Source organism: Schistocerca cancellata, chromosome 8 (assembly GCF_023864275.1).
Source record: "Schistocerca cancellata isolate TAMUIC-IGC-003103 chromosome 8, iqSchCanc2.1, whole genome shotgun sequence".
NCBI lineage: Eukaryota > Metazoa > Arthropoda > Insecta > Orthoptera > Acrididae > Schistocerca > Schistocerca cancellata.
In genome coordinates this window covers 504,233,717-504,305,805 of record NC_064633.1, presented here as the reverse complement: position 1 = coordinate 504,305,805, position 72,089 = coordinate 504,233,717, and the positions used below count along the sequence as shown (strand labels likewise).

Below are 72,089 nucleotides of genomic sequence, written 5' to 3'. Positions count from 1 at the left end.
GCAGTGTGTCGAGGACAAATGAATATGGCACGTGACCCACAGCTTGAACTAATACTGTAGTACATTGAGTTATCAACAGCCGTCTCAACAACGTGGTTTAGGCATACTGCGATTTCTTACAAATCCCTTCAGGTGATTTTCTGCTACCTACAGCATCGCCCAGGTGAATAAGCTTACCGGTAAATTAAGTGTTACCGTAATTATTTTCTGTAAAATATTTAATTTAAACTGAATGATGATAGGAAACTGTAAAATACTGCAGAACTGTTGGCATGTTAGTACTACGTGTTGCGCACACTGAAGAAATGTTTAAGTGACCGGTATACGATGAATTCATGCATGTAAGGATGTCTACGCTTCTAAAATAAAGAAAAGGGGATATCTCTCGTGGCGAATATATGCTCAAGTGGTTTTAGTCCGTAAACTCTGTCGTTAGATTATAGTAGGGGTCACCTAAGCAGGTCAGTTCAGTGGAGGAACTAGGTATAATTTCCCTTTTCGTCTCTCCATATTTAGGGTTCTGTAGCTTACGCTAATCACATAAAGTAAATGCAGTGGTAGTTTCCTTTAATCTGGAACTGGCGGTTTCTTACTCTATCCTTTAGAGCTTGTGCTTCGCCTGTACTGACCTAGAGGATTAAAACACAACAACATTAAGTCCTAATTTTGCCCTTGACTCCGTGGCGATGGGGAACGGGCGTATGACCGACGTGCTGTGCAAAGACACACGTAGGAACGGCAGTGTTCTTTCCAGCCTATGAACGCGACGTGCAGAAATATTTTGAACTTTTGAAAGAACGAATACTGCCCGTTGCAGATTCGATGTAGAACTGCTCTGAAAGCGACAACCTCCAACGCAACAAGTGCCGTATTTTTCGACGTTGCACAAACACTATATGTACAATCCATGATTCATAAGCTCCGGCCGGAATGGCCGAGAGGTTAAAGGCGCTACAGTCTGGAACCGCAAGACCGCTACGGTCGCAGGTTCTAATCCTGCCTCGGGCATGGATGTGTGTGATGTCCTTAGGTTAGTTAGGTTTAAGTAGTTCTAAGTTCTACGGTATGTATGACCACAGCAGTTGAGTCCCATAGTGCTCAGAGCCATTTGAACCATTTGATTCATAAGCTGCTATGTTACCGCCAATAGAATTTTAGTGTGTGTGTGTGTGTGTGTGTGTGTGTGTGTCTTCTAGCATTATAGTCAAAACTGACGCGTGTACGTCTCACAAGTAAACCTATCCAGAGAATGTATTTCGATTTTGATCTGCTTTGAATGCCTGAGTGGTATTAGAGTATACGACTTTTGATATCCAAAAACGTAAATCGCGCTGCACATTTGCACTACTCTGTTACAAAGAATATTCCAAGAATGAGTAGAATTAAACAGACTTAGCAGAGAATGAAATTTCGATGAATTACAAACATCAGCTGTGTACGGAACGTTAACAGAAATCAACGGGGAGAGTTGAAAATGTTTACCCGACCGGGATTCGAAACCGGGATCTCCTACTTACTAGGCAGGTAGGCACGCGCTCTATCACCGCCCCCCCCCCTTTTTTTGTTCGCTGCATTTTTTCGGGGTGGCTGTCCCATGAAACACGTTCACGTTCGTCGTTGATCCATTCACTTAGTTTTTTAATACAGTTCATAACAGAGAGCACGCTGATGATGTTTGGTTTATGGATCGCTCAACTGCTCGGTCATCAGCACCCGTACAAAGTCAAAATTTTTTTACAGTCCGATTTGTTACACAGTTCAGTCTAGCCACTGTCACAAATAATGAACAAGATGATGATGATGAAATGATGAGGACAACACAGTCACCCAGTCCCTGGGCAGAGAAAATCCGCAACCCGGCCGGGAATCGAACCCGGGACCCTGTGAAACAGAGGCAGCAACGCTAGCCACTAGACTACCAGCTGTGGACGCCGAACGCTCTGAGCTACCGTTCCGGCTCTCCTAAGCCACCGAGCACACAGGAATTAGCGCGGTTCCGCGTACTTATCCCATCCACGAACCCCTGCAGACCCATATTCCGTACTTACTCCACACACTACGAAAGTAGTGCTCCCTGTCCGTTAATCTAGAAGCTCGTGGGAAGGCCCACTCGCGCATGAGTTCGAGCGTTCATGGGCATCCGCACAGATATGATCCTTGGCTCGTGATCGCCGTAATTACGTGTGTATGGTGTCTGTTCTTTCGGATATGTTGCTGAAATCAGTAGCAATAGGAAGATACAAGAAGACATAGACAAAATTTCCAGTTGATGTGATGAATGACAGATAGCGCAAAATGTGGAAAAAAGTAAGTTTATGCGGATGAGTAGGGAAAGCAAACCTGTAATGTTCGGATAGAGTAGTAATAGTGTCGTGTTTGAGTCAGTCAAGTCGTTTAAATATCTGTGTGTAACGTTAAAAAGCGATGTGAGATGGAACGAGCATGTAAGAAGTTTGGTGGGGAAGGAGAATGGTCAACATTAGTTTATAGGGAGAAGTTTAGGAAAGAGTAGTACATCTGTAAGGGAGACCGCATATAAGACACTGGTGCAACCTAGTCTTGAGTACTGCTCGAGTGTTGGGGATCTGTAACAGGTCGGTGTGAAGGAAGACATCGAAGTAATTCGCAGGCGGGCTGCTAGATTTGCTACCGGTAAATTCGAACGACACGTAAGTGTTATGGAGATGTTTCAGGGGCTCCCTGGAGGGAAGGCGACGATCATTTCGAGAAAAGTACTGAGAAAATTTAGAGAATCACCTTTTGAAGCTGACAGGTGAACGACTGTACTGCCTCCAACATACATTGCGCGTAATGACCATGAAGATAAGTTGCGAGAAATTTGGGTTCATACGGAGGCATATAGACAGTCGTTTTTTCCTCTTTCTATTTGCGAATGGAACAGGAAAGGAAATTGGTAGCAGTGGTACAACGCAGCCTGCGCCACGCGAAGTACTGTGGCTTGCGGAGCATCTATGCAGATGTAATTATACACTACAGGCCATTAAAATTGCTACACCAAGAAGAAATGCAGATGATAAACGGGTATATTATACCCGTTAAAATATATTATACTAGAACTGACATGTGATTACATTTTCATGCAATTTGGGTGCACAGATCCTGAGAAATCAGAACCCAGAACAACCACTTCCGGCCGTAATAACGGCCTTGATACGCCTGGGCATTGAGTCAAACAGAGCTTGGATGGCGTGTACAGGTACAGCTGCCCATGCAGCTTCAACACGATACCACAGTTCATCAAGAGTAGTGACTGGCATATTGTGATGAGCCACTTGCTCGACCACCACTGACCACACGTTTTCAATTGGTGAGAGATCTGAGATTGGGCTGCCCAGGGCTGCAATCGAACATTTTCTGTATCCAGAAAGGCTCGTAGAGGACCTGCAACATGGGGTCGTGCACTATCCTGCTGAACTGTAGGGTTTCGCAGGGATCGAATTAAGGGTAGAGCCAGGAGTCGTAACACATCTGAAATGTAACGTCCACTGTTCACAGGCCGTCAATGCGAGGTGACCGAGACGTGTAACCAATGGCACCCCATACCACGCCGGGTGATACGCCAGTATGGCGATGACAAATACACGCTTCCAATGTGCGTTCACCCACAATGTCGCCAAACACGGATGTGACTATCATGATGCTATGAATAGAACCTGGATTCATCCGAATAAATGACGTTTCGCCATTCGTGCACCCAGGTTCGTCGTTGAGTACACCATCGCAGGCGCTCCTGTCTCTGATGCAGCTTCAAGGGTTACCGCAACCAAGATCTCCGAGCAGATAGTCCATGCTGCTGCAACGTCGTCGAACTGTTCGTGCAGACGGTTGTTGTCTTGCATGGTCGAGAAGTGGCTGCCCGATCCGTTGCAGACATCCGGACAAGATGATGATGATGATGATGTTTGGTTTGTGGGGCGCTCAACTGCGTGGTTATCAGCGCCCGTACAATTACCCAATCTTTGCTCAGTCCAATTTCGCCACTTTCCTGGATGATGATGAAATGATGAGGACAACACAAACACCCAGTCATCTCGAGGCAGGTGAAAATCCCTGACCCCGCCGGGAATCGAACCCGGGACCCCGTGCTCGGGAAGCGAGAACGCTACCGCGAGACCACGAGCGGCGGACGTCCGTCCATCCGTCCATCCGGACAAGATGCCGGTCATCTCGACTGCTTGTGATGCGAGGCCGTTGGGACCCAGCACGCAGTTCCGTATTACCCTCCTGAACCCACCGATTCCATATTCTGCTAACAGTCATTCGATATCGACCAACGCGAGCAGCAATGTCGCAATACGATAAACCGCAATCGCGATAGGCGACAATCCGACCTTTATCAAAGTCGGAAATTTGATGGTACGCATTTCTCCTTCTTACACGTTTCACCAGGGAACGACGGTCAGTTGCTGTTTGTGTATGAGATATTGGTTGGAAACTTTCCTCATGTCTGCACGTTGTTGGTGTCGCCACCGGCGCCAACCTTGTGTGAATGCTCTGAAAAGGTAATCATTTCCATATCATAGCATCTTCTTCCTGTCGGTTAAATTTCGCGTCTGTAGCACGTCATCTTCGTGGTGTAGCAATTTTACTGGCCAGTAGTGTATTTTTCACAATTAGTATAGCAGCGCTGGCATAATTAATTTGGGCCGTAGCTCCTAAGTAGCGAAGCCTGTTGCAAATTCTGACTTCGTGACGTCAAGTGCAGTCAGTAATACATGAGATGGATGTGTAGATAGTTATACATGAAGTATAAGTAACAAAATATAAATTTTAAGTGAATTCTGCAGCACTTCAAATGGTTCAAATGGCTCTGAGCACTATGCGACTTAACTTCTGAGGTCATCGGTCGCCTAGAACTTAGAACTAGTGAAACCTAACTAACCTAAGGACATCACACACATCCATGCCCAAGGTAGGATTCGAACCTGCGACCGTAGCGGTCGCTCCGTTCCAGACTGCAGCGCCTAGAACCACACGGCCACTCCGGCCGCACTGCATCAGCTATATTAGCTCTTACTTAACTTCTGTTTACACCTCACACAAAGATGCGTAGTGTGAGGTACAAAATGATCAGTGCGCCGAGGCTCTTGCTATGAGTATGCTGCGGATCATTAACCTGTTTTAATACATTTTCACTTAAAATATGCAGTTTCGCAACGCCAGTATTGTAGCCACTAGAAGGGGAAAAATAACGCAACAAATAGGAGAAGGGACATAGGTTCCTGGTGATATGGGGGGGGGGGGGAGATTTTTGTAGGAGCAATTATTGGTTTTAGGGCATTTTTTTATGTGAGTTATTGTGCGGTGGTGTTACGTTTATGGGGAGTCCGAGAGTTCCGTTTGAGGGTGATGGAGGTTCTTTGCGGGCTGTCGAATAGAATTGAGAATCGCGATTGAAACTGGTGACATGGGGTACTGCGAGGGCTGTTCGGAAAGTAGGGTCCGATAGGTCCCGAAATGGAAACGACAGTGCAGATCCTATCAAGCTTTGGACAAATGTGTTGGGCAGTGTCTCTAGTATGTACGTCTATTGCGCCACTTCTGTCTTTTCAGTTCTGAACGCAGAGTGAGCACGTAAAGATGCCTACAAAATAGTGTTTTCCGTCAAATATGGGTAATCGCTGAAATTTTTTGCATAATTATGTGTAACCCCACACAACGAAACTGTCGTACGTTTCCTTCTTCATGACAATTCTCGGCCGCACGCTGCAGGCTCAATGAGGACGCTCCTGCAACGTTTTCGATGGGAAGTATTCAATCACCCACCCTTCAGCCTGGACTTGGCACGCTCTTACGTTCATCTCTTCGTAAACGAACCGCTGGCTATGAAGACAACATTTCGGCACAGACAATGATCTGCAGGGCAGCGTATATAAGTGGCGGGAAGTACAGAAGGCTGTCTTCTATGACGATGGTGTTGGAAAATTGTTACAACGCTACGACGTGTGTCTAGCGGTATAGAGATATAGCTGGAATTTGCAGCAAAGTGTTTCAAATGAAATGCTTTTCATTTCTACTACGGTTTACATTTCGCTAGCAATTTGACCTTACTTTCCCAATATTCGCTACTTTACCATTGGCTTGACGTGCAGCTGAAACTCGGACATCTTTGATACAAGAATAAACGTAACTTCAAACTGCAATACTATATCACTGATGGTTTCTCAAATTGTCCTCTTCAAATATAGGTTAATTTTCAACTCGCCGCGTTAGATTTTTACTGCGACGGGTGTATGCTCTCCTCACAGACAACGAAAAAGAGCCGAAGAATCATGTGTGAGTGAATATTTTTAGTAATGTACCTGAGGTAAGCTGTAATATGAGGTTTAATATGTCACTGGGGCTTTGAGAGCAGTAGTAGTAGTAGCTAGGAAGATAGAACTGTAGATGCGTAAAGCAACTTGAATCGAACTGGGTGTACACATCTAACTGGAAAGTAACAAAGTTTTGGTGATGCACCTATAACACACACAGGGCTTGTATGTAGACGCGAAGGTGTTGACGTGTACAAATAAAAGCAAATCATATGACACCGTTATTTCCTTTCCTTTTACAATATAAGAGTGGGATAAATAAGCAACTGAGCTTCATCACGCAAACAGCTAGTAAACTAAAGTAAGAAAGTATTCCATTCCGCCAGAAAGAGAGAAACAAAGAGAAGACATAGACTTTAGCGCTAATTCAGACCTTGGAGCCCATTGTCTCAAGCTGTGATGAGAACGACGTACTGTTCCTGAAATCACAAGATCACATATGAACTGTACCGTTAATTTGTTTCACACCACTAATATGCTTCATTTTCCTGTGAGAATCGACTACCAATAAATATAGTTAGTAAAATTGCTGTTTTAATGTCACCATTAAATATAGAACGGCTGTTAATTAGAAGAGAAGGAAACAACTGCAGGGGAATAATCTCCAACGGTAATCTGTAAGTCATGCGAACAGGAGCAGCGAGAGCTGGCGCGGCGTTACACGTGCCAACTTGTTCTTTCAATTCGAGCTTCTCTTTGCTCAGTAGCATTAGGTATCGGCAAAGGAGAACTGGCGGAAGATAATGACATTGGGGGACAAAGTTCTGCCGTCAGTAGGGCTGCTCAAGTGTTAAAAGGGCGGACTTTCCATTAAATTTCGGCGTAAGAGAGTTTTCTGTTTCGGCAGTGAGCTGCGAGGGGTGAGGGGTGAGGCTGAACCGGTTAGCGGTGAGCTGAGGTCGCCCACCGTGGCCGCTGGGAATTTAATATTCTTCGGGCTGAGCGGTCGACGTCTAGTTCTGGTCTAGTTAGCGTCCGTCTAAAAGCCCAGCTGTTGCGGGATGTAGCGACAGCGGAGCCCACACGTATCGATACGTCTCAATAACTTTCACTTCTCTACTGCTTCTCGCAGCGCACTGCTTAATTACTAGCGTAATAAGTCACAATTTGGTAGGTAGCCCGAGTCACATCTTGGAGAAAACTTGAAAACTATTTGTGCATTCCACAAACCCAGTCTGTATCCAGATGTTAAATTGTAGTAACATCTCATCCTGGCATCAAAAATAATGCAGTTGGCTAATTGCAGTTATAGTGCATCACATTCAGGAAACATAAAATGTAGGCTAATCACAAGAAATATGCATAGATCTGTAGTTAAGTTTGCTAGACCGCATAAAATGCATTTAGGAGTTGAAGTATGACTTAATTGATCACAAAATATGCAAGACGCGTTTCGAAAATATATCCATCTTCAGAATTCCAAGTTAAAAAGTAGTACAAGAACAAGAGCGTTATCAGTTGTGTAAAATGAGATGACAGTCAGTTTACCTACAGCTCTACGCATATTTACTAGAGTAGCAACTAGCCTCCTACTACACTTCATGTCACACATTTGTTTCTCATCACGGACTTCCCGATGTACAAAAATTACGACGGTGGAAAAATACAAAATGGAATTCAGAAGTTCTTATGCATTTTTCCACATGCTGGAAGTCCTGGGTTCAGATCCCAGCTAACCTATACGAATTTCCTAAACACATCGTCTTCCAGTTTACGTAAGGTTGTATTGTTTACGCGCTAGTTCAAAAAATGGTTCAAATGGCTCTAAGCACTATGGGACTTAACATCTAAGGTCATCAGTCCCCTAGACTTAGAAACTACTTAAACCTAACTAACCTAAGGACATCACACACATCCATGCCCGAGGCAGGATTCGAACCTGCGGCCGTAGCAGCCGCGTGGTTCCGGACTGAAGCGCCTTTACCCGCTCGGCTACCACGGCCGGCTTACGCGCTAGTTAAAATTTTTATGTAAATATGCAATCAAACAAATATAGTAAAATAAAAGTTTGAAATAGAGATTGACATAAGGCGAACTACAAGCTTAGCTAGTGTGGAGGAGGCCATCAGTCACCGTTAGGATCTTTTAGCATCATTTACTTCAGATGTTGTAGAGAATGTTAAATACTGTAGGAGAAGATTTTTATTCTTAGGAAGCGTCACAGGGAACCAATGAATCCAATGGCAGAGTAAGTAATCAACACCAAATGTTCAGGTCTAGAGATGGGGATATTGAGAAAAATCGGGTTAGTTTCAAAAGCATGCTACAATACACATTAGGGCAATATATGTAGAGGAACGTTGTGAGGGATGAGAAAGAGTCGTTGTGATTGAACAGCCATATTGAGATTTTGCTACGAAAGCACAAAGAGCTTAATCACAAACTTAAGCGATGTTAGTCACTTTAAGAAGCACAAGCGGGGCGAAGCTAAAATACGTGTATCAGAAGCGTCTCAAAATCAAAATTTCCAAACAGATTTGAACTTAAATTCTAAGAAGTACTGATATTACCTAACGTAATAAGTAGTTCTGTTTTACAGGGTGATTATAATTAAAGTTAAACTTTCAAACCTCAGTAGAAATTACACCACTGGTCAGAATGACGTCAAATTGCAACGGAATACTATCGGAGAATGGGAGAAATGTCTGGCAGAGGACAAATAAATAGTTACAAAATGTAGCAATAGATGGCGTTGTTAGCATCATAATTTAATAAATCATACAAAAATGCCTAAGGTGTACATTTGACGTTAAACAAACTGTAATACTCAGAGTGAGTCGGTGTACAGGTGTGATACTGTTAGTTACGTAAGCCCATCCACCACAGCAAGATCATATCATATCGGATGAGAAAAATCTGTTTTCCATTTTCCTGAGGCCGAAACCAGCATAGAAGCATCACTCGCATCAGGTTTTAATTGTGCTCAGGCCAAAAACGGCATAAAATATCAATAATATCGATTTTTAATTGTCCTGAGACCAAAACCAGCACAAAAGGCATCATTCGAAATCAAATCGGTTAGTTAATTTACGTGTGACTGGTGCAAAACATGTTCAATATGCTGATCACCGTTTTCGGCAATAAGCTGAAATTCAGAAATACCATGATCCACAACTGCTCGAAGTTTTTCCGGGGTCACGTTCAGAATGTGTTGCGCAATGCGTGCCTACAGTGCAGCTAAGTTTGCAATCGGAACACTGAACATAACACCTTTCGGATAGCCGACAGCCAGAAGTCACACGGATTAAAATCAGGTTATCAGGCAGCCAGGCTGTAGGGAAATAGTGGCTGATAATTCTATCATTTCCGAAATGGCACCTCAGTGCTACTTAACTGCATTATCAATATGCGGAAGTGCGCCATCTTGCATAAAAGTGATGCCACCCACACATCTACCCTGATGAAGAGATGGAATGACGTAGTTGCGCAAAAGGCACTCATAGCGCTTACCATGACGGTGCAGATAACAGGACCAGAAGCACCTGTCTCTTCGAAGAAATATGGCCCTATGATAAATGATGCAGGCAACCCGCTCCACACAGTGACCTTTTCAGTATGAAGTGGTACTGGTTAATTTGCGTGTGGATTTTCCGTTGCCTATATTTGACAATTCTGTGTACTGACGTATCCTGTCAGATGGAAGCGGGCTTCATCTGTGCACAAAATCCACCTCTATGCGACCAAGATATTTTAAAACATAGGTCTCTCTTACTGGCAGGTCAACAGGGAGCAGCTCGTGCACGTGGGTAATTTTGAGTAGATAGCAAAGAAGGATGTTTCGTAGGATTTTATGCACTGTGTTCACGGGTATGTCCATTGTTCGGGCAGTTCTCCGTGCACTACACGCTTACACATCAGCACTTGTCTCCTACTGCATTGCTGAGGTCACTGCTTCCACTGACGTCAAATCAATTCGTTTCCTCCCTCTACCAGGTTGCACACCAAAATAAATCGTCTTTTCGAATTTCCGAATCATTTTCTCCACGCTCACAGCAGTCGTCTGACTTACGCCTTTTTTCAAACCCTTCAGTGTCCGGAACTTCTGCATAGCGACGTGTGCACAGTCATCATTCTTGTAATACTGCTTTACAAGCAGAGCGCGATCCTGCATTGAGGCAGTCATGGTGAACATCGTAGACGCGAAAGGAGTAAAAGCCGTGTACTGGGCGTGTTTATATCAACATCAATGGGTCGTTCGCTTGACAGGTGATTTCATTTACGCATTCTTCATACAGCGCCATCTATTAATCATATTTCACACTTTGCTTTCTTCTGTCATACGTTTTCCCCTTCTCCGATAATAATCCCCTGCAATTTAACGTTTTTCTGACCAGTGGTGTTATTTCTATTTCCGGGTTCGATTCGCGGCGGGGTCAGGGATTTTCTCTGCCTCGTGATGACTGGGTGTTGTGTGCTGTCCTTAGGTTAGTTAGGTTTAAGTAGTTCTAAGTTCTAGGGGACTGATGACCATAGATGTTAAGTCCCATAGTGCTCAGAGCCATTTGAACCATTTTGTTATTTCTACAGCGTTTTGAAAGTTTAATTGTAATCACCCTGTAGTTATTCAGTTGCTCAGTGACCATACTGGAAGTTAAATGGAAGAGAACAAAATGAAAGCCAAAATAGTGAATGTGATCTTTCGAAATCATTTCAGCTCAGAAAATCATAATACACTTCTCCCACCCCCGTTAATCATTGAATGACCACCAAAATAGCAGATATTGAGATAAATGATAATGCAACATAGAATCAACCGAAATCGCTTAACAGTGTGCAACGTTAATGTCATAACGTGTAAGAGATATTTGTAATATGATGCATTATGTCTCAAGGCGTACAGTGTGGACAGAAGGACATATTGAGGTACTAGTATAGCAGTTTGCTCTTCCACCCGTGGACAACTTTTTCGATTCTTATCGGCAAAGGAGAGCTCCACTGTACCTAGTAGCATGAGAACTCCTTTGCTGTAACTTGCTGAAAATCTCGAGGTGTGAGCTAGATTGTATCGTGCGAGGGTAGGTAGTTGGTTGGTGGCAGTCGGGGCATATGGATTTTCGACCATCAAAAATTTGCTCTGAAATACCGATAAATGTTTATAAATGACTCTGTCACGGGCCAGTTACTAGTGCGGTTCCGGACATGAACCAGAAACAGTTAAAAATTTAATGTGAGAGCGATTTCAGTAAACTAGATTTTGCGCAAAACACTGTGTTTATTGTTTACTGTGCTGTGATCAAAGACCAAAGGAAATGATAACAGACATCCCTTGAATAAGAACAGCTGTGTACTCATTATAGTAAAATAGCAGTTAAGGATGTCCTCCGATTATCACAATTACTGTGCCATCTCCTAAAGAGGCCACAACCGAGTGCTCCCAATGCAGCGAAGGGACAACTTCAGAAGAAGCATGGTGAGTGGTTTTCAGATAACAGTTTTCAGAAAGGATTAACTTGCACATTTCCAATGACAACCGTCACGTGTATGGATACTGTCTTACACCAAAGTCTGGGGTATGTCTTGTTAACAAAATGGAAGGGTTGTATATGACGTCCCTTGCAGGAATGGATTTAGAGTGCTGTGACAGTTAATAATTAGATTTGACTTTGAATTTATGAGAGTAATAACCAGTGAAACAGTGTCAGTTATCAGATGTACAGTGACGGATTGTGGTATTCGTAAACAGCACAATGTAAGACATGTGACATTTTTTAAAAGATGCTGCAAAGAAAAAACATACGATAGAGACTTTTGAAAATATTTATGATGGTATTACTCTACTTCATTTGACAGTGAGTCACAGTATACGTTATTGTAAATATTTATAAGATGTGAGACCCAATAAACAATGCTAAAGAAATTACAAACTTGAAACAAAAGGCAAGTCCAAGAGAGTATGGACACACTTTACGAGAAAATACTCTGCCTAAAAATGCGAGCTTCTGTCTCAAGTGCTTTACCCAATTACAGCAAACGGATTTTTGTGCTACTGTATCCAGACAACCCTTGCTTTGCCAATAATAAGCGAGCACGTTATTTCGAAGTGGGTGGACTAATACCACTTCATTAAAATGCCGCGCTTGAACCCCCACGTGGCCTTCTGCAGTACTTGTGAGACACCGCTACGTTTTACAGATATTCGATACAAATCTTACTGTAAAAGGTATAGGTGTAGAAGCATCTGTACCGAATGACATGCCTGTGAGATTCTACAAATATTATATGATGGACCTTTCTTTCTAGCAGAAGTACACTGTAGATCGATGGCGACTTGAAATAGTTTAAATCATTCCCACTTTGTGAAATAGTCGTTGAACAGAAGCACATAATTATTTGACTATATGACCGATGTTAGTCTGTCGCAGAGTTATGAAAAATTTGTCATGGTCATACGCCATCACCTCTGTCAAGAGCGTCACAGACGTAGGCTCCCATGTTGATTGTCGTGTTGCTTGCCTTCTGGGAAGCTTCCAGTTCAGTTCTCTGCTGTCGTTTGATGAACAAAACATAGGTAACTGAGTATCGGATCAGATCTGTGACTGGACTGAGACCATGTTAGCAGATAGAATTTATCCGTGATTTAAATGGAAGAAATCAACAGCTGCGAAGATAGTTTTGTGGGCACCTCAATAGAATTTTAAAAAGCTTTTACTAACCTAGTGAATAACGTCTGAACTTATATTAGGCTTTTGGAAGCGGAGGTAGTTGTCTACAAGAAGGTTGCAATGCTAGAATGTTGGAGTAAAGCTGGACAACCTGCAAAGAATTAGTTTCTGGAGCAGGGACTTTTAGTTAAGCCTGGGAGTAAATACTTGTTCCACATTATGAATAAATAGGCGAAACTATCGATTACTATTCGATTGAACTACAGGCGAAAAGTCTCTGGAGACAGTAACCACCCTAAAGTACCTGGAAGTAACCGTCAGAAACGACAGAAAGTGGAATGCCCATACATACAAAACTGTAGGAAAGACAGACTACAGCTGAACGGAATGGACAGTGTCTTGAAAGGAGGATATAAAATGAACATCAGCAAAAGCAAAACGAGGATAATGGAATGTAGTCGAATTAAATCGGGTGATGCTGCGGGAATTAGAATAGGAAATGAGACGCTTAAAGTAGTAAATGAGTTTTGCTATTTGGGGAGTAAAATAACTAATGATGGTCGAAGTAGAGAAGATATAAAATGTAGGCTGGCAATGGCAAGGAAAGCATTTCTGAAGAAGAGAAATTTGTTAACATCGAGTATAGATTAAAGTGTCAGGAAGTCGTTTCTGAAAGTATTTGTATGAAGTGTGGCCATGTATGGAAGAGAAACGTGGACGATAAATTGTTTAGACAAGAAGAGAAATGTAGTGCTACAGAAGAATGCTGAAGATTAGATGGGTAGATCACATAACTAACGAGGAGGTATTGAATAGAATTGGGGAGAAGAGAAACTTGTGGCACAACTTGGCTGGAAGAAGGGATCGGTTGAAAGGTCATATTCTGAGGCATCAAGGGATCACCAATTTACTACTGGAGGGCACCGTGGAGGGAGAAAATCGTAGAGGGAGACCAAGACATGAATACACTAAACATATTCAGAAGGATGTAGGTTGCAATAGGTAATGGGAGATGAAGAAGCTTGCAAAGGGTAGAATAGCACGGAGAGCTGCATCAAACCAGACTCAGGACCACAACAACAACAATTCTGAGAGAGATCTGATTGGTATACAATCTGGATCGGAGCCCTAGCCTTTATTAAGTAATTTAAGCTGCTTTGTAACAACGAGGATATCTACTTCTATATTTCCCATCTTGGCAGTTGTTCTCGATTGGAATTCAGGAATATTTACTTCGTCTTCTTTGGTGAAAGAGTTTCGGAAAACCGTGATTAATTACTCTGCTTTAGTGATTCTGTCTTCAGCGACATCACCGTTGTTATCGCGTAGAGAAGGAATTGATTGCGTCTTGCCACTGGTGTGCTTTGGTTATGACCAGAATCTCTTTGGGTTTTCCGCCAGCTTTCGAAACAGAATTTCGTTGTGGAAATTATTAAAATATTTCGCACTGAAGTACGCGTTATACTTCAAACCTCTGTGAAACTTTGCCAATCCTGGGTATTTTGCGTTCTTTTAAATTTTGCATGCATTTTTCGTTGCTTCTGCAACAACAATCTGACCCGTCTTGTGTGCCATGGGCGATCAGTACCATCACTTATTAATTTGTGTGATATATATCCTTTAAGGTATTAAAATGCATGGAGAAGAAATAAAAACTTTCAGGTTCGCCAATGACATTGTAATTCTGTCAGAGACAGCAAAGGACTTGGAAGAGCAGTTGAATGAAGTGGACAGTGTCTTGAAAGGAGGGTATAAGATGAACATTAACAAAAACAAAACGAGGATAATGGAATGTAGTCGAATTAAGTCGGGTGATGCTGAGGGAATTAGATTAGGAAATGAGACACTTCAAGTAGTAAAGGAGTTTTGCTGTTTGGGGAGCAAAATAACTGATGATGGTCGAAGCAGAGAGGATATAAAATGTAGACTGGCAATGGCAAGGAAAGAGTTTCTGAGGAGGAGAAATATGTTAACGTCGAGTATTGATTTAAGTGTCAGGAAATCGTTTCTGAAAGTATTTGTATGGAGTGCAGCCATGTATGGAAGTGAACATGGACGATAAATAGTTTGGACAAGAAGAGAATAGAAGCTTTCGAAATGTGGTGCTATAGAAGAATGCTGAAGATTTGATGGGTGGATCAGTTAACTAATGAGGAGGTACTGTATAGGACTGGGGAGAAGAGAAGTTTGTGGCACAACTTGACTAGAAGAAGGGATCGGTTGGTAGGACATGTTCTGAGGCATCAAGGGATCACCAATTTAGTACTGGAGTGCAGCGTGGAGGGTAAAAATCGTAGAGGGAGACCAAGAGATGAATACACTAAGCAGTTTCAGAAGGATGTAGGCTGCAGTAAGTACTGGGAGATGAAGAAGCTTGCATAGGATAGAGTAGCATGGAGAGCGGCATCAAACCAGTCTCAGGACTGAAGACCACAACAATAACAACATATCCCTCAATTGATGTCGATACTATCTCTTTGAAAACATTCCACAAGTTTTCTACACTTACATGATCAGATCGGAAGGGGCTGAAGACTGTCTCGTAAAAAGGCGTTAAGAGCATTTTTATCAGCTTTTTTAAATAGATATACTTGGAGTTTCTTTTTGATGTTTGTAGGTGTTGCGGTATTCAGCCTAGCAGCAACTGCCTTGTGGTCGCTAATCCCTGTACTCGTCACAATACTATTTGTCCAGGATTATTTGTTGCTAAGAGATCCAAGTATTTTTTCGCAACAAGTTACCCTTCGAGTGTGCTCATGAACTAAATGTTCAAAATACTTTTCTGAGAAAGCATTCAGTGCAATTTCGGATGATGTTTTATGCCTGCCGTCGGCCTTAAACGAATAATAATTTTTCTAGAATATCGAGGGTAGATTGATGTCACCACCGACAATAATTGTATGTAACACTGTAATCCCTTCCCTCAACAAAACAGCTGTTCCAACACTTGTATCAGGAGACATTTATGTAACTGGCAAAACCGGGAATTACTAAATGAGAAATTAGAACTTCTTGTAACAGGACAGTATCAGTCGCGGATACGTACAAAAATTCCTTAAGGAACGATAATTTCCAACCGGACGTAATTTTATTTAAGTTTATAGTGGTGACAGAACAAGATTGCTTCATTGCGCTGTCACTATGTAGTTGTTTTGATGAACTAATTTAGTTTCTTGTGGCTCAGGGCTGAGTTAAACTATAACAGTTTTCTCGGAACGCCGAACATGGAATAACACTTCAATCAGTTTATTAGTTACTTTCCCGTTTTTTTTTCTACTTCTGTTGTTGTATATTGTAATGCAAGCAGACTGATTTCCTGGTCAACTTTCTGATTTTGCCTCCAGTGATTCGTGTAGGTCCATTTCGGTCCAAACATTCTTTTGGTTTGGGTCGCCCTTTCCGGATTTTCCCTTCCCTTCGTTACGAGCTACATTCTCATTTGGTTGCGTCTGTATTTTACTTTGCGGCTCATCTGAGGCAGCAGCAGACGCTTTAGCAATTTCGGTTGCCGGCGCCTGCCCTGAGGTGTTGACCGTAATTTCAGTTTGGCCAGTACCTCCTCGTTCTTTATTAATATCACTTACTTCCTGATTGAGGGAAACAAATGGAGACAGCAGTTTTGCAACCTCTCCCAGAATTTGTTTATTAACAGATAGCTGCTGATCTTAGTAATTGAGTATTGCACCTATTGTTTCTTGGAAATTAATACTGATTACACTCCCTTCTTTTTCTGGTACCGTATGTGTATTATCTCACTGTCCATCAGTTTCTATTCGCTTTTTGCATTTCGGTTCCTCTGCCTCCACATCGCACTGTTTTTGCTTCCGAAGTGAGGGAGTTGGACAGGACAGCTCGTCCTCTGAACAACTATCAGTTGACTCCAGAGGTCGTTTCTTTTGGTTGTGTTTCAGTTTCACGACTAGTGGTAACAGGGATTCCCCTAATTGTTAACGGGGGAAATTGACTGTTATCGTGAAGGGAGACATCAGTTTGGTCAGCTGCGTTAACATCCTCAGCTAGTTGATCCGAGCTATTCTTTAGTAACAGATCATTTAAGGTAAGCTTCTGACGCTGTATCAAATTACTTTTAAGAAGAACAGTACGCCGCGGTCATTCCTGTCTGAAGTGGCCGGTTTCGTTACATATATGACATGTAGCTTCCTGACCTGTACAAACAATTTGTGGCTTATACACACAGACAGTTATGTGACACGGAATATTTGTCTTACCGTCCATCCCTCTACAGCGGACCCAGTTGAAACACTGCAGTTTAAAGCGAGACGACCATCTTTTACATGCAAGTGATTTAACGTCCCCGTAGTTTGAAAGAGCTTCCTTAATCTTATCATTTTGAATTTCAATGGGAAGATTCAAGACACGAACGGTTTTGTAATAAGGTGGAAACCTTACTTTTGTAACCATTTCCATGCACAAAATCTACTTCATAGCCCCACTTTCGTAACACTTCATCAACAGTCGCAACAATGATTTACTTGACAACACAGAATTTTTACTGATGCAGTTGCCAGGTACGGACGGTTTCAGAACTGAGACCAATTACCTGTGTAATCCAGTCATCTATTTCCGGGGATGTCGGCTGAACAGGACAGGATTTCTTGGCAAAAGCAAAGACCTGAGTATTCTTCCTGAGGTTTGTAGCCATGGTTAATCCAGCGACGCAGTTTCGGTTAAACAAGCGAAATTCCAATTAGCAGCAGCAAAGCCGGAAAGAGCGATCAGATCACAAGGAATATGAACGTACACGGAGATTAACGGACGGACAGCACTCGGCGAAGCATAAATACAGCGATGTAAACACGGAAGTGCAGCGCAGCAGATAGCAGCGGGCACTCGCTAGCGCGGCTGAAACGGAACTAATTTGAGTGCATCCGCACTGAAGACGATGATTGGCTAGTAAGCTGGTGATCTTGCAGCCCTCGAAGAATGAAGTTATAACGAAATGTAGACCTTTCGCTGCTTACAGGCGTTGACAAATATCAAAGGGGAGAGTTGAAAACTGTGTGCCCTGATCGGGACTCGAACTCGGGAGATGAGCCGACATTTGACTGAAAACCGCGATGTAAGTATCATAAGTCATTGAACTTATTTATCAGCCTGTGATTATAGCTATTCTACTGAACAATTTGCTAAAGTATAATGTGTTGTAATTGCTTACAAGGGAACCTCCCCATCGCACCCCCCACAGATTTCGTTATAAGTGGATAGGCCTTGAAAAACTGAACTCAGATCAATCGAGAAAACAGGAAGAAGTTATGTGGAACTACGAAAAAAATAAGCAAAATGTACAAACTGTGTAGTCCATGCGGAAGATATGCAACATCAAAGATGATGTGAGCCCTGGAGCGCCGTGGTCCCGTGGTTAGCGTGAGCAGCTGCGGAACGAGAGGTTCTTGGTTGAAGTCTTTCCTCGAGTGAAATTTTAATTTCCTTATTTTTGCAAAGTTATGTTATGTCCGTTCGTTCATTGACGTCTCTGTTCACTGTAATAAGTTTAATGTCTGTGTTTTGCGTCCACACCGCAAAACCGTGCGATTAGTAGACGAAAGGACGTGCCTCTCCAATGGGAACCGAAAACATTTGATCGCAAGGTCATAGGTAAACCGATTCCTCCACAGGAAAACACGTCTGATATATTCTATACGACATTGGTGACGGCATGTGCGTCAAATGACAGGAATATGCTGTCGACCCACCTAACTTGTACACTTGGCGAATGGGTAAAAAAGATTCTTCTACTTTTCCCGATTTAAGTTTTCTTGTGGATGTGATTATCATTCCCAAAAAAGTGATGAAAACATAAGACTCTGTCACATAAACTGCAACAAATGAATGCAACAATCTGACAGTCGCACAGTTTTCCCTGGGCTCTGTCAAAACATATGTTTTTAACGTTTTAAAATTTTTCCGTGTGTGGACCGTCAAATCCTGCATATGTCCAAGCAAATCTGAACATGTCCTGGAATTTTGGAGAGTGAAGTTGATTATGTGTGAGTGCCTGAACTTTGATAATTGTGTGAAAATAAAAACCTGAATTTTTCACTCGAGGGTAGATTTGAAACAAGGACCTCTCGTTCCGGAGCTGCTCTCACGCTAGCCACGGGACCACGACGTTCCTGAGCTCTTATTGTCCTTGATGTTGCTTATCTTGCGCATGCACTACTCTGTTTGTGTATTTTGCTTATTTTTTTCATAGTTCCACACAACTCCTTCCTGTTTTGTCGATTGATCTGTGTTCAGTTTTTCAAGGCCTATCCACTGTCCCAACTTATAACTAAATATAAGGGGGGGGGGGGGGGGAGTGCGATGGGGAGGTTCCTTGTTAGTAAACAATTCAGAAACGTTGTTTCTGTTCAGGCTATCGGTCCTGCGGGAGCGTTGTTGTACTTCAAAAGTCAAGCGAACGTGCTGTTATACGTAGAAAATTTTCGCGGGGAGTTAACCCTAGGACGCCCAAGCCTTTTCTTCTAACTTGGATGCCTAAGGAGGGGGGGGGGGTGCGGTTTGGTGAGCCCACAGGTATTAAACATGTTTACTGACGAAAAATTGCAACTTTCAAAATGGTTTATGTATTTCAACTAAGGCATCGGTTTATAAATGTTGTTAATTGTTATAAATATTTAATTGAGTGAATAAAAAATTGACATATTACAGTACAAAATACAGATGTGTTCATATACAATAGACTACTCTGAGTCCTCAACTTCAAGGCAAGAGACACACTTCACAATTATTTTCGGAATGTGTGTTACACACATGTTAATGACACTGTCCACAATACTGTTTTGGTTTACTTAGATTGTTGTACTTCTGCTTCTTTGTTTTAGCTTCTCTTTCACAAATATGGTACCGACCTTTCCCTGCAGGAGGCTGACGTGCTTCTGTTGTCACTTCTTTCATTTTCTTTTCTAGAACAGTCTCCATTGATTGAACAATTTGGTTAGATAAGCCTCTTGCATTGGCACTTCTTTCTTCTACCTGCAATTTCACTAGTTCCATCCCAGCTTGCAGAAGATAAAGTTTCCGTTTGTTGTGTTTCTTTTCATTCCATCTTGGATGTTGCTGGATGATAATGGTGGTTGCATTGATAGCACAAATGTCGATGAGAGAGTAAAATACAGATAGAGGCCATCTCTTTGTTCCCCTCTTGCAGGTGTAGATACGCGCCATTTGATCAATGGTATCAATTCCACCTTAGTGGAATTATAATATGCTTTTATCTCGGTTTTATTCTTCTCTCCTCCAACAGTGCCTTTATCTTGGTGCATTGTTGACAACATCAGTAAATTTTTACTTTTTTTTTTGTATGTAGGACACCAAAGTTACTGGAGGCCTACCTCTTGATGACTCTGTGAACAAGAACATTGATGAATATAGCTCTCGATTTGACGTGCTCTTCAATATGTCTGGAATATCCTTCTCTTTGACTGGAGAGTTCCTATTGTAGTAACTTTGTAGTCTTCGTATAACTCTTCCGCCAAATCCACCGATGTGTAGTATCGGTCTGTAGTAATATTTCGACCAGTATTTTTCACAGGTACTACCAGACGTTTGACAACAGATGCTGAACCCCGTTCTTCTTTCGACAAATTCTGAACATTACCTGCATAGGGTTCCATATTCAAGACGTATCTGTCAACTGCATCGGACATCATGCGTACAAGGATGCCATACTTGCCCGGTTTATCCTTCATAAATACTTTGAAGGGGCAGCTCCCTCTAAACAACCTGAGCATCTCATCAATGGCGAGGTGGATCCCTGGTTTATACAGTAGTGGAAACCTATCAATCACTTTGTTGAAAACATCATGGATTGCTGTGAACTTGTCTGATTCCCTTCTTAGCTGGCGGGAACTTTTGTCATCAAGCCTTATGATTTCAATAAGTTCTCTTGCTATAATACCCTTGTAAACTGCCCACCCATTAGGTCTGACCAAAGATCGTGTACACTGACTGAATTGTCCTTACTTGCCCTCATAAGTATCAGGATTCCCATAAAGGCATACAATTATTTCTCATTAGTCAAAGTAACATTTCGCCTAACTGCCTCTTCATTTGAATGTTTTATTATAACATCCATGATGTCAGGCGTAAGAAGTAACTTCAAGGCTTCTCCAGGTGAATGGCAAACACCAGCTGCAGTCACTCCTGCCTGCTCTCTTACTACATTAGTAACAGACCTCCGAGGAATTCTAGGCTGTGTGGTTACGTACGTTCTTTCAGACTTGGCCACAATAACATCCTGATGATCACTGTCTGAAGCTGCGCTATCTTCATCTTCTCTAACATCCACATCTCTTTGCCGATCTGAATCATACTCCATAACACCATCGTGATATTCACTTTCACTCCCCGAGTCAGAATCTTCATCTAAAATATCATTTAGAACTCTTTCTAAAGACGAGTCACGTATTCTTTTAGTCATTTCTAAGTCTGGGTGTGAACAGTAGGTAACTGCACTAACTCACTTCAAGTTTACAAGATAAATAACCGCTAACTGACATCAACAATCACTTCTTCTGAAAGTAAACCGTTTGTTGTGAATATCAAGAATATCAAGCAACAAGAAACTAACTTGCATTGTTGTACAGATGAGAAATACGAAATCCTACTAAGGGAAACTTTCTACAGCATGGAAGCCTAAGTGGGGAGGGGGTTGTTTGTTGGAACCATAATAAGTTAATTTATCTTTTCTTTCAAAGCAGGAATTTTCAAAAAAATGGTTCAAATGGCTCTGAGCACTATGGGACGTAATATCTACGGTCATCAGTCCCCTAGAACTTAGAACTACTTAAACCTAACTAACCTAAGGACGGCACACAACACCCAGCCATCACGAGGCAGAGAAAATCCCTGACCCCGCCGGGAATCGAACCCGGGAACCCGGGCGTGGGAAGCGAGAACGCTACCGCACGACCACGAGATGCGGGCCAGGAATTTTCAATAAAATATATTGACACTAACGTTTTATAAAATAGCCAACAAACAATAACTCAAACGGAATATGTAGTATGAAAGTTACTTGGGCAAAAGCAGGAACATAAAAAGTTGTGGGTCCAACGAACCCCCCTTAGGCGTCCTAGGGTTAAGAAGTACTTCGAATCGGTAGGCAGAGGAGAAAACACACGGCCTGTTAAATTCTAGTCCGAATATGCGGGGGTAGCGACCGGGCTTCTGGACCACATTACCGCACGCCACAGGACAAAGGAAGACTGCCACACAATTGGTAAAATGCATAGGTCATTTCTTTCTACAAGAAGCGCCATAGGTCTCACATGCAGAGCTAATAGGCCACTGACGTTAGTTTCTAACATGACACATTCAATACCTGATCAGAAAGAGTGGCGGATCAGGAAGACGTGATCGAATGTCAGTGTAACACATGTACACACCATCAGCGGGTGTGTTTATAATTTGAGCTGTAGTTGTCTGTGACAGGTAGAAGGGCCACCAGAGTGCATTAGTGCTGTTCAAGTATAATTTGGCTACCAGACCTAGTAGGGTAATTAAAGTCGTGGACGGCGTCAGATGTTGAGTGCCCGCTTGGCAGGACGCGGAGAAGCAGTGTACTCGTGTGAGACGTGGTGGGGCAGCATTCTCAGCACATGTGAAAGGGGTGCTGATGTTTGTTCACTATCAGCTTCCCTTATAACTTGAGTGCATAGACAGCAGTCGCACTTACTTTATTTATCAGACAGTGTCCAATGTAATATGCGACACTGCGCGTCTGCAATAACTTTTCTGCGTCAGCCGCTCCTCATGGATGTTGGTTGAAGAGACAGTCAGTCGCATCGTGCAATCGTGAAGTGATCCACGGCCGAGAAAGTGGCATGGAAAGGATGATTAATTTTTTTTTTCATCTTTCATTCTAACGCTGGATAGTGTAAGGTGGGCACATAGAGATCGGAAGGTTCTTTGGTGCCTTACGTTAATTTAAGTGTTGATGGTGGGGTATACTTTATTTGTTCAGTGGGGATTGTACAAAGTTTCTTATTTGTTCAATACGGATTGTTTTAACTTTCTATTTTCTGCTTCTATATAGCTAGCATCTCTTGTCTGCTGTTTATCTGAAAAGTTAACTTCAGTTTAACTTTCACTGCCGTTTGCTTACTGCTAGACGGCTGAGTTGTTCGGACCCAATGCTAGGGGCGCACGCAGGGCATGCGGTTAACTTTCACTGCCGTTTGCCTAATGCTAGTTCGCACCCAATGCTAAGGGCGCACGCAGGGCATGCGGTTAACTTAATGCTAGCCGTTTGCTTACTGCTAGACGGCTGAGTTGTTCGCAACCAATGCTAGGGGCGCACGCAGGGCATGCGGTGAACTTTCACTGCCGTTTGCCTAGTGCTTGTTCGCACCCAATGCAAGGGGGCGCACGCAGGGCATGCGGTTAACTTTCACTGCCGTTTGCCTAGTGCTAGGCGTTTGCTTACTGCTAGGCGGCTGAGTTGTTCGCACCCAATGCTAGGGGCGCACGCAGGGCATGCGGTTAACTTAATGCTAGCCGTTTGCTTACTGCTAGGCGGCTGAGTTATTCGCACCCAATGCTAGGGGCGCACGCAGGGCATGTGGTTAACCTAATGCTAGCCGTTTGCTTACTGCTAGGCGGCTGAGTTATTCACACCCAATGCTAGGGGCGCACGCAGGGCATGTGGTTAACCTTAATGCTAGCAGTTTGCTTACTGCTAGGCGGCTGAGTTATTCGCACCCAATGCTAGGGGCGCACGCAGGGCATGTGGTTAACCTAATGCTAGCCGTTTGCTTACTGCTAGGCGGCTGAGTTATTCGCACCCAATGCTAGGGGCGCACGCAGGGCATGCGGTTAACTTAATGCTAGCCGTTTGCTTACTGCTAGGCGGCTGAGTTATTCGCACCCAATGCTAGGGGCGCACGCAGGGCATGTGGTTAACCTAATGCTAGCCGTTTGCTTACTGCTAGGCGGCTGAGTTATTCGCACCCAATGCTAGGGGCGCACGCAGGGCATGCGGTTAACTTAATGCTAGCCGTTTGCTTACTGCTAGGCGGCTGAGTTATTCGCACCCAATGCTAGGGGCGCACGCAGGGCATGTGGTTAACCTAATGCTAGCCGTTTGCTTACTGCTAGGCGGCTGAGTTATTCGCACCCAATGCTAGGGGCGCACGCAGGGCATGCGGTTAACTTTCACTGCCGTTTGCCTAGTGCTAGGCGTTTGCTTACTGCTAGGCGGCTGAGTTGTTCGCACCCAATGCTAGGGGCGCACGCAGGGCATGCGGTTAACTTAATGCTAGCCGTTTGCTTACTGCTAGGCGGCTGAGTTATTCGCACCCAATGCTAGGGGCGCACGCAGGGCATGTGGTTAACCTAATGCTAGCCGTTTGCTTCCTGCTAGGCGGCTGAGTTATTCACACCCAATGCTAGGGGCGCACGCAGGGCATGCGGTTAACTTAATGCTAGCCGTTTGCTTACTGCTAGGCGGCTGAGTTATTCGCACCCAATGCTAGGGGCGCACGCAGGGCATGTGGTTAACCTAATGCTAGCCGTTTGTTTACTGCTAGGCGGCTGAGTTATTCGCACCCAATGCTAGGGGCGCACGCAGGGCATGCGGTTAACTTAATGCTAGCCGTTTGCTTACTGCTAGGCGGCTGAGTTATTCGCACCCAATGCTAGGGGCGCACGCAGGGCATGTGGTTAACCTAATGCTAGCCGTTTGCTTACTGCTAGGCGGCTGAGTTATTCGCACCCAATGCTAGGGGCGCACGCAGGGCATGCGGTTAACTTAATGCTAGCCGTTTGCTTACTGCTAGGCGGCTGAGTTATTCGCACCCAATGCTAGGGGCGCACGCAGGGCATGTGGTTAACCTAATGCTAGCCGTTTGCTTACTGCTAGGCGGCTGAGTTATTCACACCCAATGCTAGGGGCGCACGCAGGGCATGCGGTTAACTTAATGCTAGCCGTTTGCTTACTGCTAGGCGGCTGAGTTATTCGCACCCAATGCTAGGGGCGCACACAGGGCATGCGGTTAACTTAATGCTAGCCGTAATGCTAGCCGTTTGCTTACTGCTAGGCGGCTGAGTTATTCGCACCCAATGCTAGGGGCGCACGCAGGGCATGCGGTTAACATAATGCTAGCCGTTTGCTTGCTGCTAGGCGGCTGAGCTATTCGCACCCAATGCTAGGGGCGCACGCAGGGCATGCGGTTAACCTAATGCTAGCCGTTTGCTTACTGCTAGGCGGCTGAGTTATTCGCACCCAATGCTAGGGGCGCACGCAGGGCATGCGGTTAACTTAATGCTAGCCGTTTGCTTGCTGCTAGGCGGCTGAGTTATTCGCACCCAATGCTAGGGGCGCACGCAGGGCATGCGGTTAACTTAATGCTAGCCGTTTGCTTGCTGCTAGGCGGCTGAGTTATTCGCACCCAATGCTAGGGGCGCACGCAGGGCATGCGGTTAACCTAATGCTAGCCGTTTGCTTACTGCTAGGCGGCTGAGTTATTCGCACCCAATGCTAGGGGCGCACGCAGGGCATGTGGTTAACCTAATGCTAGCCGTTTGCTTACTGCTAGGCGGCTGAGTTATTCGCACCCAATGCTAGGGGCGCACGCAGGGCATGCGGTTAACTTAATGCTAGCCGTTTGCTTGCTGCTAGGCGGCTGAGTTATTCGCACCCAATGCTAGGGGCGCACGCAGGGCATGTGGTTAACCTAATGCTAGCCGTTTGCTTACTGCTAGGCGGCTGAGTTATTCGCACCCAATGCTAGGGGCGCACGCAGGGCATGTGGTTAACTTAATGCAAGCCGTTTGCTTACTGCTAGGCGGCTGAGTTATTCACACCCAATGCTAGGGGCGCACGCAGGGCATGTGGTTAACCTAATGCTAGCCGTTTGCTTACTGCTAGGCGGCTGAGTTATTCGCACCCAATGCTAGGGGCGCACGCAGGGCATGCGGTTAACTTAATGCTAGCCGTTTGCTTGCTGCTAGGCGGCTGAGTTATTCGCACCCAATGCTAGGGGCGCACGCAGGGCATGTGGTTAACCTAATGCTAGCCGTTTGCCTACTGCTAGGCGGCTGAGTTATTCGCACCCAATGCTAGGGGCGCACGCAGGGCATGCGGTTAACTTAATGCTAGCCGTTTGCTTACTGCTAGGCGGCTGAGTTATTCGCACCCAATGCTAGGGGCGCACGCAGGGCATGTGGTTAACCTAATGCTAGCCGTTTGCTTACTGCTAGACGGCTGGGTTGTTCGCACCCAATGCTAGGGGCGCACGCAGGGCGTGACTCTCACTGTCGTTTGCCTAGGGCACCTCCAGCGTATCTTAATTGAGGAAAGTGATTTTATAATAGGTTTTTGTTATTTTTACTGCGAGAGAGCAAGATTTTTAATGGATTTGATGAAGACTTCATAATAAGTAATAACTAATTTTCATTGCTTTCATTTCGCGCGAGCTGCTGCTGAATTGCATTACAACAATTTAGTATCCGCTACAGAACGTTACTCTTCTTTTTAATTAGGTAACATTAGCAACAGTTCGGGAAATATACACTCAATTAATAGTCCTTTTGTAATCTTCGATGAACGTATGTATTTCGTAACAAGGCGCTGAACACGGCTGGCTTATTTGGGGGAACGGGACCGAACAGCGAAGTCATCGGTCCGTTTGAACATGACACTGTTGAGCAAACAACTTTAACTTAAACCTATACTACTCTTGATTATAATTAAGAACACATTTGTAAAGTGACTTTTATAAATTTGTCAATAAGACTTTTAAAGGAATCAGCGTTAACGAATTTACCAAGTCATGATGAGTCTCCCAATCTTTGGCATGCATTAGACAAGGTTTCACAATGGCAATTAACATCGCAGACACATTACGGGGACTCATTGTACACAGAGTTCACCTGTAGTTGGTTTGCCGCCCAGTATATGAGATAAGCCAGTTTAGTAGTTTTTAATAGCAGCAGCAGTTTCCAGAGAGCAGTTGCCCGAGAGTTAGTCTTTGCCACAGCTAAGCCAAAAGAGACAATGAAAAAATTACGTTTTATATTTTAAGGGACTTCCTTTCATACTACCAGAAATCAGTTAAGATCCAGACAGTATTCATGTCGGAGAAGTGAAGATGTATAAAACAGAGTGTTACGATTTTTTAATGGATCTTAGATAGAATTTGGTGTTCTTCATTAGGCGACTGAGTACACTTTCTTGGAAATCACACAGTAAGATTAGCTACCTTTTCGTTTCATTGTCTGCAATAGACGCAACCTGTCAAAGAAGATTACAAATGATCCAAGCAAAGCAACTGCCTATGTGAAATCAATAGGTAGAAACTATCAGTAAAACTAAAATTTTCTTTTAAATATCTTCCACATGACAGAGATAGAAAAGGATCTTATTTTGGTCTGCATTTGGATGGCTGGCCGAATCGTGCAATATACAAATTTGTGGGGCATTTCCATATGACACTACGATGCTGAACTGTATCGGAACGCGAGGACAGGCACAGTTAATGTCAACGTTGAGGTCATCAACGTCAGACCGCCGCAAGGTAGGATCGCAGTACCAAGCACAAGCACGTTGTCTCCCTTTCAGATGTGCCCCTGCCATCCGACAGCCAACATTCTGTGTCAGCTGGCGCCAATGGTCGGACACTGGAAGAAGCTGGACTAGGGAATTGCCGTTCCATGGCTGTCGTTAACACCACAACGCAAACTGCTGTGTTTGGAGTGATACCGTAACCGGGAAGCATGGGCTGCTCGCAAGTGGCACCGCATTCTGTTCAGAGACGAATCACTGCTCTGCACTACCCCAGATGACCACCATCAGCGAGTGTGGCGGCGCCCTGGGGAGTTCAGGAGAGACACAGTGGCGTTACTCTCGGCGTCATGGTGTGGGTAGTTGTCGGGTATGAGTTTAGGTTCAAATAAAATGGTTCAAATGGCTCTGAGCACTACGGGGCTTAACAGCTGAGGTCATAAGTCCCCTAGAACTACTTAAACGTAACTAACCTAAGCACATCACACACATCCATGCCCGATTTAGGATTCGAACCTGCGACCGTAGCGGTCGCGATGTTCCAGATGGAAGAGCAAAGAGCCGCTCGGCCACACCGACCGGCTGAGTTCAGGTCACGTCTGACGGAGTGATGGAAATCTCGCTGCAAAACGGCACTTCATAAACATCGAGCATTGTCATGTGTTACCTTCCATGGGGGCGGTACTTTGGTGCCATTATTCAGCAGGATAATGCGCTTCCACACATGGTACGACTCCATAAGAACGACCAACGTGAAGTTGAGGTACTCACGCGGCCAGCAAGTGTCCCAAGATCAGTCCTCGAGAGAACATTCGTGGGACAAGTTCGGACGCAAATCGGTATCATTGTCAGTATCCAGGATTTGGAGGACCATTAAAAATAGTTCTGGGCTAGATTCCCTCAGGAAAGGATACGACGGCTTTGTGATACCCTTCACAACCAAACTCCATATGTGGAGAGGCCAGAGAGGGTGCACACTTATACTGGTAATTCGGCTGATGAAAAATCGCCCCATATGCACCTTGTTTCTGGTTTCACTGAATGCAATGGGAAGACGGTAAGACGACGCCATCCTCAGCTGTTCCCGCAGTGACGGTAACCGTATCGATGATGATCATAATGGTGTTATTTGGTTTGTGGGGCGCTCAACAATGCGGTTTTGGCGCTCATATAAATTCCCAATCATTTCACTGTCCAGTCTAGCCCATTTCCCAAATGATGATGAAATGGTGAGGACAACACAAAAATCTAGTCCCCGGGCAGAGAAAATCCCTGACCCGACCTGGAATAGAACCCGGGTCTCTGTGGTCCAGAAGCAGTAACGGGTAACCGTATCACCCTACTCTTGCATCTGTACATAGATGCCCATGACTAACAATCTCCTCTCGTGTTACCACGTAGTGGTTATTGTTTATTAGAGGCTATGCCACTGTTTAGAAAGTACTTTCGCAGAAATAAAGCTAACTCTGGTAACAATGCCGAACAAGTCGTAAGCACATCATAACTCTGTAACGAGCCAGTGGATCCACGGGCCACTTGTACCAAAATACTCAGAAAATGTCGCTGAAAACATCACAAACTTAGTCGGCGAAGTTCTGGTTCAATCTGTGGAGTGACAGTAAACAAAGCAAACAGTCCTTCATGTTTAAGTGTCAGAGGGAGTGGAGATCCTTCATACAGTGAAGGTAGCACGTACCAGTGTTTGTGCAAATTCTTAAACGTGATACTTTCAGTGGCCTACTGTGCGACTGCCATAACAGCCGACTGTACTGCATACCACACAAGGTGGATCCTCAATCGCCTGCTCCAAGAATCTATCACCAGATCACCACTATAAACTTCCATAGTTTCTTCGCAACTGTCTGAGAACAGTTTTGTTGGTGACTTGCATGAACTATGGTTTTTATCGCCTGTAGGAGATCTTCTATGTGCTAACTCCAGTCCACTTAAATGTGGACTGCATTTCGAGGCTATGATTATTAAGGAGACACCTTCCTTAGACTCTGAGTCTATTGTAACACAGATTTGATATTTTATTGGTGAATGAGTTTTGCCGCTTTCGACTTTCTCCTTACAGTGTATAAATTCCAAGTTTAGCCATTCCATGATCAAGATTTTAAAGGTTGCACAATTAATTTGAATACAACCTGAATGTTGACACATTGTAATTTCTCTCTAGCCTTATGAAGTGAAAAGCTGTTATCACCAGACGATGCAGCTATTAATGAAGCGATGCCTGCTTTCTGGCATAATTAAGGAACCTGTATACAACTTGTGCAACCTTGATGAGTTTTCATTCATTTCCGGATTTTTTAAAGGATTTTTAAATTTGTTTCGGAGAATTTATGGAAATTTCTTTTAAGTAACAACGTCTAATCTAATCTGAGAATGCCCCAGGTTCAAAATCGTCTGTGCTTCCAAGAAAGCGTACATCCACCCTCATGCCTGAGAATTTAAAATAATCAACTTCTCGGAGAGTTTCACTTTGAGATAATAAATTTACGATTTTACAAGAGTTTCCTCTCAGAAACAGTATATATTTCTATTTGTGGCAGTTCAGAAACAGTCAGTTCTGCGGAAGTCATTTGCTGATTTTACTGACTAACTTATTAGCTTTGTCATTTGTATTACGTTCACAATATCACTTGTATCATCTGCACTGAGAAGAATCATCTCCTGTTCCGTAGTGTGCACTAGTATATTATTAAGATCCGAAGCGGAACTAGAACAGGACCCAGTGCCACCCATCCTCTCCCACTCCCCCCCCACCACGCCTCCCCCAACAGCCAACACACACTCTGTACATGTCACCCTCAAATCACTTCCCTGTTTGTTGACACTGTGAGGCAACCTTCGGCTTGCTACTTTCTAGATGTGAAGTGAACCATTGACAATGTTTTCCTTAATCCAGTAATGTGAAAAATTATGCAGAAATTCTTATGGTCCACACAATGTAATTCTTTCGTTAAATGAATGGAAATGCCAACTATTCTGAACCTGGTACTATCTCTCATGAAAATAATAAATTCCATTTTCTGTGGGTGATCTTCCGATTGTTTTGTATTCATCGATATGGGGCCGCCGAGTGGTTCTAGGCGCTACAATCTGGAGCCGCGTGACCGCTAGGATCGCAGGTTCGAATCCTGCCTCGGGCATGGATGTTTGTGATGTCCTTAGGTTAGTTAGGTTTAAGTATTTCTAAGTTCTAGGGTACTGATGACCTCAGAAGTTAAGTCCCATAGTGCTCAAAGCCATTTGATATGGGGCCAACACCGAGCTGCGTTAATGGACAAGATTCTAGACACATGGATCCACGATACGTCCCGACTTTGTTTAGTCGTCATTAGAGTGTCACAGATATGCTTAACAAGCTACAGCGAGAGACCTTACAAGAGAAACATCGCTGAGAGGCTTATTCAGAAATTTTCAAGATTTCAGTTATCAGACTGAGTCAAAAGACTTATTATCTCCACCGAAATACATCTCTCGCAGTGTCCTCGGCGATAAAATTATACAAATGCGAGGTCATAGCATTGACTGGAATTCACTCTTTCAAATTCTGAAAGAAGAAAGGCTACAATACAAGAAGTTATAGGAGTCGAAGAACATTAAAGGAAAATTGTAGTATGCTATAAGTAATGTTCTTCATGAGCATTTTCTTAAGATAATGAAGGAGAGGCATTGAATAGGAATTAGAGTTCTGGGAGAAAAAAATTAAGGGTAATGTGGATTTCCATAACATTATTCTGTAGAGGACGACAAAGGACACAAAGTTCAGTAGAACAGAATGGACACTGTATTGAAAAACATTTAGAAGATAAAATTCAATGCAAGTAAAACGAGGACGATGGGGTGTAGTCGAATTAAATCACGCGATGATGTGGAAATTATATCAGGAAATGACAAACTCGTGATAGACGAGTATTCTTAGTACAGCAGCAAAGTAGTGGCTAGACAAAAAGTACAGAGGATAAGAAATGCAGACTGGCCGCAGCATGAAAAGAAAAATTTATTGGCTTTTAATATATAACTAAATGATAAGAAGCTGTTTCTGAAATTTTTTGCCTGGATTTTAGCCTAGTATGAAAGTTAAAAGTGGATGATAAACAGTTTGGATAAGAAGATATGGAAATTGATCCTACACAATGATGCTGAAGATTACGTCGGTACATCTAATGAACCACTAACTACTGAAGAGGTTTCGAAATGAAACAGGTAAGAAAGAAATTTCAGATAGGCCACATCAGGAGTAATCAAGGCTTTATCGATTTGGAACGGAATGAAGTGTTGGGCGATAAAAATTGTAGCTTGACTATAGTAAAAAGGTCCAAATAGATTTAGGTCACAGAGGCGAAGAGATGCAAGATAGTGTAGCGCTGATTTCTGCATCAAACCTGTCTCTCCTCGGGTATACCTGCATAACAGTGACCTAGGCTGATTGTGAGAGTCCAATATCGATATGGAAACCACACAGTCGTTGACGCACGCTGCGGTCAGCGCTAAAGCACTGTATGCGCACGACGAAGACGAGTAAACTGCGGTCGTTTCCCATCGGTCGCTACCACAGCGGTTTTGTCGCACTCGATTTCACGCGAGCGGACACTCGCCGCATACGACTCAAACAGGCGCGGAGTCCCTTCCACGCGCCTACGTCAGAGTGCAGCTCCTGGCGTAGAGATGTGCATAGAGCTTGCGCACTCTGCAGTTTCGCCGTCTGTGAGCGATTCCGCGTGCGGGGTCACGGATTTTCTCTGCCTCGTGATGGCTGGGTGTTGTGTGCTGTCCTTAGGTTTAAGTAGTTCTAAGTTCTAGGGGACTTATGACCACAGCAGTTGAGTTCCATAGTGCTCAGAGCCATTTGATTTGGTTCCGCGTGATTACCGTGTGTGTAAATAACCAGAGGATGACGCAACTTGAAAAAACTAACTTTGGAAATTGTAGACGTGATTGTATGCTTTGATCTTCGCTACTGCTCGAATCCACAGCCGAGCGATTATTCCTTGTTTAGAGGATGGCGGATACCAAGTTTTGTGATTTATTAGGTGAGGATAGGGATGCGTCTGATCACGGAATCAAAGTTACTTGTAACACAGGAATTTCACCCAGACAAGAGCCCGCCGGCCGAAATGGCCGAGCGGTTCTAGGCGCTGCAGCCTGGAGCCGCGCGACTGCTACGGTCGCAGGTTCGAATCCTGCCTCGGGCATAGATGTGTGTGATGTCCTTAGGTTAGTTAGGTTTAAGTAGTTCTAAGTTGTAGGGGACTGATGACCTCAGAAGTTGAGTCCCATAGTGCTCAGAGCCATTTGAACCATTTTGAAGAGCCCAGAAGCTGGGGACACATTCAAAGATATTTCATTTCCTTATGAAGTCTTGTCTGATCCCACGAAACGTTCCACAGCGACACTGTTGAGTTGAAGAGAATGCAAGAATAAGCTCGTGAAGGAGATGGCTTCTCTTGTTCTCACAAATATTTGGTGGTGGTCTGTTTGGTATGGGTACGGACCCTGATATGAGAAATAGAAAACGTCACACAGGAGACGATAAGATACACAAATTGGAAGTCTGCCTAGAAGATCTATAAATCGGTAAATCATCAAAACTGCAGCTTAGTAAGGACGTCACTTGTGAAACTTGTTGTGGGAAAGGCGGAAGATCACATACAACGCATACCTGAGGAACACGTGCTGGTTGTGTTTATAAATTCCCCTCCAGACAGCAGAAAACTGGAATGACGGACCAGCTACAGTCACGATGTCCAAAATCTGGTGGTGAAGGAGGGGTCATACATGAGAAGGATCGCTGTACAACATGCAAGGATAAAATAGTTTTGAATGAAACAAAATTATTGGAACTCCATGTTGATAAAGGAATGAAAGATAGTCAGAAAATATACTTTTGTGGAGAAGGTGATTACCAGCCTGATGTTGAACCAGGAGATTTAATTATAGTTCTAAAAAAAGAAAAAAGCACATGAAAAATTCCAATGATCTGCCAGTGATCTAGTCATGCCCCAAGCACTTTTTGCTACTGACGCCTTCTGTTGCTTTGACATGACACTTAAACATCTTGATGGGTGTGATCTTGTCATAAAGTTTCCCGCAGGACAAGTTATTAAGGCTGGTGATACGAGAGATACTGAAAATTAAGGAATGCCACAGTACAGAAAGCCCTATGAAAGGGGAAAGTCATACATAAAATTTGACATTCTGTTCCTAAACAATCATTTTGTTAATGAAGTAACATTGATGGAACTGGAAAAATTGTTACCACCGCAGCCCACATTCCACTTACCTCATGGAGTCCACGTAAAAGAAGTTGATCTCAGTGAATGTGATCCAAATGACCGTACTTCGAGAGGAACAAGAAGACAAGAAACCTGTGCAAGTGATGACGAAGAGTGTGGTGATGGATCTGCAGGCGTTCAGTGTATGTGTCAAGTGCAAATGACAAGTAAAACAAGAAGTAAGACGTATATGTCCGATAAAGTAGATCCAAAATTAGTAGCATCATATCTCAATGAGGAACGTGAAACTTTAAACATAAGGTAGGGGAATGAATAGGAACTCTGGCGCAAGTTTAAAAGAATAGTTGAGCAGGCACTGGAGAGATAAACAGCCAATAGAGCAGTTCGTAATGGGAGGGAACTTCCATGGTATACTTTCACCGTAAAGAAACTTCTAAAGAAACAGAGATTACTGCACAGTAAGTGTAGAAAGAAGCATAGGGCTATAGATAGGGAGATAGTGAATGAAGCGCGTTTGACTGTCAAGAGAGTAATGTGTGATGCCTTCAGTGGGTACCGTAGCGGCATATTGTCAAGTGATCTTTCACAGAACATAAACTTTTGTAAAGGCAGTTTGTGGCAGCAAAGTTAGTGTCCACTCCCAAGTGAATGAGACAGAGACTGAAATTTACGAAAGCAAAGCAAAAGATGAAATGCTTAACTCCGGTTTCAAATGTTCCCTTACAAACGAAAACCCAGGAGAACTGCTACAGTTTACCTCTCGTATCACTGACTGAAATAAGAATTAGTGTCAGTGGTGTTGAGAAACAGAAGAAATCTTTAAAACCAAATAAAACTCCACGGCCCGGTGGAATCCATGTCAGATTTTATATTCGATTTGCAGTTGAGTTAGCCGTTCTTCTATCCATAACAGCTCGTAGATCCTTCGAACAAACCCCTTGCCCAATTCTTGGAAAAAGGCAGAGGTCAGTCACACTAGTCTACAAGAATGGTCGTAGAGGTGATCCACAATACTAACGTCCAATATCCTTCTGCTGTAGTATCTGGCTCGCTGGCAACTGGTTTGCAGCGCGTTGCAAGCGGTTTTCCCGTGAGTCACTGTGGACTCGATCCGTCTACGGAGTTCCTACTACTACATAGGAAGTGATTCGCAATCGACTAGTTACCATCTCGCTTCGGTAGCGGGTTTCATTTGAGTCGCTCAATGTGCGGACGGCCTCGGTCAGGGCTGAGCGATGCTGCCAAGACACCGTGAGGCGATAGCAACATGCAGGGTGGTGTCCTTAAGAAGACCACGTGGTTCGTAATTAGAGATCCGAATCAGCTGTTTGACGTTTCACTGCATCGACTAGCAGCATCGTGACATCGCCTGACTGATGGAGAAGACCCACCATTGCACTAGACTTGATTTAACAGCATTACAGCTTAGGAGCCCTCTGTTAATTGCGTATGAAGACATTTCCGTGAACTCTGGAACTTTTAATGGTTACTCAGTCTTTTGTCTTGGCTCTAGTGGACTCTACCTCTGCAAAAATCAGGTTAAAATGTCTTACTTATGGTGCAGTGCTTCATTTGTGAATAAATCAGAGTATTTTTCAAGTTAGAATCGAAAATTTCAAAAATAAAGACAACCACTCGGAAGTATCCAGAAAAGTGTTATGCCCCCATACGATGGAATGTTAACGGCGTAGCGCTCTTTGAACTAATGAAAAATAGGTGAGTTCCGTGATTTTTTACAAATATAACGAAAAATAACACCAAATCTGATGAACAGTTTTATTCCTGACAATTGTGTCTTTATTTACCATTTTTGCATCTACATCTGAAGTAGCCTGTTCCCGCTGGGATGGAAGGACCGCCAAGTGGAAGGACCAACCGTAGCCAGAATTTTGGTCGTCAGTGTGAATTTTCGAAGTCCTCCTATTGGCCTGTAACAAAGTCTTTTGGATAAATAATATTCAATATCATTTCTGTCAGAATACATAGAATGATTCAAACATATTAAGTTCCTACAAACTGGTGACCCGTTGAAACAAATGTCATTTTCTTCGCTCACAAAACCGAGACGAAAGCGTGCACGGAAAAAATAAGATTTTGATGAAATGGCAAAACGGCTAGTTACGCTGATGAATTCAGTTTAAAATGCTGGTATCAAATTTCGCTCAGAATCTTATGTATCATTTTCAAGTTATGTCTCCTGCCAGTTTGAAAAATACTGGCCGGCCGCGGTGGCCGAGTGGTTCTAGGCGCTTCAGTCCGGAACCGCGCGACTGCTACGGTCGCAAGTTCGAATCCTGCCTCGGGCATGGATGTGTGTGATGTCCTTAGGTTTAAGTAGTTCTAAGTCTAGGGGACTGATTACCTCTGATGTTAAGTTCCATAGTGCTCAGAGCAATTTGCACCATTTTTTTGAAAAATACTGTTCCGATAAAAAACGCATTTTAATATTAAGTTATATATCTTGTAATACAATTCAACATTAGTCAGCAATCCCGGGACCATAGAGCGATCTTTCAGACCAAGAAAGAGTACCACCTTTAACTTCTACGAATAGATTGTTGTCCTGTGGGTAACTTTGGAATTTTCACTCATCCACTGCTCTGCTCTCTGGATATGCTTTTGGTCCTATTTTGTGCAGTAACTGTAACGTATTAGTCCGATCTCAAGTTCGAGCACGTTAATAATTTCCGAAATCTCTATAAGGCCGACGTCAAAATTACTCTACTGACCATTCAAATTGCTACACCATGAATATGACGTGCTACAGACGCGAAATTTAACCGACAGGAAGAAGATGCAAATGATTAAGTTTTCAGAGCATTCACACATTGTTGGCGCCGATGGTGACACCTGCAACGTGCTGACATGAGTTTCCAAGTTTCCAACCGATTTCTCATACAAAAAAAGCAGCTGATCGGCGTTGCCTGGTGAAACGTTGTTGTGATGCCTCGTGTAAGGAGAAGAAATGCGTACCATTACGTTTCCGACTTTGATAAAGGGCGGACTGTAACCTATCGCGATTGCGGTTTATCGTATCGCGACATTGCTGGTCGCGTTGGTCGAGATCCAATGACTGTTAGCAGAATATGGAATCGGTTGGTTTAGGAGGATAATACGGAACGCCGTGCTGGATCCCAACGGCCTCGTATCACTATCAGTCGATATGACAGGCATCTTATCCGCATAAATGTAACGGACCGTGCAGCCACGTGTCGACCCCTGAGTCAACAGATGGGGGCGTGGCAAGACAAGAACCATCTTCACCGACAATTCTACGACGTTTGCAGCAGCATGGACTATGAGCTCGGAGACCATGGCTATGGTTACGCTTGACGCTGCATCACAGACAGGAGCGCCAGCGATGGTGTACTCAACGACGAACTTGGGTGCACGAATGGCAAAAAGGTTCTGTTTGCAGCATCATGGCGGTCGCACCCGTGTTTGGCGACATCGCGGTGAACGCACGTTGGAAGCGTGTATTCGTCATAGCCATATTGGCGTATCACACGGGTTGATGGTGTGGGGTGCCACTGGTTACACGTCTCTGTCACCTCTTGTTCCCATTGACGGCACTTATAAAAGTGGACGTTACAATTGAGATGTGTTACGACCCGTGGCTCTACCCCTCATTCGATCCCCCCATAAACCCCTACATTTCAGCAGGATAATGCATGACTGCATCTTGCAGGTCCGGTACGAGCCTTTCTGGATACAGAAAATGTTCGACTGCTGCCCTGGCCAGCACATTCTCCAGATCTCTCACCAATTGAAAACGTCTGGTCAATGGTGGCCGAGCAAGTGTCTCATCACAATACGCCAGTCACTGCTCCTGATGAACCGTGGTATCGTGTTGAAGCTGCATGGGCAGCTGTACCTGTACACGCCATCCAAGCTTTGTTTGACTCAATGCCCAGGCGTATCAAGGCCGTTATTACGGCTAGTGGTGGTTGTTCTGGGTACTAATTTCTCAGGATCTATTGGCCCAAATTGAGTGAAAACGTAATCGCATGTCAGTTCTAGTACTATATATTTGTTTAAAGAACACCCGTTTATCATCTGCGTCTCTTCTTGGTGCAGCAACATTAATGGCCAATAGTGTAAATCGATAACGGAGTTTCTGGCCCACCAGGGATGAACACCGCGACAGAGGACTTTTCAAGGCAAATAGAAAAAGGTCGATTTTTTGACATTTTGAAAGAGTACTGTTCACTTTATTAGAGTGAGAGGAGAAGACTGGGACACCCTGAACCCTCCACCACACAGTGTATGGGGCATTTACCAGAGATCTAGATGTAGATGAAGGAATAGTCAAGGCAGATGACTGGAATGGAAGTTCACTTGTCGCAGCTCCAGAGCACAGGAGGGAGGTTCAGGTCGCTACAGGGTCTGGGTCTCCCTCTGGCGGTGACTCTGCCGGCCACCCGGCCCTGGCCGCGCCAGTGAAATATCTGTGGCGGGACGGACGCGGCGCAGGGCGCAGAAACCCGTGTCGGGCCGGGCCGTAACTCAGACGCAGCCGCCGCCTGCCGCCGCCACCGCTGCCCCCGCCGCCCCCACCTGTGCGCCCGCCGCCGCCTCTTCCACGTGCTCCGCCAGCCGCGTGGCAGCTGTCCTCGAGGAAGCGGTACAGTGGGGGCGTAGTCGCTCGATTTTCAGTCGACCAACTCACACAGCACATCACTGATACTAGATTTTCGTCTACGTACATACTCTTCAACCCACCGTAGGGTGCGTCGCAGAGAGTACATTGTAATACTACTAGTCATTTCCTTTCCTGTTTAACTCACAAATGGAGTGAGGGAAAAACGACTGTCTGTATGCCTCCGGATGGGCTCTGATTTCTCTAACGTTGTCTTTGAAGTCCTTACCCGTAACGTACTGTGGCGGCAATAGAGTCGCACTGCAGTCAACCACAAATGCCATTTCTCCAAATTTTGTCAACGAATATCCAAATGATTTCACGAAGCATACACGCAACACTCGAGTGTTCATCTAACTTCTGGTAACAAATCGAGTAGCCCACCTCTAAACCACTTCAAAGACTTTCTTTAATCCCACCTGGTGTGGAACACTCCAGCGGTATTCAAGAAATGGTCACCCCAGTCTTTTATATGCGGTCTTCTTTATACACGAACTACGTTTTACTAAAAGTCTCTTAATAAATGGAAGCCTATCAGTCTTCATCACTAGTACAACTATGCACACTCGTTCCATTTCATAACCCTAAGCAATGTTAAGCCAAATTATTTAACTGGCGTATCTCTGTCAAGCACTACGACACTAATCATTAATACCGTTCTCAGTTATTGTGTGTGTGAAATGTTGTGGGACTTAACTGCTACGGTCATCAGTCCCTAAGCTTACACTCTACTTAACCTAAATTATCCTAAGGACAAACACACACACCCATGCCCGAAGGAGGACTCGAACCTCCGCCGGGACCAACCGCAAAGTCCATGACTGCAGCGCCCAGACCTTTCGGCTAATCCCGCGCGGCGTACTCAATTATTACAGAGCTGTTTTTCCTCCTCGTCTACATTAACTTTTCCTAATTTTTTTTACATTTAGATATAGCTGCCATTCATCACAGCATATATAAATTCTGTTGAAACCGTTGTGTAGCCCGCGTATCTGAGAAATTGTTCCGTGTGCTCGGACGTTCGTTAACGATATGGCCTTGGAGCACAGTGCCAAACCCTCTTCGCGAATTTACGAATATGGAATATGACTGTTGCTTTTAATCCAAGGTTCGCAGGATATTGTGTGAGTAAACAGCTACTTGCATTTCGCGACACTTTCTCAGGCGGTGCTCATTTGTGGGAAGAATGTTTCCTGTTTCGGAAGTATTCTTGAGGTCCACATTGTCAATATAGTTAATGCAATCTTCATTAATTACAATATAATAATAGATGACTCCGGTATTTAAAATTAAAAGAAAATAAAGTAAGTTGGTGGGCCTGCTATGGGATTGTAAAAGCATAAAGGTGCTATTTTTAAAAGTGATGTGCAAAATTTTTAAAGGGGAAGTAATTAATTCATTTATAAGTATACAGAACATGTCTTTCTTCACGTTTAATTTAAAACGATATTAATAAAAAGGTAACACGAAAAACAAGAAGAGTACATTTGAAGTTAAAACACGATGTATCCTACACTTATATTAAAAAGAAGCACTTCACTGTCACTAAAACTTGGAGGACGTACCCTGGAATAAATAAGCTGTTGTCGGAGGGCAAAAGGTTGGTGGTTGAAGACGGTAGGAGGATGAGGATGGAGGGCTGGTGCATGGTTCTGATGGGTTAGAAGTATGAATGGAGTAGGAGTGGCTCTCGGGTGTCAGGAAGGAAGTAGTGTATGGGGTTATGGTATGGCTATAATTTTAAGGGGAAACGAGGCTAGGGAATGAAGGGGTGTGGGAAAAAGTGGTAGGGAAATATGAGGAGGGAAGGAAAAGGGAACCCTGATGAAGTCAAATTGGTGGGGTGGATTTAAGGTTGGCGGAATTGGTAAACGTCAAGTCGCAACTCATGGTCTGGGATAGGAAGACGTTTGAAATTTTCTTGAGAGATGATGTGGAAGGTATAAAGATTTAAAGGCGCGGCATCATTCTAGGATTAGACAATGGAGGGGAAACTATAGGATTATTTGAGTCGTGTCACGCTGGTTGTAGGCTGTTCTATAGGTGTTCAGTCTGAGTGAGGAGAGGTAAGAATCTGATGAGATGGTAAAGGATCCATGTTGTGGAAGGTAAACGGATGCAAAGTGAGGCAGGGCACATGACGTTCGAGAATGTGGAGTGTCTTACAGATCGTACGTGTGGAAGATATTCATGCGACATTTCCATAGGAAAGGATGGATCAGGTCGAGATTTTGTAAGTGTGGAGGACAGTGAACGGGTGCAACCAACAATTTAGAGCTGTTAGTTATAGTAACGCAAAAGTTCTGAGAACAGTGTTAAGTAACTGAATGTCATCACATTCACGCAAATAAAATTATTTAAGTGGCATACGCGAGGAATCATGAATGTTATAAATGTGCCTTATGTGTCTGGCTTCTGGAGTGACATCTTGTGGCAGTGGTAGGAGCACATGATAATGTAATTAACATGTTTACAACCAATTAAAGTATTCTACGGGAATCGTGTCTCTCTCTGTGTGTGTGTGTGTGTGTGTGTGTCTGTATGTATGTATGTATGTGTGTGCGTGTGTGTGTGTGTGTGTTTGAGTGAGTGTGAGTGAGTTATTCGGTATATCTACGAATTTGTTACTATCATGTATCGGAGGCTAGAAAGAAAGGTGCGTGATCTAGATCTGTACCCCGTAACAGCATCTCTCTCGTAATTATTAGTACGCAATGATTCATTTTTCAGAGTCATTGCCACAATTCTTCGCTGCCATTCCTTTGTGGCAGACTTATTTGATATGCCACGCGAAGAATAGTGTACGCATCTAGGTTTGATTCAAGCAAAGAAGAAAGCTGAAACTTGATGCCTTTGCTCCACTGGTGAAGAAAACTTCCTTTACACAAACGAATGAAAAGAGCATCCCTTGCTGATGTAGTTTTTCGTAAAATGATTTACTGTTTGCATTAAAAGCTAAGAATCATAGCTTTTGGATCTGCATGTTTTTTCGCGATGTAGTTTATCACTGCTTACATTACTTCGATGAAACTCACTATCAGTTGTTCGAGGATGTGAAGTGAATTAAGAATGCAAATTCTACTCTAAATGTGAGGAGAGCACACACTGACAGCATCAAACGTTTCAAGCTAAAAATATTTAACATCGGACGGCTTGTAACAGCAGCGCCGTCGTGGTTGTATGGTCGTAATGACTTATTTTAATCTCATTTTGTTCGTTGTTATTTGTTGTATTTGTTCGGCGCGGACGTCCAGTGACACCCGTTCAGGTTTATCGATGACCGATTCACTCGGTTATTTTTCAGACAGAGGGCAGCTAACCCTCTTACCGAACACGCTGAGCTACTGTGTTAAGTAGGCGTTAGGCTCTGAAGCAGAAGATCCAAGTTCAAGTCTCCGTCGTGCCCATTTTTTTCACAAAGTTATGACCGTTCTGTCCGATCGTCGTGTCTGTTCTCCTCTGTAGTCTTGACAGCTGCCATACTATATGTTGGTTATAGAATACGAGTCATGCGGTATCAATGTATTACCGTCGCAAGTAAATGTGACGAATAGTGAGAGCAGGCGAGATCCCGCATAGACCTCTGACAGAAAAGACAAATAAAAGGGCGTGAACTATGTTACAACAAAGAAATCCAAGAGTCAAGACTTCCAAAACGGAATGCAAGAGTTATAACATTTGGTACTTGTGCAGAATAAAAGGAAAGTACGTATGCCTCGAAATCCCTTCCGTACACCTCGCTGTTGCTAACAAGCATTACAACACAACATACTTGTAGACGCAAATTCGAACACGGCGAGTGACTGGAGGGGAAAGTTCATAATTTTTCTGGAAAAATGTGACACAAGGGTGTAAGTGGTCCGAGCATACGTAATTTCGATGTATTGCTCATGCGCTGCCTGCGATATGCAAGGTATAAGAGAATCGCTGACCAGAGAGCAGTGTTGACTGCAGTACGAACTGTGTAGCTGTAGCAGTAAGTCGTTGCTAGTCTGCGCTAGTCTGCAGTCTGCTCTGGTCTGGTCTGGTGTATCGTGTTGGCTGGGCCGGTCGCGGTGCAGCGATGCCGGAGCCTGAGTATTATTGTATAAGGTAAAAAGCAGCCTCGCGCATATGTAGTAATGTCATCTCAAGTCCCATGTAAATGTTTTAAAAATCTCGTAATAATAATCTTTCTCATAAAAAGTAACTTTTAACGACCATTCATTTCAATTTAGCGAATTTACTAATTTCTCCCATCCATGATCATTCCGATTGTTGCAAAAGAGAAATCAGTTGCTTCATTTTACAAATGACAAATCTATCGGCCAGCATTGCACAGAGCTGTGTCAGAAAACATTATTTTAAGAGCAGAAGTATATGCGTTATCCGGCGACTTCATTGAGGTAACAATTTTTCTCTTTTTTATTCAGATTGGTCTTTCAGGGCCATGACGCAGCACTGCTGACGCCCAAAATTTACCAGGTAAAATTCATAGTCAATTACTGAAAAGTCATGAGTGAGTGACAATTTAATTGAGAGGTTAGTTATATTGTATTATTACCAGGTTACTGATTTTTTTTTGGGACGTTACACATGAATGTGGACGACATAATTATAACTTTTATTGTTGAGAGGTTTAGGAATTTTTCTGTCTTGAGCTTACATTAAATGAGAAAAGAATTTTGTGGGTAGCATAAATGAGAAAGAATTTTTTGGGGAGGTTACACTAAATTTTTAAATTTTTCTGTGGTGAGGTTACACTAAAATTAGAATCATATTCATCATTATTATTTATTAAATTTTGTGGGGAGGTTACAAGGGAAATTCGAATACGGATCTTCTACTTCTGAGACCACCAGCGTGACCATTTTCTTTTTCTTTCTTTTTTTTAGTGACCTGAATGGAGGGTCGGGATCAAAGAGGGCAGGGGCCGTCTTCCGAGGCCCGGCCTGAATCTCCCATTCGCGCCCTCCCATGGCCAAGGAAGGAAAGGAGTTCGACAGATCAAGAGATTTTCATTGGATCAAATCGTTTAATTATTCTTGTTTTTGTTATTTTTAACTGGATCCTACAACCGCCACCAGAGGCTTCCGAGTCGTCTTCGCGTAATGAGTGTAAGGGGACTGCTTTTAAAACGTTTTCTCTGAGTATCAACCGTGTGCCGTGACTATTTCAAGTGTGACTTCTAATACTCGGAACGCCACAATTGGCAGGAGGATCCTCGAATAATGAGCCTAAATAATTCGATAGCCGTGTGCGGTACAATGCATGGTGGCGGAACGCCTTATGAGTCATCGTCAGGTGGACCCACAAGTCCAGAGCGTTTACGGGCGCACTTGCAACATGTAATACAGCACCACGCCCTTTAGCCAGTTGACGGCCTCCGTTCTGTTATTGGGAAAGTAAGCGGTATCTGGGTGTAGGAGCTCGTCCGGCGTGATAGATTCTGGCTGTTGTCGCAAGAGGAGCGCCAGCATACGTTGTACAAGATCCCAGCAGCTATCTGTCACAGCACACGTCAGGTGGTGCGCGTCCGAATCGACGACTGCACAGTGCGGACACAAAGGGTCGTCAGTGAGGTGGATGGAATGGAGGCGCTGGCGTGTGGCTAATTTCCCGGCCGCGGTGGTCTAGTGGTTCTAGGCGCGCAGTCCGGAACCGCGGGACTGCTACGGTCGCAGGTTCGAATCCTGCCTCGGGCATAAATGTGTGTGATGTCCTTAGGTTAGTTAGGTTTAAGTAGTTCTAAGTTCTAGGGGACTGATGACCTCAGAAGTTGTCCCTTAGTGCTCAGAGCCACTTGAACCATTCTTTGTGGCTAATTTGCCGTTCACCACACCACAAGGAACGAGCGCACGTGGGCAGGCACGAGATGTGGGCGGCTCGCCACACCCTGATCCAGTAGACGGTTGGGTGTTGTTTTTCGACGTTGTTACGGGTTCGTCGTGCTTCATAGATGCGGTAGTAGTCTCCCGTGCTCAGTGTCCTCGTCGCCAGTAGATCCTCGGTCAAGTATCTTAGCTCGACCTGGAAATCACGGATGTGGGCAAGAGACGGAGCTTGCGAGGTGCCAGGGCTAGCAGTATATTTAACACTCATGTCTTCTAGAATCTACATATGTAAATGATGCTCTAAACCCCCCCCCCCCTCCCTATTCTAACTCCAACTTTTGCTGTTGCACAAGGATTAAAAAAAATACGCAGACTGACTCTAATCAACCCTGTCAGTGGAGTAGAAGAGAGTTTGGCACCTGCAATAATTTAATTTGATAAATAAGTTAAATAAACGAAGGTTTCATTAACATAGTGAGGAATGATGGGGTTGCTCTACTGATTAACAGAATGAAAGTTCTGTCCAAAATAACAATATGATTTATTAAGACTAAACAAAAAATAATAAACAAAAACACATGAAACATTTATAATACATCAAATTGGCTCAAATTGGATTCTCAAACAAACACTATGAAGGTGAAGTTGTCCCTAAACTAGATTGCGAGGTTTAAGACGAAGTGGTAGGTGGAGCCAATTCCTTGCCAGTCAAATCTTAAGAGAGACACACAGCTAACCCAACATTAATTGCTGCTACTCAAGACAGAACAAAGTTAGAAAAAGACGAACAGGCGCGCTCTGCTGAGCTCTGATTATCACCTAGGAAAATCCCTATCTGCCGGTGCTGCGGACATACATTACCAAACTGTCTTCTTAACTGCCAGAACACGATCTGGCATACCGGAGGCGATGGCTGGTTGCTTCGACGTCCTCGACTGAAAGACGAGAGCCGACTACCTAGAGCACCCGTACAGGCCGAACACACAACATTCCCACCCCCACGACAGTGGCCGTGGTTAAACGTTCCAATCAGCAACTCGAAAACCGGCGGAAAATTCCACTCCATTGCCGGAACACTACCATTCCAACAATGGAGATTCTTGGCGCCAATTTCTGCGCCGATTTTGCTTCGTCACGGAGCTATGCCCTGAGCAAGCCAATCACAGTTACGATTTTGCAGAAAGCGCGGGAATTTGCCCGCCACAACTGCCTGGGTACACAAGTCATTCCCACGCCTCGCTGGTAGCCCCCCAGAAAGTGTTTTCTCTAAGTTTCTGCGAAGTAACGGAACCTCTAGCCCAGCCGCTACTTCAGGCCCCTGCGGGCGTGCCTCTAGACAATGTCAGTGTCTGGAAAGCAATCACTCGACTCTCTCACACCCGTCAGCTTACCCTTTCAAAGTCAGCAGATCCCGCCATCCCGCCTGTCACCAGACCACCGGGGTGACAAGAGATGCTGCGTGGGAAGTCCGCGTGTGAAGGAATAGCAACTTTCCACCGCATGCAATTAGAGATGAGAATCGTAAGATAGAAATATGAGAGGGGGCTCATGCCACCTGTCAAGCTATGTGGCCCACGGCGACAGGTGGACGAAGATCTCACGGCGCGGCGGTCTGTAGCAGCGTCCCTGTCAAGGTGTTGTTGGCCGCAGTCCATGCGAGCCGCATCGTCCGTGAGTGCAGTGCCTGCGCACGGTTGTGGACGTGAGCCAACCCCAGGCCCCCTGCCAGTGGAGGCCTCGTTAAAGTAGTGTAGCGAACTTTGAATATATGACCTGCATTCACAAATTGTCTGTACGATGCGTGGAAACTGTGAGCCATGGCGACTGTTAGCGGAGGAGTGTGCGCAAAATAATTATGTTTGGACGCTAGGTAAGTGTTGACGTAAAGCATATGGAGTATCATATCCGTATAGCGGAATCTGCTATCACAGACCATGTCTTTGTAGTAGCCGACGATATGTGGCTGTCGCAGTTCAACGAACGTCACTAGGGAACTGCACCACCAATGCGTTCAGTTAGAGAATCTCTTGGAAGGGGATCGCTCTCGGGTTTAGAAAGCCTCTCTCGACACCCATGTACATCGTTTTGTACACGTTGACGCTGCGCGATACCGCACCGTAGCGGCACAACTACTGAAGCGCCGCTTGGATTTCGTCGCCCGACGACACAAAGAGCACCACGTCGTCAGCGAAGGCGGCACATTGGAACGTCACTTCTCGAATGCAGATGCCTTCCAGTCGTTGGCGAAGGCCGTGCAGTGCAAGTTCGAGGGCTCCTGATAAATGACATCCCTGTCGCACCTACCGCCCTCGAGTGATGTGTTCAGTATGGTGGCAGTTGATCAAAATCCGGGAGCGTGCCACCTTGAATAAGCGTAAGATCACCATTGCTGACGCAGAGTGGTCGTTGAAATGCTGCGGCCCCAGTGAAGGAGACGCGACGTATCGTTTAGCACCAGATCTAGCACGACATGCATGTCGTCTCTCAGAAGCAGTTCAATTTTATAAGCCTTTAGACACGCGTAGGAATCATCGAACGTAAGTTTTACCGTCGCCTGGCTGTAAGAGAACGCCATATCTAGTGAGAGCTCTAAATCACAACAGCAAAGGAGTACCTCGCGCAGCAAGTAAATGAACAAGTGCGGAGCGGTGGTCAGCGCACGGTGCGTGGCGACCGACCTGCCGCTGCCACAGAGAACCAGCCGCTCGATGTTACACATCATGTACTTGAACCGTTCACTGTTTCTATTTTGCTTCTTTTTACACAGTTCAGTACAACTTCTTCCTGTTTTCATGCTTCACCCGTGTTCAGTTATTGGCGTGTTGTCAACTGGGCCATCTTACCACTGCATCTGAAGGGAGTGCGATTGGAAGTTTCTCGTACCAGTTTCACAGTGACTGTAGCTCAATGTGCGGATGCGCTGAGCCAAAGAGTGCTGTCATTTACCCATGAATGACAGTGGCACCTTTTCCACAGTGGCGGTTAACAAATTCATTATCATTTACCCAATTTCTTAGCAATATTTGCAAATCATATACGCAAACCAACATCATAAATCAATCTAACTGTTAGCAAAAACCAAATAAAAATCTCTGCATTATATGTGTACAGAAGAAAGTGAGCAGGGTACTTCAATTTATCCACTACTGGCCATTAAATTTGCTACACCACGAAGATGACGTGCTACAGACGCGAAATTTAACCGATAGGAAGAAGACACTGTCTTATGCAAATGAATAGCTTTCCAGAGCATTCATACAAGGTTGGCGATGTTGGCGACACCTACAACGTACTGACATGACGGAGGTTTCCAACCGATTTCTCATACACAAACAGCAGTTGACCGGCGTTGCCTGGTGAAACGTTGTTGTGATGTCTCGTGTAAGGAGGAGAAATGGGTACTATCACGTTTCCGACTTTGATAAAGGTCGTATTGTAGCCTATCGCGATTGCCGTTTATCGTATCGCGACATTGCTGCTTGCGTTGGTCGAGATCCAATGACTGTTAGCAGAGTATGGAATCGGTGGGTTCAGGGGGGTAGTACAGAACGCCATTTTGGATCCAAAAGGCCTCGTATCACTAGCAGTCGAGACGACAGGCATCTTATCCGTATGGCCGTAACGGATCGTGCAGCTATGTCACGATCCCCGAGTCAACAGATGTGGACGTTTGCAAGACAACAACAATATGCTGGAATAGTTCGACGACATTTGCAGCAGCATGGACTATCAGCTCGAAGACCATGGCTGCGTCTACAATTGCTGCATCACAGACAGGAGAGCCTGCGATGATGTACTCAAAGACAAACCTGAGTCCTCGAATGGCGAAACGTCATTGTTTCGGATGAATCCAGGTTCTTTTTACAGTATCATGATGGTTGCATCCGTGTTTGGCGACATCGCGGTGAACGTACATTGGAAGCATGTATTCGTCATCGCCTTACTGGCGTATCATCTGGCGTGATGGTATGGGGTTCCACTAGTTACACTTCTCGGTCACCTCTTGTTCGCGCTGACGGCACTTTGAACAGTGGACGTTACTTTTCAGATGTGTTACGACCCGTGGCTCTACCCTTCATTCTATCCCTGCGAAACCCTACATTTCAGCAGGATAATGCACGACCGCGTGTTGTTGGTCCTCTACGGGCCTTTCTGGATAGAGAAAATGTTCAACTGCTGCCCTGGCCAGGACATTCTCCAGATATCTCACCAATTGAAAACGTCTGGTCAATGGTGGCCGAGCAACTGGATCGTCACAATAAGGCAGTCACCTTTCTTGATGAACTGTGGTATGGTGTTGAAGCTGCTTGGGCAGCTGTACCTGTAAACGCCATCCAAGCTCTGTTTGACTCAATGCCGATGCGTATCATGGCCTTTATTACGCCCGGAGGTGGTTGTTCTGGGCACTGATTTCTCATGATCTATGCACCGAAATTGCATGAAAATGTAATCAGATATCAGTTCTAGTAATGTATTTGTCCAATGAATACCCGTTTATCATCTGCATTTCTTATTGGTGTAGGAATTTTTATGGCCAGTAGTGTATGTAGAGAAGAGTACATGCCTTGCTGCACTCCTAGCGAATAATTTTTATGCTGCTTGTGTGTATTACGAAGTAATATCGTCACTGGCAGAGGTTGCTGCAATAGTCTCCAAATTGCACGAAAATAATTTCCGGTATTATTATCAATAGAGGATTTCAGACGTAGTACAAAACAATTCAGATGAGTGGAGATGTCTCGCAGGGAATGTTGGAGATGCTGTTGCACGGAAAACAGGCAGATTTGGCGGGGGCTGCAGAGCGCTGCGGCCCACTAATTGAGTCCGGAGCGGCAGGTGGGCTGCGGTGCGCCATCTTTTATTCATGGCCGGGCCCGGCGCGCTGTGCCTGACGTGTGCGGGCGGACTCCGTGTGCGGGCCGCAGCCGCAGCCGCAGCCTGAGCGGCGCGGGGCTGTCCCGTGAGCGTGGCGCGGCCGTGGGCCGGGCTACCTGCCCGCCCCCAGCCGCAAACGCCGGCTGTCTTCGCTGAATTATTCGCCGCTCTGGACCGTGCGGCTTTACCCAGATGATATCCATTGCCGAAACTGGACCCTGAAACCGTAATAGATGGACAGCCCTGTGGACTGGAAAAGTATCACTACATTCCACCGTGAAAGCAGTGCTTAACAGAAGTCATGTGCGGCATCAGTGACGTACACAGCAGTCAGAAATTTATTCACAGGAACGATTATCGCAGTGAATATTTAGCAATAGCTATTGAAAACACAGTGCAGTTTCTGCATGGTATATTTTCATTAGGTTTCGAGAAGAGTTGAAGGCTGATAGCTGCGGAAAATACGAGAACCGAAGAGTTCTCGAGTCCAGCGTTTTCTCTCAACTCTCGAGATACATTGTCTTACACTACGACCAAGAAAAAAAATGTCCATCTCTCGTTTGCCTACTCGCTCGCGAGTAGAGCACTCTAGACAACAACGAAACCAGCATTACCCCATAATCAAGATGAGTTCACAGAAATGCCTTCTTTTAGCGTTTCCTGGCATTTTCTGCAGGAATCAAACGTTTCATTCACAGACTTTCATGCAACAGGCCACGAATCCCTCTCCCGTACGCCGGCCGCTGTGGCTGAGCGGTTCTAGGCGCTGCAGTCCGGAACCGCGGGACTTCTACGGTCGCAGGTCAGATTCCCGCCTCAGGCATGGATGTGTGTGATGTCCTTAGGTTAGTTAGGTTTAAGTAGTTCTAAGTTCTAGGGGACTGATGACCTAAGGTGTTAAGTCCCATAGTGCTCAGAGCCATTTGAACCATCTGAACCTCTCCTGCGCCAGTCTCTTCATACCAGAGTAGCACTACGCCCTGAATTATATGTTAGATTTATTTCAGTCTCTTTCTTTCCAGTGTCTGGTCTCTTTAGTATTATGGAAGTTAGTGTGCGATGTGTTAACACACGATCAGACATTTTGTCCCATTCTTGTCAGTGTTTTCCTTGTGTGCCATTACTTCGCTAATTGTGCAAAGAAGCACCTCCTCCGTTACCTTCTAAGATCCTGATAATGGTCATTCGACTGAAATTCGGATGGCCAGAGAGATACTGTATTATTGTATTCCTGAATGAGCGTCCAGTGTCATACCGCTGCGCGAGGTCGCTATGTCATCGAATATACGAGCGTGAGTCAAATGAAAACCTTAAATTTGTAGTAAGAAATCGAAACTTCGCGCCATTATCCTATAAGTTCGTAAGCGTGCCACAAACAGCGTGCAGAATGGCCTGGCAGGATAGTACAGATATGCACATACCGCCGCAGTATCACTATAAAGATGCCCGTCCGACTTGCAAATGGTGTGACTTTAGTGGAAGATGCTCCTCGTCCAGGTCAGGCACTACGAATTGTGACTCCACAGAACATTGCAGCAGTTGAAGCCATGGTGAAGGACAACCGCCGAGTGACACTGAATGATAATGTAGCATGTTTACAGATTAGTCATGGGTCAGCACAGCACATTGTGCATGTTGTGCTCCAGTTTCACAAAGTATCTGTAAGATGGGTGCCACGGCAGCTGACTCCTGAAATGAGAGAACGACGTGTTGATGACTGTGAATAACTTCTTCGGCGCTTTGAACGAGAAGTTGATGGCTTCCTTGCAAGAATCCTTACTGGGGACGAAACCTGGGTTCACTTCCACCAACCGGAAACGAAGAGAATGAGCCAGGAATGGCGCCATTACTCATCACCAAACCAAAGAAGTTTCGAACAGAACCATCAGCAGGGTAGGTTGTGCTGACTCTCTTTTGGGACAAAAAAGGCGTCATTTTAGAGCATTACGTGCCTGGAGGGGCCACTGTCACCAGTGCATCATACACAGATCTCCTAAAAAATCATGTGCGGCCTGCAATGATATCAAAGAAACGTGGATTGCTGTCATCAGGTGTGCTTTTGAAACATGACAATACAAGGCCCCACACTGCCCGTACAATAGTTGCAACAATACAGACCTGAATTTTGAGTGTCTTCCACATCCAACATACGCACGAAACCTCGCCCCAAGTGATTTCCATATGTTTGGACCACTCAAAGTCGCACTGGGAGGAAAGGGGTTCCGTTCTGATGAAGAGGTACGCCACACGGTACATGAGTGGTTGGGCGGACTGCAAAAAGAATTTTTTGCTAAAGGTATTTATGCACTTTGTAAGCGCTGGAGGACTTGCATTGAGCGTGGGGGAGATTATGTTGAAAAGTGACACAGCTTTCAAGCACTTCTGCACAATAAATAATATTTAAGAAAATATTTAAGGTATTCATTTGACTCACCCTTGTATCATGCACACCAGACGTATACGCGAAAGCACTCCTGCCGTGCTCTTAAGTGATGCTTAAAGCTACGTCATCAGGCATTTAAGATGGCACAGCTTTCAAATTCGTATCGAGTCCGAGGAACTGACTATCAAACTACCATCCGTCCCTATGCAATTCAGATCTTGCAACGACCATTTAAACTCTTACTTCTTACGTTTACTGCTTTTCACATCAGATACATAAATAAGTCAGAGTAACAGTCTAGATCTACAGGTAAATCGACATGGATACTCTTCAAGTGACACTGAAGTGCCTGACAGAGAATTCAACGAAACACCTTCAACATAATTCTCTTATTCCCCTCTCGAACTGTGCGGAAAGAACGAACACATACGTCTTTCCATGAGAGTTCTTATCTCCCTTTTTTTATTAAGTGGTCGGTTTTGCCTGTGTAGGTCGGTAGCAACAAAGTACTTTCGCACTCGGAGGAGAAAGTTGGTGATTGAAATTTCGTGAGAAGATCCCGCCGCAACGAGAAACGCCTTTGTTATAATGATGTCCACAACAATACCTGTACCATGCAAGTGACACTCTGCCCCCTATTTCTCAATAATACAAAACGTGCTGCTCTTCTTTGGACTTTCTCGATGTATTCCGTTAATCCTATCTGGTAAGGATCCCACACCCTGCAACAGTACTCCAAAAGAGGACGAACAAGCGTAGTGCAGCCAGTCTCTTTAGTAGATCTGTTGCGTCTTCCAAGTTTTCTGTCAATACATCGCAGTCCTTGTTTCGCCTTCCCCACAACCTTTTCTATGCGTTCTTTACAATTCAAGTCGTTCTTAGTCGTAATTGGTAGCTATTTAGTTGAATATTCGGCCTTTAGATTTGACTGGTTTATCGTGTAACCGAAGTATAACGGATTCCTTTTAGCACTCATGCGGATAACATCACAATGTTCATTCTTTAGGGCCAACTGCCAACTTTCGCACCATACAGATATCTTTTCCAAATATTTTGCAACTTGTTTTCATCTTCTGATGAATTTACTAGACAATAAACGACAGTATCTCCTGCAAACAACCTAAGATTGCTGCTCAGATTGTCTTCTGAGTCATTTACATAGATAATGAACAGCAGCGGGCCTGTAGCACTACCTTGGGGACCGCCAGAAATCACTTCTGTTTTACTCGATGACTTTTCATCAGTGAGTAGGAACTGTGACATCTCTCTGACAGTAAACTACGAATACAGTCGTATAACTGAGATGATTTTCATAAGCACGCAATTTGGTAACAAACCGCTGGTAAGGTACTGTTTCAAAAGCCTTTTGAGAATCGAGAAATGTGGAATCAATTTGATATCCCATGCAGTAGCACGCAACACTTTCTGTAAGTAAACAGACAACTGTGTTTCATAAGAACGATGTTTTCTAAATCGATATTGAATGTTCGTAAATAGAATAGTCTATTAGGTGTAGCGGAGTTGCTCCACGTGGTTTGAGGCGCCATGTCACGAATTGCACGGCCCCTCCCGAAGGAGGTTCGAGTCCTCCCTCTGGCATGGATGTGTGTGTTGTTCTTAGCATAAGTTAGTTTATGTAGTGTGTAAGTCTAGTGACCGTTGACCTCAGCAGTTTGGTCCTTAGGAATTCACACACACATACACATTCGGGGTGATTCATAATGTTTGAACACAACGTACGTTCCAAAATCCTGCGCATATCGACGTTAATGGTATACACCTGTAATTTATTGGATTAATCCTACTGCCATTCTTGAATGTTAAAGTGACTTTTGCAGCTTTCCAGACACTGGGTACGGATCTTTCGTTAAACGAGCGATTGTATTTCATTGTTATTGCATCAGCATTCTCTGAAAGGAAGCTAATTGGTATGCAGCCTGGACCATAAGACTTGCTTTCATTTGGTGAACTAAGATTCTTCACTACTCCGAGGTTATCTACCTTTGAGTTATACCTACGTTGGTTGCTGTTCTTAGTTCGAAGCCTGGAATGTTTATTTCGTATTCTTTGGTGAAGGGCTTTCGGAAGGCAGTGTTTAGTAACAGCTTTAGCAGCACTGTCATCGATGGTATTTCCATCACTATCGCGCAACGAAGGCATCGATTGTGTCTTCCGTCTAGCATACTTCACGTACGAGCAGATCTCTTTGTATTTTCTGCCAGGTGTCGATACAGAGTTTCGTTGTGAAAACTGTTATAAGCATCTCGCAATGAAGTCCGCACTAAATTTTGAGCTTCTGTAATAGATCTCCCATCTCGGGGATTTTGGGTTCGTTTAAATTTGGTATGATCTGTTTGTTGTTTCTGTAACAATGTTCTGACCCGTTTTGTGTACCATGGGAGAGCATCTTCGTCGGTTGCTAATTTACGTGGCATAATTCTCTCAATTGCTGTCAATTCTATTTCTTTGAATTCAAGCCACATCTGGCCTTAATTTGGGAAGAGTGGAGACTGTCTCTCAGGAAGCCGTCAAGTGAATTTTTATCTATTTTTTTGAATAAGTCCATTTCTCGTTTATTTTGGCAGGATTTGGGAGTAACGGTATTCACTCTCACTACGAAACCACTGTGTTCACCAATCCCTTTGTCCGTTGTGATTATCGTTATTAGCTCAGGATTATTTATTGCTAAGAGTGCAAGTGTGTGTTCACAACCGTTTACTGTTGGAACCGGCTCACCAACTAAATGCTAGAAATAATTTAGAGAGAATGCTTTTAGCACAATTGAGGATGGTGTTTTATTCGTACCTCAACATTTCAACATGAATAATAGCCAACATGTCGAGGATAAACGGAAGTCACACCAACGATAAATGTATGAGCCGAGTATGTTTTGAGCCTTTCAGTAACAGCATCATATGAGTTGTGAGATCGATAAACGATGAAATTATTTTTTTATTCCGTTTGCCAAGAATAACTACTAACCACAATAACGCTCGGGAACTATCTACTTCAATTTCACTACAAGATGAACTGCTTCTAACAGCAACAAACATGTCACCTCGAACAATGTTTAGCCTCTACTTTCTGAACACCGTTAGGTCCTTCGTAAAAATTTCGGCTGAATTTATCTCTGACTTTAGTCAGCTTCTAGTGCCTATAACGATTTGAGCATCACTGTTTTCTATTAGTACTTGGAGTTCTGGTACTTTACCAACAAAGCTACGACAGTTTGAACCCCACCTACCCGGTAACGTCTCATTCCAGACGAGTATAACCCAAATGTTTGCTTCGTAGAGTAATTATGGTGCACGCGTACGTGGAGACAGTGTTTGCGCAGCAATCGCCGACGTAGTGTAACTGACGCGGAATACGGGGAACCAGCCCGCATTCGTCGAGACAGATGGAAAACCGTCTTGAATACCATCTGCAGGCTGGCCGGCACACCGGATCTCGACACTATTCCGCTGAGCGGTTTCGGGCCAGTGATTGACCCGCCCTCCCGCTCGGGAAGCAGCGCGTTAGACCGCGCGGCTAGCCGGGTGGGCACACTCCTAGTAAGTAGTTTTTTATTAACTGAGCAGAACTTATCTTGGCTTGCCAGGCTCTACTGTAGCAACGAAACTGCGTACTTAGACTTGTGGTTGAGAACACACTAAATGAGCCACGATTACTAAGTGGCGAAATGATACAAGTTCAGAATGGCCGAACTGTGACTTCACTACAGTCACTAGAAAATACAAGGTCGCAAATCCTTGTTGACTTAGTTCTGATAGCTTACGCGCTTAAGCAGAGTTCACAGGAGGCAGAAGTCTCTTCACTCCCCGACGGTTGACACGGCCGGTATCACGGCAAGCAGGCAGCACAACCACATTACTCCCGTCCGCCGCTCGTGGTCTCGTGGTAGCGTTCTCGCTTCCCGAGCACGGGGTCCCGGGTTCGATTCCCAGCGGGGTCAGGGATTTTCACCTGCCTCGAGATGTCAGTCTGGCGTTAGCTGCCGCAGCGGTCGCACGCTCCTCAAGTTTGCCCCGTGAACGTACAGTGTTTACGCCAGTGTTTTCGTGTTTTGTGACGTTTTGCACGTGAATTAAGCGTTATCAATTGCGCATTTGGTCTTCTTTCGTGTCATCTTTCTACGAAGTGCCGTTGGGATTTCGGCGTTGTCCGAGATTTCTTCGCTGCAGAACACCATGGCAAACTCCGTGAGAAAAAACACCGTGATTTTCACCTTCGACAAGTACACCCGTCGAGTACAGCCCTCTGCACTTGAAATACACGACTGGATTACCGAGGTAATTGGCCTTCATTCTGAATCTGTTCATACCATGCAGCTGGACTCTGATGAATACTGCATTTTTGTAAAGTTTAACGATTCCGCGAGTGTAGACCGCTTTCTGGCAAAATTTGGTTATGAAACGGAATTTATACACCGTGATGGTACTAAAAGTACTGTCAAACTCCGGAATTCCGAGTCTGTAATTAGGAATGTTAGGGTTTTGAATATTCCCATAGAAGTAGACAATTCGAAAATTAAAGATGTCCTATCAAAGTATGGGGTTGTCAGGCAAATAGTCAACGAAAGGTGGGCTTCGCATTTCAAGCTGCAGTGCTTTAACGGCATTCGCTCCGTGGAGATGGAAGTGAAAGCAAACATTCCGTCCCACATCTTTGTTGACGGGCACAAGGCGCATGTTATGTACTCAGGGCAAACCCCTACATGTCATGTATGTAACGAGTCTGGTCACCTCCGTCAGGACTGCCCTCGCCGTGTATTTGTGCTAACAAATAACCTTACGCAACGCCGGAAATTGACACTCAACGATTTGTTGCCAGCCAGTAATACAACAGAGCCGGCGGCGGTCGTGGATCCTGTTACTACCTCTGAAAATGTTGCACTTAATGTTAATGACTTTCCGTCTTTAAAACCTGCATTAACTGCTGAAATTCCGTCCCGTGACAGCGAGATTCCCACAAAAAAGCGTCCTCTAGAGGACACTGAAAGAAATGTTGATGAGGACTCTTCCTGTGAAACACCCGTTGCCAGGAGGCCGAAGCCCAGTCCTGAAGATCTGTTAGAAGTGGAAAAAGGAGATGGAATGACGGTCGATGTGGCTTCCACTTCCGCACAAGGACTTACACCGCCACGAACAGATAGTGACGCAGCGGATAGTGATTTTTCACGGAAATGTGACCCTGAGCCTGAGGTCACGGCTGAAATAACCGCATCAAGTGCACAACCCATACAGTGCAAACCATACGAGGAAGTACCAGGTAAAGAACCTGCTGACTCCGAAGCGCAACGCCGCGCCGAAGGAGGAAATACACAAGCATCACCGCCTCGCCAGCAAAACAACACAACAGACACCACGCCGGAGCCAAACATTGACGACTCGCAAGCCACGGCCGTTGCCCCATTTAGCCACCGCCGGCGGCTGCGACAGACACCGGGTCTTGCTGTCACGCGTCATCAAGCGAAAGTCACACCAGAGAAGAAAGACATAAAGAAAAAGAATATTAAATATGAAGTCATCAGGGCCAACACTGACGAGGAGAAAGAGAATGGCCACAGTGACTTATAGCAATGCGTTGTCAGGATTTCAGGATACTTTTCTTCTCAAGCTATTTGTTTAAAAGCAATGCAAATTTTTGTAGGCAGTTAGTACATGTAATGGGCACACAACTTGTAAAGATCGTGCCTTGTAGGGAGGCACGTTTGCTGCTATAATCATACCTAACCTCATCTCAAATAGCTTCTTCCGGTATGTCTGTGCTGCAAGCTTATAGCATTACTACTATTAACATTAATAAAATACAGTCACCCTTGAAATTGGCAGCACTAAAAGAATTCTTGTACCAGTCCGGAACAGATATCGCGTTGCTACAAGAAGTTGCGATAGCGGAATTTCGGATCCCAGGCTTTTTTGAAATTGTTAATGTTTCTACGGAAGCCAATATCGGTACAGCCATTCTTATAAGGGAAGGCATTCCGGTGACTGAAATCGAACGACTAGAATCAGGAAGAGCAATAGGCATAAAAATTTTCGATGTGACAGTGATTAACCTTTACGCCCCATCAGGAACTTCCCACAAATTTGATCGTGCGAAGTTTTTTCAAGATGAACTGATTTATTTATTGAGGAAAAATCCGTGTTCTCTTATACTAGGTGGAGATTTTAACTGTGTTTTAAACCAGAAAGATCAACAACCCAACTTCAACTACTCGCCACAGTTAAAACAGTTAGTAAGTGATCTACACCTTGAGGATGTGTGGGAACTTCAGCACCCGACGTCAGTCGGGTTCACGTATATAACCAGCCACTCTCGCAGCAGACTAGATAGAATTTACGTGTCATCAAATTTGCAAAATTATTTATTAAACGTTGAGACTATTCCAGTGTATTTTAGCGATCACAGTACACTTTTAACTTGCTTTAATCTAAGTGTACAGCCAACCCGTCGATTCAGAGGCCAATGGAACTTAAATATCTCTGTTTTAACTGACGAAGAACTGGAACAGGAAGTAAGGTTTGCGTGGACTATGTGCCTCCGCACAGTAGACAAGCACCCAACAGTCATTGACTGGTGGACAAGGAGGGCTAAACCAAGGCTGCGGAAAGTTGTCATGCAGTATAGTGCAGCGAGGCACAGGGAGTTGAGGAATACAATGGAGTTTTATTATAAGGTTTTAAGAGACTTATATAAACAGGCACATGATGACGTAATTCGTCTGAATGATATCAAAAAAATTAAAGCCAAGTTATTAAGCATTAAACGGCAACAGATGGAGGGACTAAAAATTAAATCGAAAGCCACATCAGTCATAGCAGATGAAACAGCTTCTCTGTATCACTTGGTGCGGCATGCTAAAAATAGACGTCAAACTTTTATTGATGAAGTCCAGACGCATACTGGTACAAAGCTCACATGCCAGAAAGAAATACTGGACGAAGTCCACAGGTACTATGAAACCTTATATGCCCCTACCACAGTGGAAGATGCAGCTCTCGCGGATTTTCTCACTATTTTAGGTCCACAATTGTCCGGAACAGACAACGCTGACATCCTGTCACCTATTACTAAAGATGAAGTGCATGAGGCAGTGCGTAACTCACCTCTCAAAAAATCTCCGGGACTTGATGGCCTCCCTGTGGAGTTTTATGCCCGCTACTGGTCTATAATTGGGGATAAGATCACTTCCATGGCAAATGAGGTCCTGAACGGAAAAACGGTCCCTGCAGAGTTTAAGGAAAGTAAAATAGTACTGATTCCTAAGAGTAAAGGCAAAACCAACTTAAACAATTTTCGGCCTCTTTCGCTACTAAATTCTGATTACAAAATAATTTCGCGTATTATCAACAAAAGACTCTCTGCCTTTTCCAACAAAATATTGAGTCATCACCAATCTTGCTCTCCGACCAGAACGATATTCGAAAGTCTATCTGCATACAGAGACGTCATTGCAATTACCTCAGTGACAAGTATAAAATGTGCTTTAATCTTTATAGATTTCAACAAAGCTTTTGACCGCGTTAGTCATAGATACCTCTTTGCGACGCTGTCAAGAATGGATTTCCACCCCCAGATTGTGAACATGCTAAGGAATATTGCAACAGGTGTAAATGCGAAAATAGCAATCAATGGCCAAACATCTAAACCCATACAGATAAGGCGAGGGGTTCCACAGGGCAGTCCCTTATCCATGTTTTTATTTTCAGTATCTTTAGAGCCCTTCCTCCGCACTGTCCACGCAAGATTAACAGGCATAACATTGAGTGGTGAGAAAACTGTCATACGAGCTTATGCTGATGACGTGGGCGTTGTAATAAGGAATAAGGAGGAGACAGTTACACTAGAAAGAGAAATCCAAAGATATTGTCTAGCGTCGGGAGCGACAGCAAATGAAAACAAAAGTCAAATATTGAATCTACGGGGCCTAGATCACCTTCGACTGGCATGGGCAAAACAAGACAACAAACATAAAACTTTGGGAATCACCTTAATGGCATGTCCGATGCGGATGGCTGCTTTTAACTGGACGGAAACTAGGAGGAAAGTTCATGGTGCTGTAATGGAGAACATCCATCGAACTATGGACCTGGTGCAAAAAGTCAGATTCATCAACTCCTGCGTTTTGTCTAAAGCGTATTTCACTGCGCAGGTATTTCCAATCCCTAAACTAGTAGCGAAAGGGATCATGTCCACTGTTACCAATTATTTATGGAGAGGAGACATATTCAGGGTTGGTGCGACTACGGTTATACTGGATGTCAGAAACGGGGGACTCGGTTTGGTGGATATTCGCAATAAAGCGTCTGCTCTGTTCCTCAAACGGACTTTCCATATACTCAGAGAACTTCCACAATGTATAACCGCAAAGCTCTTTGAGGCTGTGACACCCCATAGCCTGCAAGCACCGATTGATGTGCGGAGGATTAATGCCCGTCTGCAGTATGTGAGGAACTTTTTCCTCGAAGCAAGTTATCTTAGTGACGAAATCAGAAGCAACACACGTATCACAGCGCGCGACATCATACTTGAAAGGAACTTAAATGAGGGTAGAAACAAAATTGAAACGAAATTCCCAAATTGTGACTGGAAAGCTGTATGGCGGAACATCAACTATGCCGGGCTATCTACAGACGCTATTTCCGCATGGTACAAAACAGTTAATAATGTCATCAGCACCAACGAGAGACTATATGGGATCGGTTTAAACCAGACACACCTTTGTGGAAAATGCAATCTGGTGGATACACTCAGCCACAGATTCACCTGTGGTGGCAATGTGCATAACTGGAATTGGATCAGGCAACAAATCGCCTTTCTCACCAGATCCTCTACGCAATATATAACGCCGTCGCTCCTCCTGAGACCGGACATGACATACTTTCCGAAATTAAAAACCAACGCCATTAGCTGGTTAATGGGAAAATATGTTAGTTATGTCATCCACACACTTGGGTCGGACAACGAGATAGAATTCCGCGTTTACATGAAGTGTGAATATGCAAAAATCAGCACGTATCGCAACCACAAGAAGCACTATGGCAACATGCTGAAGATCATTTTTGAAAGAATGGGTGTTGGTTAAATATGTGAAACCATTACAACACCTTGAACGAGAACGAACAGAAGAAAAATAAGTCACTTGGTTCCTTATTATTATTTACTTTAACCTTGCTTCCGGAACTCCTTTTTTTTTTTGTATGTGTTTAATTGGATTGTATTTAAACTGGTTCATAGTCAAGAAAACTGGTATTAAATATGCTATTATTTTTTATTCAATGGACAGTTTACAAATTAAACAGTGAATTCAACTTTGAAGACAAACCCACTGATTGGGTGACAATAGTTTGCACCTAGAATAATCTCAGTTATCTTGAGCAAAGTTATACTGTAACCACTTTTAAAGTTTTGTTTTACCATTATTACTGTATTAGACATATTTAGCATATAAATAGTTTAAAACTGGTTCTTTTTTTAATGTTGCAAATGGTTTAATCATTAATTGTACTGTTGAATACTTGAAATGTATGTTTTAGTAAAATACAATAAAAAAAAAAAGATGACTGGGTGTTTGTGTTGTCTTCATCATTTCATCATCATCCAGGAAAGTGGCGAAATTGGACTGAGCAAAGGTTGAGAAATTGTACGGGCGCTGATAACCACGCAGTTGAGCGCCCCACAAACCAAACATCATCATCATCACACATTACTCCAACGAGAACTTTTTTGATATAGGCAGGATCCGACGTTGAGCAGAATTGCCCTCGTGACGTATGGGGACGCTGTTTCAGGACTGAGGCGCGGCGATGGCGCCTCGGAACAACAGGAGGCACGGCTTCTGCCTAGCCTCTCACTGGCGCCTCCTGGCGCCGCTTTGCTGCGCAGTATCTCTGCTGTGGTCGCTACTTCTTGCACCGCTCTCGATACTGGACGACACCGCAATTATTATACTAATTTTAACACAGGCATACGACCAAACTTGTGCGAGCTATCTGGTACTAAGTAAATTGGGTCAAGTAGAGAGAAGCAAGGGAAAAACGATATTAATCTTTACCTGAAGCTGTCGCAACAGCCTACACGAACACTTAGGCCAACTAATAAGAACTGACTTGTTGTGTTTTACATATATTATGCTAGGATGGCAGACAATATTTTTACAAGGAACGTTAGTTATTTGTTATTAGTAAAACAGATTCAGTATATACAGCAGTACCACATACTGCACTAAAAGTCGAGGATCGAGAGTTACTTAGATGAGATACGCACTAAGAGGATAAGTTGGTTAGTGCAAATCGTTTCACAGGCTGAGTCATCGTATTCAAGAATTGTGGTATCTCTGTTTCCGTACCAAGAAATATTCGCCCAATTTCATTAAGGAAGTTTTTTCAAACACTATAAACAAGATAGTTTATCAGAAATTTCCAACCGAAGATCCGACATCGATCTCTTCATATATAAAAAAAAACTGCAAATAACGGCTGCCAGGAGACGGATCTCACTTTTTGTATGGTTTCCTACCAGGGTTCAACCGACTGTTTGGCGCAAAAGCTGATGCTATAAAGTTTGGAAGTGATTTGGTCTTTCTCTGTGAATTAATAGTGTTGGTTTCATTTATATATCCATTTATATATCCATCCACGTCGTTATCAGGAGAAAGAAAACTGGCGTTCTATGGATCGGAGCGTCGAGTGTCAGATCCCTTAATCGGGCAGGTAGGTTAGAAAATTCAAAAAGAGATATTGATAGGATAAAGATAGATATAGTGGGAATTATCGACGTTCGGTGGCAGGAGGAACAACACATTTGGTCAGGTGAATGCAGGATTATAAATACAAGATCAAATAAGGGTAATGCAAGAGCAGGTTTAATAACGAATAAAAAAATAGGAGTGCGAGTAAGCTACTACAAACAGCATAGTGAACGTCTTATTGTGGCCAAGATAGACACTGTAATTTTTCCTACTAACTCAGTCACTCAAAATATATTCAGAAATTTTACTTGTTAGAATGAAATCAGGCGATGATTCTTCTTCTCTGCAGGCTCGTGCTTTGCGGCAGTCTGCTAATCTGTACTAATAAAATGCCTCGTAATTTTGGGAGCGTTGTATAATCAGTCGGGAAACCTCAGATCAAGCGGATATTTGGCTTTGATGAAGTTTAACCTTCCGAAGAAGTAATGGAGCTCTTGGATTATTAAATGCAGGTTCGTATCCAGTCTTTCGGAAGTTCCCTTCTGATTAACAACTACGCAATATATCGATGAATACAATTAATTCTCAAATGTCAAATAATGTAAATTGTTACACACATTTTGTATGAAGGAGCAATATATACATATTTCCCTTTTATCGTACAATTTCGTATCAGTTATCTTTTATCATAAATCTCAATATTCAGATTACAGTTCTTCAAACAATGCTCAGGCTAATCGGCACGATGACAATCTCCGAAGCTTTTTTCTAACAACCACCAGAGAGAGTACTACAAAGAATAATTATGCGCTCATGGCATAGCTATTGTATGGAACTATTTTGCACATGGATTCTGCGAGTACGAAGATAGAAAATTAGTAAACGTCATTCAAGAGTAGAACTGTATCAGAATAATTCACCGAATATAAAGAGATATTACAACACAAAGTCCACGCCTACTATAGTAGTACAAGTATATATGCCAACTAGCTCTGCAAAAGACGAAGAAATTAAAGAAGTGTATGATGAGATGAAAGAAATTATTCAGATAGTGAAGGGAGACAAAATATAATAGTCATGGGTGACTGGAATTCGATAGTAGGAAAAAAAAGAGAAGGAAACGTAGTAGGTGAATACGGGTTGGGGGGTAAGAAATGAAAGAGGAAGCCCCCTGATAGAATTTTGCACAGAGCATAACTTAATCATAGCTAACACTTGGTTCAAGAATCATGAAAGAAAGTTGTATACATGGAAGAAGCCTGGAGATATTGACTGGTTTCAGATAGATTAAATAATTGTAAGACAGAGATTTGGGAACCAGGTTTAAAATTGTAAGACATTTCCAGGGGCAGATGTGGACTGTAGATTAAAACTAAAGTAACTGCAACAACGTGGGAATTTAAGAGGATGGAACCTGGATAAACTGGCTATACCAAAGGTTGTACAGAGTTTCAGGGAGAGCATAATGGAATAATTGACAATAATGGGGAAAAGAAATACAGCAGAAGAAGAATGCGTAGCTTTGAAGAGGAGGTAGTAAAGGCGCCAGAGGATCAAGTAGGTAAGAAGATGAGGGCTAGTAGAAATCCTTGGGTAACAGAAGAAATATTGAATTTAAATGATGAAAGGTGAAAATATAAAAATGCAGTAAATGAAGCGGGCAAAAAGGAATACAAACGTCTCAAAAATGAGATCGACAGGAAGTGCAAATGGCTAAGCAGGAATGGCTAGAGGACAAATGTAAGGATGTAGAGGGTTATCTCACTAGGGGTAAGATAGATACTGCCTACAGGAAAATTAAAGAGATCTTTGGAGAAAAGAGAACCACTTGTATGAATACCAAGAGCTCAGATGAAAACCCTATTCTAAACAAAGAAGGGAAAGCAGAAAGGTGGAAAGAGTATATAGAGGATTTATACACGGGCGATGAACTGGAGGAAAATATTGTGGAAATGAAAGAGGATGTAGATGAAGATTAAATAGGAGATACGATACTGCGTGAAGAGTGTGTCAGAGCACTGAAAGACCTAAGTCGAAACAAGTCCCCGCGAGGAGACAAAATTCCATTACAACTACTGACAGCCTTGGGAGAGCCAGTCCTGACTAAACTATACCATCTGGTGAGAAAAATGTATGAGACAGGTGAAATACCCTCAGACATCAAGAAGAATATAATAATTCCAATTCCAAAGAAAGCAGGTGTTGACAGATGTGAAAATTACCGAACTATCAGTTTAATAAGTCACGGCTGCAAAATACTAACGCGAATTCTTTAAAGACGAATGGAAAAACTGGTAGAATCCGACGTCGGGGAAGATCAGTTTGGATTCCGTAGAAATGTTGGAACACGTGAGGCAATACTGACCCTACGACGTATTCTAGAAGCTTGATTAAGAAAAGGCAAACCTTCCTTTCTAGCATTTGTAGACTTAGAGAAAGCTTTTTACAATGTTGACTAGATATACTCTCTTTCAAATTCTGAAGGTGGCTGGGGTAAAATACAGGAAGCGAAAGGCTACTTACAATTGGTACCGAAACTAGATGGCAGTTATAAGAGTCGAGGAACATGAAAGAGAAGCAATGGTAGGGAAGGGAGTGGGACAGGGTTGTAGCCTAGCCCCGATGTTATTCAATCTGTATATTGAGCAAACAGTAAAGGGAACACACAGAAAAATGTGGAGTAGGTATTAAAATCCATGGAGAAGAAATAAAAACTTTGAGGTTCACCTATGACATTGTATTTCTGTCAGAGATGGAAAAGGACTTAGAAGGTCAGTTGAACGGAATGGACAGTGTCTTGAAAGGAGGGTATAAGATGAACATCAACAAAAGCAAAACGAGGATAATGGAATGTAGTCGAATTAAGTCGGGTGATGCTGCGGGAATTAGATTAGGAAATGAGACACTTAAAGTAGTAAAGGAGTTCTGCTATTTGGGGAGCAAAATAACTTATGATGGTCGAAGTAGAGAGGATATATAATGTAGATTGGCAATGGCAAGGCAAGTGTTTCTGAAAAAGAGAAATTTGTTAATATCGAGTATAGATTTAAGTGTCAGGATATCGTTTCTGAAAGTATTTGTATGGAGTGTAGCCATGTATGGAATTGAAACGTGGACGATAAATAGTTTGGACAAGAAGGGAATAGAAGCTTTCGAAATGTGGTGCTACAGATGAAAGCTGAAGATTAGACGGGTAGATTACATAACTAATGGGAGGTATTGAATAGAATAGGGGAGAAGAGTAGTTTGTGGCACAACTTGACTAGAAGAAAGGATCGGTTCGTAGGGCATGTTGTGAGGCATCAAGGGATAACCAATTTAGTATTGGAGGGTAGCGTGGAGGGTATATGTCGTAGAAGGAGACCTAGAGATTAATACACTAAGCATATTGAGGATGTAGGTTGCAGTACGTACTTGGAGATGAAGCAGCTTGCACAGGATGGAGTAGCATGGAGAGCTGCATTAAACCAGTCTCAGGACTGAAGACCACAACAACAACACCATTCATAATTTACCCCTTCAACAACACGTAATTTGTAGTTAAATTTAAATATCTTTCTCGTGCAACTGTAATCATAGTTATCTTACCGTAATTTAGAATCACTTCTCAGAGAAGATACGTATATATTTTCAAATATATAGGATAACTTACTATTCCGTATTAATTGACCATTTACCGGATGGCAACCAAAGTTTGTTTTCGCTGCTTCAGTAAAATTAGCAGATGGTACCTTTTGCTTATATGACGTATTTTATGTTCATCGTCAAATGCTGCCAATAATACTGCAAGCCGCTGCAAACAACTAGTACTTCCTACTAATTGATTTGATTCATAGGTGTAAAGAAGATTCTTAATTTCTGAAATTCTTTAGAACATAATAAGTTACTGGTAAAGAAATTAGAATTATTTTCATCGAAGCTTATACTCCTTTATGTGATGTAATGAAAAATATTTTACTTCTACCATTTTGCATCCTGCTTGTAACTATCGAAAGCAAGTGGAAACAGAAAACTGGTGAGGAGCAAAGAGATTCCCAAGAAGAGTAGAACTGGAGTATTTTTTTCGTTTTTTTGTGATGTACATTGAAGAGAATTGCGTGAAAATGTAAGACTAGGATTTTTCGTGACAAGAAAAACACATTAATTTTCTTACCCTACTTGCCCGTTTATACAGTGCACTTTAAAAATAAACCTGCTGTTATATGAAAAGCCAATGTGCTTTCGCTTTTCTTCTATCCTCACGAACTTACATCTCATTTATCTGACCACGGTGAGACTTTTGGCGGCATTCTTGCCTTACAGTAAACATTGTATGATTTTTTATTTACCGAGCCAACTGCACCGACAACTTCTCATTAATCAAAGAAGACCCGTTCGTGGGTCGATAACGCTTCGCAGAATGTTAGATCAGATTATAGATCGTAATAGGAAAATCACCTCGTGTCTCCACCAACACACACTTTTTTTGGGGGTTTTAGGAGAGTACGGATAATAAAGGCAGAGGCTAACAACAATCTGCAAGAGACAAAAGACGACATGTTATAATATATAATTACATTATGATCTGGGAATCGTCCGAACTTGCTTTGTTTAGCTGTGGAGATTCAATAGTAATTTTTGAAAGTGGCATACTTTTTCATGATAGATATTTTTAACATATCTCCCTGTTTCATCATACAAGTCAACTGAAAAGAAAGTGGATATCAATTTTGTAGAGTCCCTACATACTTTACTGTCGTCATTGACCTAAAATGATTCCCATTCAAATTATATTTTTATTGCATCCAAGAACTGGTTCATAACCATTAGCAGAACTACGCAAGGTTCAAAATTTTATAATCAAAAAATTGACACAGTAAAAATACATCTTCAAGATATTCCAATCAAATGAGTATGAAAGAGTCTGCGCACGAAAATTCACCTTTCCGGCCAGAGTAAGCATTGTTTCAAGTTCCAGATATTCATAGTCAGTCCTTTAATTTGAGATGGAAGCGGGCCCCGACAGTGCTACAGAGGGGACGAAAAGAGCAAATTGCGCAAGAGAACAAAAGAAGGGTAGTTACACATGTAGCGGACAAATGCCAGCGTTCTCTTTGCTTCGCTTTTCACTCTCTCAATTAATTCACAGAACTAACAATTTGATTAATAATGGTCTCATCACCACATAGCTGCGGAAGAGTGAATAAGCAGAATTCAAACATATTAACTGACGCGAAGGCACTTTACATCACATACTACAAAATTTCTCTCTGCTTTCATCTCTGTGCAGGAACTTTCATAGCTCATACCGGTAAATTGAAAACTCATCTTACAAAGATAATCAGGGATTGTCCCAAAGTCATAAATTTTGAAATTCTTTTATGCTGTTCCTAAAATTGAGATATTTCAGTTAATTTGCTGTTCAGTGACCACTTTTTCCCCATATGCTGTTTCGCCACGTGTGTGACCATTGTGATTAGGAAGCGTAATATGAATTCTTCAGTCGTTTCCTGCAGAGACGTTCCGATATTTTGTCTTTCAGTGGGCCTTCCATTTTTGTGTATGAGGGGCAGTCACATGAAAACCGACCACCCGTATCAACGGGAACAAGGAATGGTTCCGTTTAAAAGCAGTCACCGAACACGTTAAGACATTTGTCCCGCTGGAGGACGACACAACGATTACCTGTTTCATAGAACGTGATCTATCGCTGACGGATCCATACCTGCACTCGCTCTTGCAGTTTTTCGTCCGACTGAAACTGACGTTCACGTGTGTCTTTCTTCAGGACATCAGTGATGTGAAAATCATACGTTGAAGTATATGGGCTGTATTGATTATGTTGCATTGTTTGTCAACCAAATCTTTGATGCGTAGCCTTCGTCTGATTGCAGTGTGGGGGCGGGCGAACAGTTTTCCTGGTTGTTTTGATTTTATGGCGCGTCGCAGTTTGTGCAAAGTGAACAGTGCCCCGCATTGATTTTGGCTGCACGCTCGAGGAATTTGACGAGCAGAGGGTTACCGCAGCCAAGAAGGTTGTCATCATGACCTTACCGGAACGTGCGTGAAGAGCTTTGAATTTTTTGGGGTCGGGCGAAATATGGGCTGTTTCCACTGTTGTGTTTTACATTTGCGTCGGAATGCTGTCGGACGGAGTCATCCTGTTGTACGATAATGTCCATCCCCGCACTGCCAACCGGACCAAGTTTACGCTTCAACGATTTGGTTGGGAAACACTGCAGTATCCTCCGTAGAGCCCGGATCGTTCAACGTGTGATTTTCACATCCTTGGCGGCCTGAAGAAAGACTTACGAGAACGTCGGTTTTAGTCGGACGAGGAAGTGGAAGAGTAGGTGCGGCCCTTGATGCGTAAGCGGCTGACTGCGTTCTACGAAATAGGAACTGATTCTTGCGTCTCGCACGGCACGTCTCGAAGGGAAAATGTCTGAACACGTGAGGTGACTGCTTTTGAATGGAACCATTCCATGGGCCTATTTTGACGGGTGTTTGGTTTTCATTTGACTGCCCCTTATCGTTTCTTCACAGAGTGACTGTACACATAAGTGTGAACCGTTTACTGACTTTACGTAACACTCAAAGTGCCCAGGATGTGGCGTCGAATGATTACGTTGCTTTCCTTGAGCTTATATTGAGTTCGGGGTTTGCAGTAAGTAAAGGTGTCTTTTATAATTGTGATGAAATTCCCTTTGCTTTTATAGCTACTTTCTGAAACGGTAAGCCTTCCCTATGTGTCTTTTCCTTTAGAAAGTGGCTTCGACATCATTCTAGAATTTTACTATTGATAAAGTACTCTTTTATCTGCGGTAATTGAAGTTTCATGTTGAATGCCCAAGTAAACGGGGAAGTTATTGTAATTACACTATATAAGTAAAAATATTGTCCTAAACTTTCTTGACATTCATTTTATAACATGTAATAATCCGATTCGTTCTCTACCTTAAGTTATCAATAAGCTGGTATCTCGTTACCAGGAGAATGTATGAGACGTTTCCGCATTAAGTTTTTTCTCTTACTAAATGTCCAAAATAATTTTCTCCGAAGAATATTAGAAATATCACATGTAACTTATTGCGTGACACCCACTTTCCAATGGAAAGCGAGTATGTTAAAATTTCTCCTTGTTAACAGAAATACATGAGATGTACTCGCAGTTGAGAATACGAACAACCACCAGAAGAATAAGAAACTGAAGACCGTGAAAATTGTAACATATCACCCCGGACTACAAGTCCCTACCGTGAAAATGTGTCGCAGAGGGACTCGAACACGGTTTTCCTGCTTTACGCGAGCGACCCACTCAACCGTCTTGCCTGTCCATGCGCTAATCACCGCCCGACCCAAACTTCCATACGTCGTCGTTCCTGTGTCACAATCGGTAATCGTACATGCGTTATGCAATTCCCGTACACTTTGACTGAAAGTCGCTGGCTGGTATCGTCGGGGAAAAAGGGTGTTTTTAAGGACGGACCATGCAGTGTTCTTTCGCACATGCGTGCATGTCCTAAGAAACACTGCATCCTTCCTCGTAACAACACACGCACTGCAATACCTTGTTACCAGTAAGGTCCCAAGAAATTAACATCCCTAACTCTCCAAGTTTTCTCTGATACGAAATGAGAAAACATCTCGTGAGATTGTTGGTACAGCACAGCATGAGTTCACCGCATTAGATTCACATTTGAAGCACAGCATCATATTAGTTTGAATTCAGAATCTGCAGTAACCCCACTACAAATTATCCTCTACACTTTGTATGACAGTAAATACGCCGACACTGATTTCATTCTTTCGATATACATTTCAAACGGAATATAAGCTTTCGCTTCTACCTGTTGTAGTACTATGTATATATTAAAGTATTACCATTAATAGGTGAAACTAATTCTGGGACCCAACTAGGGGCGTTCCTGCAGCAAACTGATATCACAGTAACATTCTCTCTTTCTTATGTGCAATGACCAATGTGCCCTGCAGTTAATGTGACTGATATATTGCCTTCTTGCGACTAGCGCACTTATTCGTTATGGAGCCCCTGAAAAACTTCCTCTAACGACGCCTCCACCCCTACTCTATGCGCCCCTCACGTGAACTCACCAGACAAAAAATTACACACTTCGGCGCACAAACGTAAATGAATCACAGTGATCGAATCACGTGCTCAACCGCTAGCACATTGCCCTTACGTGAGCATACGGCAGTAGTTATCAGTGACACATTTAAGTTTCAAGCGGAAATTGCAAGTAAACCTGGGAAAATGTAAGGACGTTATATTGGTTGCTTTATTTAGGGGGAAGGGACCAAACTGCGAGGTCATCCGTCCCATCAGATTAGGGAAGGATGGGGAAGAAGGCCGACCGAACCTTTTCAAAGGAATCATCTTGGCATTTGCCAGAAGCGATTTAGGGAAATCACTGAATACCTACATCAGGAAGCCTCCGTAATGGAGTCCATTCTGCTAACCACTGCGCCACCTCGCTCTAAGCAAGTGCCAGAGTGGCAAACATGGACAATCGGGTTAGGCCGAGCCCGTGACCATACGGTGCGTGAAGTTGCCGGATTTCTTGGGGTTTCGCGGAAAGCTGTTCGACGTGTCTACAGGCATTGGTGCAACGAACATGGCGACGAAACACGACGTCAGAATTGTGGCAGGAAAAAGATTCTCACTGAGAGCGACTGGAGCCCCGTTTTACGGCTTGTGAATCAAATTCGCTTCCAAGCGAGAGAACTTGCGACGGGAACTGCATGCAGTGAACATTTTTGGTCGGTCACCACGCAATTGGACACTGCGCATACAATCACATGATGAAGAGAACAGCAAAATTCATCGGGCTGAATGAATGTCTGACTCTATTACATCCCGGCTGGCACACAAACTCACATGACTTGAACCCCATTCAAAATTGTGGGCCATGCTGGAACACTAGGTAAGACGCTTCCATTAACACCCTCGCAATTTGGTGGAACTGCGCGATCAAATCCTCATCGAGTGGCTTAACCTGGACGGATTTACCTGCACAATATTGTGGACTCACTTTTCAACCGAATGCAAGCGGATATTAAGTTCCAGTGCTGAATTCCTTGGTGTTAAATTCTGCCTGTGTTGATTATTTCAAAAAAATGGCTCTAAGCACTATGGGACTTAACAGCTGAGGTCATCAGTCCCCTAAACTTAGAACTACTTAATTTTAACGAACCTATGTACATCACACACATCCATGCCCGAGACAGGATTCGAACCTGCGATCGTAGCAGCCGCGTGGTTCCGGACTGAAGTGCCTAGAACCGCTCGGCCACCGCGGCCGTCTTAAACTAGATTAACCTAGAACTCTTTGTCCATCGTTTGTTACTGTATTGGATGGTGTGGCATGTGGGGGGGGGGGGTCAGTGATAGTGGTGAAGCTACAGGGCGAAGAAATCGTGATTAACTGTCATATAAGAGCTTTTCACGCTATTTGCGTAACACACAACTGATACAAAACTATCTGCATCCTTACAGGCTATGATATCATACATAGTCAACCACAAGGGAAAAAGAAATAGCAGAAGACATTACTGACGTCGATTTCTGGCTATCCACACTGCCGCCCCCCCCCCCCCTCCCTCACCGACAAATGCCACACCAGCCGCTACAGTAACAAACAATGGACAAAGAGTTCTAGGTTAATCAAGTTTAAGACGGTTTATTTTTAAGTAACATTTTCTGTATGTATCTATGTACGTATAAACGCCTGAAGATCAACAGGACATGTTCGAAACGCGTTGTATTATGTTAGGTTAAACATAAAACAAAAAATAAAATAGTGACTGGTAGCAAAAACTACAAATAAATAGTTATCTCACGCAGTCACGTGTCACAAACGTAGCTATTATGGAGGAAAATAATAATGCTTGTAATCATGTCTCTAGGAGTCACTATTTCGTTTGTCCGCTGAGCTTACTTTTCTTTGCAGGATACGTCTTACGTGACGCTGGGG

The 72,089-nt window shown here is 43.6% G+C and overlaps 1 pseudogene; it reads left to right on the top strand.

The window, feature by feature from the left end:
• The first annotated feature begins 32,475 nt into the window (after positions 1 to 32,475).
• Positions 32,476 to 56,998, top strand: LOC126095652 (dnaJ homolog subfamily A member 2-like; annotated as a pseudogene).
• Positions 56,999 to 72,089: the final 15,091 nt, after the last annotated feature.